Source organism: Spea bombifrons, chromosome 4 (genome assembly GCF_027358695.1).
Source record: "Spea bombifrons isolate aSpeBom1 chromosome 4, aSpeBom1.2.pri, whole genome shotgun sequence".
NCBI classification, from domain to species: Eukaryota; Metazoa; Chordata; class Amphibia; order Anura; family Pelobatidae; genus Spea; species Spea bombifrons.
Window position 1 is genome coordinate 19,587,454 of NC_071090.1, and position 72,089 is coordinate 19,659,542.

Consider the following 72,089-nt stretch of genomic DNA (forward strand, 5'->3'; position numbering starts at 1 on the left):
GTTGCCACCTTGACCATTGAGTATTGCTCACCCACCAGGCCTTACTACCATGCAAATTAAAGATTCACTCAGTCATACAAATATTTTTTAAGAAGCTAGAGTTAATGAAATTTATTTGCATAGCTGAGCAAGCCAACTCCAAAAGACAAAGTGGACAATGCGAGATGGAGCAGAATTGGCTTAAATTAAATTAAATTGGCTTAAATTTTGGTACTCACCAGTGTTGGCACAAAGGTTTGCAATATCATTTTGTATGTTGTGGGTAAGCCTGGCATAGTCAGAGCAGGGTCCATAGTCTGGTTTCGGCTTGGCTCATCCACACCACCAGCCGGCTTGCCTATTATTATTAGTTTGTTAAATTGGGGAGACCCGAAGCACGTTCCCACATTAACATATAGCATCAGGAACTGGATGATTATAAGCTAAAATAACTTTTACATTCTAGGTTATGATAAACCCAATTCTTATACTTGTATAAAGCTTATTATTATAAAACTTATATTAATAATTTATTTTCACTTAACATTAATATGGTGCCACATAACATTTTAATTGGCTGCCTTGTCCTAATAGATTTGTGATATGCTATACAGCTGTTCTTACAGACTCATGTGTGGACGGCCAATACAATAAAGAGTATATTCCGGGAAATATATCACAGCTTCTTATTTGGGCAGATGGCTGGATTAAAATGCTAGAGCCTTAACTTCTGCGGGGTAAAGGGGCAGCTGCCCCAGGTACCGCAAGATGGGGGGGCCTGCTTGAGCCACCTAGTGGCATTAGCCCTGGGCTTTCTTGTTTTTCCCTCTACTGTTGAAAGAGGATGTGATTGTCAGCAACCAGTGTGACCTCGGACCTCACCAGGTGCCAAGATCCCTAGCTATGTCCAACGCAATCTTCACCAAGGGATCATAGGAAACAAAAGAAGCATTTGCATGACATGCCTGAACATTATGCATATAAAATCAATGCACAGCCCACCCTGTTGATTTATAAAAAGAACACTTGCCTAATTGAGGCAGTATACGAAAAAAAAAGGAAAATGTTTAATTTTTAGGAAGCAATTATTTTGCTATTTTTGCCAAGGGAATTGCCCATTTGGTACAAACCATTTATCTAGTTTTGATATTTTGCAAATTAAAAGGATGAATATTAAAACAGTTCTAATATGGTTAACACATTTTATGATCTGATAAAATTCAGAATAAAAAGTTTTTATAGTAAGTTAATAACAATGTCGCATCAAAGTCACTTATTTAAAAATATACATTTATTTATTTTACTGATATACCATATCTTTTTGTAACGAAAACAGAATGACACCAGTCACCTTGCTTATAGAATGACATCTGTAGTGCAGTAAATATCAGTTCTGGGGAGACTGATGGATTAATAAATTAGATTTACCATACCTCATATTATGGCAGAGACAGAATAAAGAAATCACCAGACAAAAAAATCTAAACTAATTTTTAAAGAGTGATAAATCTGCACTTTTTTTTACATAAACCTGTATTTTGCACCCTTATTCATTGAAAATGTTGATCAAGAAACTACACTTCAATGTTTTTAAATGTAATCTGACACCATTTTGTAATGAGGTTGAAAACAACTTTCGTTTAATTTCACAGGGTATGATTTCACTATTAATACTCAAATCTCACTATAACGTAGTTAAAAAACATTGCATTCTGCAAAGACGATATGCAAGGTGGGATTTAAATCTGCTGCGGTTGTAGACAAAATCTTGAAGTCACTTTTTTCTTTATTCAGTGTCCACATAGGCAGCAGGAGCATAATTGTACCCTGTATTTTTGCAATTACAAAGTTTAGCCCAAAGACTCTGGGTGAAGTGCTGCTTCTCAAGGTAACGGCGCAAAACCTCCTGGCCACCTCCCCAAAGGTCCCAAAATTATTCTCAGAGAGCCGTCCAACCTGAAACGGGTAGGTCAAGGTTGGACTAGCCCTTTGTGAACAATCTTGGAACTTTGGGGGAGGCAGGAATGCAGAGGGGGTCATGTAACATGCTGAAAAAACGAGGTGGTTCGCATTCTGTAAGCAGAAAAAAGAAAGCTGCGAGTGAGGTGAGTGGGTGATGGAGGGAGGGAGCGGGCAAGTGAGTGGTTAAGGAAGGGAGTATGTATGTGTGTTAGAATGAGAGTGAAAGTATATGTGTGTGTGTTAGCATGAACATGTATATCTATGTGTATGAGAGGGACTATGTGCTAGCGTGAGTGTGAAAGTGTCTGTTAATGAGTATGTGTAAGCATGTGTAACTGTGTATGTGCGTTAGCATGAGAGTGTATGTTTGTGCAAATGTGAGAGTCTGTATGTAAATATGTGTGCTATTGCTTATGTGAGTTACCAGGGGAGCAAGGGCCTGTTGAGGCCACTTGGCTTTTCCTGTCTCCCGGGATAGAAGGTGCCAGCCCTTCCCTACCACCTGCCCACTTTACCTAACACTTTATACTGTCAGAGGTATGTTTTTTGGCCACAAGTCTTCCATGAAGACCACTTCTGACCAGACTTCTCCAGACAGTAGATGGGTGTACCAGGGACTCACTATTTTCTGCCAATGCTCAGCTGATGGCACTGTTGGGCATCTTCCAATGGTGAAGGGAAGTAAGCATAATTTGTCTTTTCTGTGCTGTTCTTGATCGACTACTCCGTCTACAGTCCTCAACATTGCCAGTTTCTTTATGCTTCTTCCAAAGAACTTGGGCAGGACATGTGAAAAGCCCTTTCTGCCTTGGAATATTTGCCTGGGAGAGACCTTGCTGATACAGTAGAACTACCTTATGTCTTGTTGCTGTGTCTTGCCATGGTGAATGACTTCAACTTCACCTTTTTAATGAGTTTGACTGTTCATCATCCAGTTTTATTTCTCCTACACAGCTGGTTCTGTTTCAGTTAATGATTGTGTTTCAACCTACATATTAAACTGATGATCATTAGCACCTGTTTGGTATAATTGTTTAATCATACACCTACAGTCGTGTGAAAAAGATAGTATACCCTCTTTGAATTCTATGGTTTTACATATCAGGACACAATAATAATCATCTGTTCCTTAGCAGGTCCAAAAAATGCATAGCCTATTAAATTATGTTGTTATATATATATATATATATATATAATAAAAAGTATTTAGGTGATGAGGTTTTGAAATGGAATCACTGACACGTCCTCTTTTAAAGATCTCTTGATAGCTTCTTGCTGCACTAAAAGCCAAAAACCACAGGGATATCAATTTCAATATGTAGCAATTTTAGTATATGTTGCTCTGTGGGACTGGCCTTTACTGCACTTTGAAAAATGTCACATTTGCACAAGAATTAAATTGCTTTCCGTGTTGAAGTTACTTTACTAGCCTCTGTTTTGAGTACTTGAAATTTTTTGGACTGTAGCCGTATAAAAGGCTGTGGGGTTTTATTTCGGAGGTGTATTTTCTAAAGAATCAATCCCGGAGAGCAGCTTTCGGAAGCTGTATATTTCTGTCAAACTTAACACTGCCTTATATTATATCCAGGCAAGGCTGCTCTTTTTTTTGTTGCTTTCTCCGAGTGACAGGTTCCTTAAGACTCTTCTCACTTCCTGAGCATCTCGTCTATGGCCAGAGAGCTGTCAGATCATGTTAGGCCTCTGAGCTCTGTATAGGACAAGATGTTGTGGCCAATCACACAGTGTGTCACCCATGAATATTTTATCAAGGCAAATCACTGGGAATAGCGGGCTGCAATTGAGAAGACAGAAATAACAGTGAGATAGATACTCCAGGGAGAAGGGTGAGGGAGCAAGTTATTCATAGCTGAGAGAATGCAAACAGGAAGATCACCTGCAGGTTACTACGGACAAATTTAGCCTTGACTTCTGACTTCCTAGTAACTTTCGAATGATTTCCCCTTCCACTGTAGCCCTTCACATATAGATATCTTGGAGGTAAGAGTGGGCTTTGAGCAAAAACAACAAATTATGTTGTAATTAAACTTACTTGACTGAGCAATCAAGCCATGTTCACTTGTAAATAAGCATTTTAAAGATTGGTCACAGCTAAGAGTTGTGCTGAGTAAGACAACAGTCCTGGTTTTCATGGGGCATTCCCAATTTTTGGAATTTTTCCAATTTTTCGTGTACCTGCCCCACTGTCTCGCTTTTGCGGGAAGTGTGTACTGTGAGACAACTGGGGAGATCCTCTGATCAGCCCAGGAAGCTGTAAAATCAATGTTGCTGCACAGACCTCCATTGCAACTCAAATGCAGCAGCCTTGCACTGCAGCTGAGCACCACAACATGGCTTTTCAAGTAAGTTAGGTGGGTGACCTTTTCCTGTCTCCTGCTGCACACCCCAAGTGTCCCAATTTAGAGTCATTATGCAAACCATTAGAAAGAAAGAAGATGGAAGAACTGTGCCAACAACAGAACAAGGTATTTGTCTTATCCTTTCCTCTGACCACCATACCTGGTGATGTGAGTGCAGATTGCTCAACCCGATTGAGATACCGGGCCATTAAGGGCTATGTCCTGGATCTTCCACCTCGAACCTATTCGGCCTAGGTCAGAATATGATGCTGTAATGGTGTTTATAGAGTAAAATAAGCACTATTTGTGGTTTAGAATCCCTATATCTATAGCATAGGCACAGCCATCTTTAAGGGAAACTTCAGTGCCCCTTAAGTACTTTGTTCTTAATATGCACTCATTAGCTGAAAGAATAAAAAACACTTAGCTTTAGGAGAAGTTCCAGCCCCAGAACTAAAGGGCACCACCAGCTTTGCAGTCTTTTTCACCAGGTTTGGATGCAGAAAGCAGCTACTCACTGGCAACAAAGCACTAATTTGACTCCCTGGAACCTGAGAGCCATCTAGTTACATGGTATTTTAGGTTGAAAAAAGACACCAGTTGCTGTTGAAAAAGCAGAAGACAAAAACACTCATGGAAGTAATTTCCAATTGTGCCTAAAAAATGGTTTCTTGTTCTTTGTACATTCCTTCTAATGAACAGGTCATCGGAAAGCAGCTGGTATTGTTCAGCTGTTCTTCAGAAACCCAAGGAGCTGGTGGGAAGGGAAATAAGTTAGATGCATAGATGGCTAGGGTCTCCATTTAAAATCTTGTTCTCAAAATCCGGATGATTATCTCTATTCTATTGGAAAGTTTCTGCTCAGCTGTAGTGGCTTCTGATGAGTAAACTTAGAGGTAGAGAAGATAACTTCAGGACAAGAAAGTGATTTGATCCTGAAAATGTGGACATCTGTTTGGCCTCACATCAGATCCCTTGAGGTAAAGTATTCTCTTGTATTACTAAGTATTTTGGAACACAACAATTACAAGAGTTAAAAAAACAAAAAATAAAACAAACTCGATAATGCTAAAAGTACATGGGGGAAAGTTTTGTTTAAGGCTGCTAAAGGGCAATGATAACCCAGAAAACAAATACATCACGTACAGTGGGGCAGCTACACAGGACGGTACCCAGAATTCAAGACAAGTGAAAATTGGGACACTTGGTACAGGGGGAATGATAATGCACCCATCAATCAGTGACTGCGCATTATAAAGGTGAAGCAAGCTCATTTTGCCCTTTTTAGGTTAAAAAGCTGAAATTGCATCTCACATGCATAATCAAACCTTGCTGAACAAACCAGTAAGTGTTTTGGAAATCCCCCAAATAGTACATTGGCCCAAAGTTTCTTAAAATATCATAAACTTTTGTACAAATTAAATTAAACAGAGAAGAGTAGCATTTTACAATTGCTCTGCAAATAGGCCAACTGTTTCTTTCCCTTCATTAAATTCTACGTACAAGCGATTTCCTTTTATTAATGCTAAATGGGCATGCAAAGGCATATATATAGGACAGTTAGAAATTCAGTCGATACAGACAAAAGTAAAAATATTTTGCTTTGCTTGCTGAGTTTCTAAAATTTGCCAGTACTGCCAAGGTCCTTGGACCAATCTGAGTGACATTTAGGTAATTTAGACTAAAAATGGGATTATAATGAAGCAGTGCCCTCATTTTCCAATGACGCTGCAGGATGTTAATAAGGCCAGTAGTGGGATGATGACTGACTGATGCCTTCCCAATTAATGAATGTCACTTGAGAAGGGTGTCACTTGGCAAGTAACATTTTGTTTTGGCCATATGGATGAAGCACAGGGGGAAAAAATGAATATTGTTAATTTATACTGTTATAGCAGAGCATGGTTTGCAGTGGGGAATAAAGTAATCTTTTCGGTTAGGGCGATATCCTTAATTTAACATCTATTGTAATTAGATTATTCACACTCTTTTTGATGGACTACTAAAATCAATGCACGGAGCAGGTCATGGTATTTTATTTTTAAGCGTGTTTAATAAATATATATTTTCAATTATATTGGACATATGACCTAGGAAAAAAAAACTTACATTAATTATAACACATAAAACTGTGTATATATCTATATATTCCGTTTATAATGGTTAATATAGTTCAGAACCTTAAATATATATTGGATAGAAAGATAGATAATAGGTAGCTAGATATAATACATTATACACACATAAATTATATGTTTTGCTTAGGGTGTGATATTTTCACACACTTCACACACTTGATTGCTTCCTGATTTGCTGATCATTATACATGTTTAATATTTTATTTTTTATTCATATGTCTGTGTCACACCGATGTGTGATATTTAAGGACATTAATTCCGCCAACACAGATGACAGCACCGCATGTGTATCTCACCATGTGCCTGTGGGTAGAGCTTGAATAATGGAACTCGATAGGACCAATATTGCTTAATATGTGTCATGGCCAGAGGTAGGCAAAATTCTAAAATGATTCTCCTGCTTCTGTTCCATTTCCTGCTGCTGTTGGATTGCTGTTTCTATTGACTAACCTTTGCCTGCTTTTTAACTATGGGGTGGTTTGGTACCTACCTTCTGCTGTGTTAATCCTGATTCTAGACTGACCCTCTGGCTGGACCTCCCTGGCTTGTTTTAACTACATCTATTGTCTGATGCTTCATCTGGTCTGTTGTTCTGGGTTCTCAGCAAGTACAAACAAGTTTCCACCAGAGGTCTAGCTACTCTACTAGGTCCTGCTAGGTCCAGTGTTCAGTTGCAGACATCCTTGGAAAGCTCTTTGGTCTTGGCCATGGTGGAGAGTTTGGAATCTGATAGATTGCTTCTGTTGACAGGTGTCTTTTATAAAGGGAGCAAACTGAAATTAGGAGCACTCCCTTTAAGAGAGTGCTCCTAATCTCAGCTCGTTACCTGTATAAAAGTTACCTGTCCACAGAAGCAATCTATCAGATTCCAAACTCTCCACCATGGCCAAGACCAAAGAGCTTTCCAAATAATGTATGTATTTAAATATTTACTGTATATCTGCTGTGTGTGTGTATATATATATATATATATATATATATATATAACCTTTTTAACTTTTCTTTTTTGTAAAGCTTGAGAAAAAGGCATGATGAACTGGATAGACGTTTACATTGATAACTTGAAAATTAAATTTAGATTTCATTTTCTTGGAATTAAGATTTATCTAGAAGGTCAGAAAGCTGTACATGTTTGTTTTTTTCCTGCGCATACACACCTTTCAGAACACATAGAAGTAATTACTTCTCTTTAAAACAATGTTTTCACTTGATCAATCTGTGTCATTTTCAAGAAATCTGCAATTAGAAGAAATTAGTGTTCAGTTATCCAAATCGTGTGGGCAGAACACTTTGTGAAGATGTTTAACCCTATGTCTTGACATGTTTTGTTACTCTGTTTCATATTATATCTCATCTCAAAATATTATCATAATGTTTTGATCAACACCAGCATGGCATGTTTATTCTCACAGTCCTTCACTGCCCAAGCCGATACGGAGCAAAAAATCCTATCCAAGTAGAAGCCTGCAGGTATACTAAGCCTGGAATCATTGGTCACCTACAGCTAGGCTGACACAAACTTCACCAAAGTATTTTATCTGAACCTCCCAATGATCAAGCCTTGGCAGGACAGTTGGAAGGATCAGTCTCTGTCCGATCAGCAGCACTCACTGCCCATGAATGGAGCATCACACCAGGCTTCCATTCATAAACAAAGTCTTGCATGATCACCACAACCTTGGATGGGAGGAACTGTCGGATTGTGGTGTGCATGGACGCGCACATCGTTACTTTATTCATGGCGATACAGACAATCATGATAGGTTTTCTGGCACATTTTTTCATGATGGAACATCATAAATGTTTTAACAAGTAATCATATAGGCCAGTAAGGTTTGTGTGTACACCCTGGGTTCGATTCAATGATTCCTGTATGACGTATATGATGTCATATCCCAGCGCTCCATGTCTTAAAGGTGTGCTGAATTGGCACAGCCTTTGTAGCGTGAATGGGCCAGTTGGGGAGATCAAAGAAGGTGATATACCCTCGGTTTTGTAGGCCTAGGCCCAGGCCAGGATATATCACACAGAATAAGGCAGATAACATATTGTTTTTGTAAGTACATTTTTTAGACGATTGGCAGAACTTTCCTTATAAACACATTGCAAAATGAGAGGAGCCTATATTTTCTTTTTTTCATCAATACATATTATTTAATTGAATCAAATTGCCAAGATAAAACACAGCCTGCTTAGAATGTGAGAAAATGAGTTTGATCATGTTAAAAAGCAGTGTAGCTTGTTTCTTTAAAAGCAAATGTAACTAAATAAAATGCGTAAAAAAAAAGTTTGCAATAACTGACACATTTGTAGATTTAAAGCACTCTAAGAGTGGCAGTGCCCCCTGCTGGCAAAAGAACGTAAGCGTAATTATTTTAGTTTACAATTGTTATAGTGCTTTTCTATATGTACAGTGTGTGTTTAAAGGCTTTGCATTGTGGGTTTGTTTGTATGAGGCCCTTATGTATCATTAAAAATGACATATTTGAAGTATTATTCAAATTCTAATCCTATTTTCAGAATTTAAATCACTGTACAGCAACACCTAACTACTGTATGGAAGATTATTAAACCCATGATGTAGGATAGGTCAAACGGCTCAGATCAGAAATCAGAAACAATCTTTGAGAGAGATATACAATGAAAAAGGACATTGCAATGAAATTATTAAACAAAGGGGGGTCGGCATCAGGATTTGCATTAAAAAAGTATGCCTCTTGTGACGCTATGCCAGTACACAGTACAAATATGGCACATGTGCATCCAGCCATCCCCTTACCCCCACAATTAAATACTTTAACACATATGATAGTTGTACTGACCTTTTAACTTTTCGTACTGTCCCCCAACCTGCGTTTACCCTTTCCCCATCTCCCTGCCATTTGCAGTACAGTGGATATGCTCAGCAGAAACTGCAGGGGGGTGGGTTAGACAACGTGCGCACACAAGGCAAATGTTCCCATTGATTTCAATCAAGCAGCCAATTAGCAGCAACACATGTCGGACCACTTTCATTTTGAAAGAATGCATATTAAAGAACTCGCAGAGCACTTTAATCTGCATCCTTCTTTGGATTAGGTCTCAGGGACATTAGATTCTTCATTTGATTTTAGGAAGAACAAACATTGCACTCTCACCAACTACAAATCCATATCTCCTGCAAGCCAAGGAACAGAGAGCAAGGAAATACTACAAATGTATATGGGGAAAAATGATAACTTAAAATCATTATTGTATCCATTTAATGCAGCAGTGTGTTCTGGCCCAGGCCGAGTAGGCCTCTTGGGCAATCAGGCACCACTGTTGAATGGAGTGTTGAAAAGGGAGGTCAACGATCTCCATAACTGGCCAACTGACAGAACTTGGCACGGCCTCTGTAGGTCATTTCCACTCAGCGTTGTAGGTCCTTTAATGGCAAAGCGCCGGGACATGATATCATCTCCTGACACTCAGCAGTACGGATGGCAACTTGGAGGGGCGGCTGGTGTTGCTGCCCTCGCTTAGGCCTAGGGCAGTGCCAAAAGTAAATAGATCACTGATTTAATGTTTTCAAATGCTGGTAAATGTGATGTTCTGACAAATGGGGAACTGATATATCCCAAAGATGAGTGCTAGGTTTGTGGGTCTCAACCCATAGTGTCCAACATGTAAAATGACCAAACAGGGACACTTTGGTTTTAATGGGTGTGCTTAGAGGCATGACTAAGGAGTATGGCTTAACCAAGACTTTTTATTCAGTGCTTCAATGTGAAAACAAAACAAAAAAACAGGTGATACATGGTGCTATGGCGGCCACCAGATCTCCTAGGTCTTTTTCTTTGGAGGTTGAGGGGCTTCCAGTCATCTGAGAGAGGGAATAGCACAAGGCTACCATGCCTCCCTCACCAAAAAACACCAAACATCATAGCCCTTTTTAGTGATTAAAACAATTAAACTCACCTGTGCCCAGTGTAAAACAAAGTGCAAACGTGAAAAACATTGTGCCATTCATGGCCCCAGCCTTTTAAGCCAGGAGTTATAAAAATTCCTATACTGCCACCTAGGCTAAAAAGCTGGGGCTGGTAAAAGGAAAAAACTAAAGTGTTCGAAAAGGTCTTGAAGTTCATGATGTGCTAGTGTGCTCAAGAAAAGTGCTGTGTTTGGGCTCACAAATAAAATTTCTGTGCACAAACGCTTTCAGACAGAATTGTTTATACAAACACATTTTCAGCTGTTACTATACCGATTATTCTGATCTCTAGGGCTGTTCAACACTGGGATGCACTCGTACTCACCAAACATTCTGAACTCCTAGAAAAGAGGGACATCGAGGGAGGAAAGAGGCACAGGGGGATTTAGAGCCAAGAAGGACTGTTGCTCCTAAAGAGGGAAACTTGGGAGATAAGGCTAAAGGTACGAAGGACAACCTGGAGAGCAGGTTCTTCGTCAGCTGTTATATTCAAAACCTATTGGGCAGAGAGTTCAGATCTATGTCAGTTCTCCCTACCTGGTTCTCCTCTTCACTTCTGGTATGCAGTAGAACCACTTGAACTTAAAGAACTAACCATTTAAAGAACACATTATTATTTATTAAAAGGGAAGATACGTGAGAGTAACGGAAGCAGATACAGAGCTAAAGAGCTAAAGAGCAAAAGAAGTAGATTTTCTGCAAAGGCTTCTCATATTATTAGACAACATTTTTACTGGCTGATTTGAAGAGAAACCCTGTGATTTCCAAAAAATGAACAGACTGGCAGTAATTGTGCCCATGAATCTGTGGAAAATACCACTGCTGCTCACCAGTCAGTGAAAAAGAACATAATCATTTCTTACTTCCCTACTATATTTTCACACTAACACAATTTTCAGCCCTGTGTGCAAGTGGAGATTAAAAAAAAAAACAAAAAACAGCAAACCCAGGTTTCAAATAAACCTTATAATAATTGTAGTGGTGTAGGTTTGTTTTATGGCTGTCAACAGTCCTAAAGTTACTGGGACAATCCACTCAACATATGTCCATGTCATTAACGGGTTACATTTCACACGGACCGTCCCTGGAAATGGATTGAATTCTTTTTCGAAGAAAAATTATTAAAATTAAAATATTAATAAGGTTACATTTTCACAAGTTCAAATAAGGTTCTGCTGCAGGGTTTCAAGAACAGCCTAGAAGGACAACCCAGGAGTGGTTTCAGGCGAGGAAGAACATAGCAATTTGACATCCTTTCACATGGTCTTTTCTGCCCAGTGCAATTAAAATGAATGACATAAAGTTCCAGATGCTACAGGTACATTTATTAGGATGATAGCTAGATCAGTCTGTCAAGCAAAGTCAAATTCTTATCATTCTTAAAGTTAAGTTCATTATCATGCCCTACCAAATACACGCGCACCCAAAGGGATTCCATGGCCAGCCTATTATTAAGGAAGCACAGAGAGCATCAGAGTCTGTTTTTTGTTGCTTAATGGGTTTGTTACTGTAGAAAGGCAGGTAACCTAACATGCGGAATAAGATACACAAGAAAGGGCAGAGGAGAAGAGTTATAGGTCAAAATCTGCATATCCCCAGTAACCCATGGAAAATTGCCCCCCTTATCAGCCCACTTTTGGCCTGTAGGTAATCCAAAAAAAGCCAACCAGATACCTTTACCAATAGATCCATTTTAATTGCAGAATTCAATGATTAAAATGATAGTGTGCTTTTTCATTTACAGAAAGGACCAAAAAAAACCACAATTCTAAAGAAGACCTTAAAAAAACGTTAGGCTCCTAATGAATCCTGTAACGCATACATATGCAATCTCTGGGACAGCAATTTCGGTGATGCGCAAGCAGTAAGCACCAAGGGAGTCGTAGGATTGCTATTGCTGTATTTACCCTGTCATTGTCGGACTGTGCGCTCGACTCCAAGTGTACATATGTGTCTCTGTGTGACTTTAAGCACTTTAACGGAAATCGCCGTTTCTTGTGTTTTGGGTGCCACGCAGAACTGAAATATAATGAATATGCAGCTAACACTACAGCATTAGAAATAATTTAGAAGAGATATTGGAAGAAGGGATTCTTACATTGGGGTAACGTCATTGTAGTCAGGCGTGTGCCTGCTATGCTTGGCATAGTTTGTTTTTTCATGATAAATATTTAAACTTCACTTTCCAAAAGTTAATATTAAGTTGGGATTTGGGGAGCCATGAAAAAATATGGATTATTTCCAAAACCACACTGCAGAAAAATATAATATTCGTGTTCTGCTAGCACAATGGGAGACTCCAGTCACATTCTAAGTAGCTTTTGTCTTTGACTGTGAAAAATAACTTCAATACAAACCATTATACCCCAGAGTTCTCTATTCTGTTGGTGCAGCAGGAGTGTGGTGCCCATCAGGTAATCACCACCTCAGGTGCCATTCAAACATCTTTAAATAAGCCACTTTTTTTTCCTCTCTTTCTCAAAACCAAGGTAAGAAAAACTGTAGGAAAGAAATAATCTGTTGCGTTAAATGGGCTTTTCTGATGTGGAAGGTATTAAAAGAAATTGCTGGAGTTTAGCCTGTAAAAAATGAGAAATGAAAATCGATTTGAGACAAAATTTACCGGCATGTTATTAAATGTACACTTCAGCTTACTCAGTACCAAACTGATTTTATATACAAACTAGTCTTACAGCGAACTTTGCAATCATAAGTACATCTAATCGTGCAGTACCCTATTTTGATACGGATGTCCACCTTTCATATAAAAAAATGTCAGTTCCCTTTTCTACCCTGATATTTTTGGTTTTATATGAGCTTGTTCTTTTTTGAATTTTTTTATTAGAAAAGATGTCTGCTAGGCATCAGACACACAACTGCAATGTAGAATCTGTTTATTACACATAGTCTCTTCTCCTTTTCCCAGAATATATAGATTTACAGGCCTAAACAAGAATCTCAACACCCCACCTCGATTAAAATAAGGGACTCGGTGTAGAGCGCCAAGGCTTTTAATTATTAATGTACCTGCACCGCTTTCAAGGTGCTCATCTCTCAATGTAGCAGTACATTTGATTTGAACATGAACAAAGCACACATACATTCAGGGCTAACAAGCAAATGAAGCTTCCTTTGAGGAAAGAACAGTTGGTTAATATATGAAAGACCTCTTAGCTATCTACCACTTTAGCACCACGATCACAACTTCAAGGAAGTATTCCACTTCCACTGGGTGTATTTAATAGTTCTCAAACCAGCAGTCAACGACAACTAATTGTTGTCGAAGATCCTGGGAATGAACGATTATTGTAAGAGTATCATAATATCACTTGCGTTCTCTGGTGGTAGTAAACCTCCTAGGCTCCCTACTGACCCATGACCATAAACAATACAAAAAATCTTCAGTTTAACCAAATCATCATTTGGACATGTTTCTAGAGCTTAACAAAAGTTTGTGACTTAGAAGTAGAAAAATGCAACAAAAAGGCACTATGAAATAAAAGAAACTTCATTTTCCATTCTTCAAGGTAGACAACAAGAGGCTACTTCCTGTCTTGTACATATCTGTTTCTCCTATGGGGTTAGGAAATGCAAGCAAAAATAGTGTATAGGCCAAGATAGGCTATGTCTATTTTAAAAATACTTTTGTATAACCTAGTTCTCTTTTAGGTGTAAGATCCAGGGACTCAAATATTTGCTTACTGAGATTCTGATTGTCCTTCAACAAGGATATGTCACCGCTATTAGCTGCCCTTAAACTCCAAGTAACCTCTGGGCATGTCTAATTTCTCCATTATCTGAGCTACACATGTGCGTAAGTAATATACAGCAATTTTAAACTACTTGTCAGTTTGTGCATTTGCCTTCACACAGACATCCATCGTGCACACATTTTAAATATCTATATCCCCACTTACACATATAAAAAGAGCTCTTTATGTTGCTCCATGGGCAACAAAATTATTATTCTCTACTATGTATAAACTCTGTGTGTCTACTTATTCTGGCAACCTAGACAAACTTCATGATCTCTAATGACTTGAATCAATTTTATCCATCGTGGCTTGAGCATCCTATAATGATGTTCTCCTAGTCATGATCCACTTACAATTCTACTAGTGGCTGGTGATTTGTTTGCTTTTTTAGGTACCTGTAGTAAATCTGGCTGCAGTTTCCCTAAGGGGAAGTGGCTGTCCGCCAAACATCTTCATCGAGTCACAGGTGTCACTGTCACAACAACCTGCTACCCTAACCCTATCATGAGGGTTCCTTTGAATGCAGGTCATTTCATTCTGTATGCCTCAGGATGTCCAATTGTTTCATGTTTATTTCAAGCATTATCAATATTAGCGTTCACAAACATGACAGTAGAGGAGAACGCACTTAAGCTGGTAATACCACATAATCCAGTTGTGTTGAAGTCCTTATCTGTTTTGGTCAATGGATCTTTAATGGCTCTCAAAACAGTCCTTGGGAACAACTAGTGGTTCTGGATTTAGATGTTACTTGATTGGTACACAAACATAACCAAAACATTTTTAATTGGCAGGCAGATAAAACCGAGAACCATAGTTGTACCCAAGGAGAACCAAGTTTGGTAGCTAAAGTTTACAGTTTACTAAACAAATCCCATTTTATTTTTAAAAATTTGCTAAGAACAGAATACTGAAATAAGCAACCCTGAAATGAGTCAGCCTGGAAACTGATTGCTTTGTATTTAGCAGCATCGCTGTACTATATTTTAACAGTTCCATTATTATACCTGGAAGTGAAGCCTACATTTTAGTTTTAATTATGTTGAATACATTCTGCTTTGTACACAGAAGTCAACCGTAGCAAAATAAATCACATATAAGCATTTGGTGCCTTGTGTCTGTAATATAAGCTCACGATCATTGCCAACGTGGCATGGAGATAAACCTCGAGCTTTCCTGGTCAATCAGCTGGATTTTGTCACTCCTTCAAAGAGCTCAAACTGATGCCAGACTTTCTCCCCCAACCTACATACACCCCTGCTGGAGACAGAACAGTGCAAGATTCCCATAATCGAGATAATTGGTGTCAGATTGAGTTTCAATCAAGCCCTGAATTTTTATTTCCCGAGCAAAGTGATTGCCATGACATCTCAATCTAAGGTCATTAGTAGGAAGAGACAGTCAGAGAGATGGATGTCAAACTAAAACTGATCATGAATGCATCAAGGGTGACAGAAACTCACAAGTTATATATATATATATATATATATATATATATATATATATATATATATATATATAGAAAGAAGAGATGGATTATCAAGTGAGTCCAAAAATAATGTGTCCTTGAAACCATAATATTCCAATTCTCACCATTTGCTTAGTGCACATTTTTAACTTTCTTATGCATAATCTATGATTGCATTCTTACCAGTAAATCACATGCTTCACCCGATCACAAAGAGGTGAATCTGATGACATTTTATGATGAGGCTTATCACAGACTGTCTTAGGCATGACTGATGATCAGAATAATTACTGCTGGAGGTAACACATTTTTCTAATTTCCCCCAAAATATCAGCCGTTTTTTTTTTTAGTAATGTTGATTTTACCAAATAATCAAAGAACTAAAGTTCAGGGGGACTGATGACCCTAAGAAAATTCTACAAAAAAGATGCATTTCTAAGAAAAGACTGCAAGTATAATAGTTTAAAAGAATAATGGCCGATTACTAAAAGCAGGTAACATATATCATGCCATTTTTGTGGTAGCCTGTATCTTTTCTTTCAGATAATCCCAAACAATAATCAAAAAATGATTTTATGTTATCTAAGTGGACTCTAACACATCTAGATGTGGACCTAACAATTTTACTGAATGGATAAAAAAAAGGATTTCATGTAATTTTTATATTGTTTATGTACCTTGCAGCATTTCCTGCAACAAGATTATTCTCCACAACATTATCTGATGAAAGTCTCCATTATACCAACTGCTTGGCAGGAAGTATAGGTCAAGAAAAGAGCCAATAAAGCATGTCTCTCTGATCCAGTTCTACACCAGTAGCCAAATGTTTGCAGAGGGGTGTCGCTCGGTTGCATCTGTCACCCAAACGGTTAAGCCAGTAATCCTTACCTTTACATTGTAGACTTGATTCCAAAGTGCTCAGATATTTAATGGGACAAATATAACATTGTTACTAATTTTAAAGAATATATTTAGGTTTAATAGCTATTGGTAGAAGAGGGAAATTCTAACATTATACTGAATCAGGATTGATCGCAAACGTCAAACATATTAATATTAAAAATCCTTTGCAATGCTGTTTGCTGTAGAACGATAACGTACAGACAAAGACTAGCATTCCCAGACTTCCATGGGCATAAAAACCAGCTAGTCTAATATAGTATTCTTAAACTTCTTGAATTACAAGCAGTGCCACCTTTCCTATATTTTATTCATGAATTAAATGTCCAGCTCAGTTGAATTTTACTGTATTTGCTGAAAAGAGAACTCTCACTGGTTTGAAGTCAGCCTCATTGATTATAGCACCAGGTTATTTCCAGACCTGAATAAAGTTACACTGATAGAAATCACTACATTTCAATTAATCTGCCTCTTTTAAATAACAGCTAAATGTAATTTATTTGGCTTCCTAGAGGATGACCTTTCTGTAAGAACAAACTGTATTATACCGAGCCCCAGGTGTCTCCTTGGAGAGCAGCAAGTGGCGCTCATAAGTGCCACTCAGATACTTGGCCAATCGCTGGTGGAGATGCGGTCAAAGATGTCTGTCCAGCTGCACTTATTCCTATCTTGCAAACAGGTGCAAAAATAAACACGCCAAAAAATATTAACTGCCAATGCACCCCTTCTCTCTGTCCTTTGATTTGAGTCTGTCTCTAACAGTACATGAGCTAGACATGTCCATAAAGCACTCTCACTTGACAGTGATGATCTTACAGAAAGTTCAAAAGGGTGCGTGAGACCAGTAAGAATCAATGGACTAGTATTTTTGAAAGTGATGTGGAGCAATTACTAATTTGCAGAACTTGTTTTTATAAACACACCATGATATCTCCATAGCTTTTTAGCTTTCCATGCTGGTGATCAATCTCTTTCTAGATCTAGAATCGGAGTTTCTCATATTTATTTCTCAACAAACCCTAGAAGTACAGCTTTAATTATTAACTATGATACACAACACTGTTTGGTACAGTATGTGCTGTTTACCTTCTGCACTATGGAATATGATGGCTCTATATAAGTGAATAAAAAATAATCTTCTATGTTTCTAGACTTGTTGCAGTTAGATACTTGATAATGGCCTGGGTCCTGTTGAGGGGCAGGTAAGCAGGTACAAAATTATACTATACAAAATATCTAAAATATGGTGAAAAATTGAAAAAGCACCTTTTCTTTTATTTTGAAAATATTTACTCCTCTACAAAAGCTAATCAAAAAAACTGCTAAATAGATTCTACTATTTGTCCTGAGTTTAGAAATACCCAATTTTATTTTTTTGTAAGTTTTAGGGCAATAAGTGGCATATTGCTATTTCAAAACCAGTTTTTTGTTTTCCAAAACTGGTAATTCTGCGCCCATGTGCTATTTGAGATTTCTTTGGAGCCCGTCACTTCAATTCAATACCTTCAAGTGCTAGTATGTTAACACATTTCATGTGCTAATTCTACTACCAGTCTTTGTCAAACTTTGCGGTAGTATTTAATTTTAGTGGGGGGTTTTAAACACATTGCACTTCAGGTATGGATTTACAGCCCTTAGTATATGTCACTGTCAAACAATACTTCAATACGTGTTCAGCAACATCTCTTGAGTACAGTGATACCATCTGGCTGTTTGGAGGCCAAAGGGCCACATTTGGAAGGTGCGCACTCTGTCCCCTGATATGCCTTATACCCCCTATTGACTGTCATAATTAAATTGTTTTTTATTTCAAAAGAAAAAAGACATTTGAGTTTGATGGTTTTGTGGAGATATATATATATATATATATATATATATATATATATATATATATATATATATCAGACACACATTATTATTATGGCTGATAAGGCTGTAGAACACTGATACACTGCACAAAAAAACACAAGCTTCTAGAAAATAAGGACATCAGGAGAGGAAAGGTGGATTTGGGTCGTTTGGAGAGACGTTTTGGGAGACACGATCCATGCTTATAATAGCTCATTGACATCTAAGCAAAAGTAAAGAATTAAATTATTAGAAAAACGTTCTTTTTTTCTAATTCTAGTTCAACTGTTCTTAACGAGTTCAAGGAGCATTAATAAAATCAACTTCTGTGTAAATTACATGTAAGTTCACCTTGGTGTAAAACACACAAAACTTTCTTTTCCATGGAAACTAATGTATGGGAAATTTTCCAGATTTAAGCATGCCCGCCTTGCTCACATGACATTTCTCTTACCGGTCTAGCCGCCAATCTATGTTTCTATGGTACAGCCGGAGACTCTCTAGTCAAAAAAACACACATCTATGGTGAATTGCTGGCTGCGCATGCGCATCGGACTCAAAGCCGTCGGAATCGGCCCGAGCGGCGGAATGTGGCGGATATCGGGGGCCCTGGCCAGGGGTAAGAGCCAAAAGACAACCGGAAGGGGGCACTATGCTAAATGACGGGTGTATTGCGTAATATGTGTAACCCACACCATGCATAAAACCTGTGTCACCAAGGTTAACCAGGTGTCACGGTGGGGTTTTGTGTGTCCATAGCAGACCATGCAGTGGCCTATAGTACACCGTCCAGATGTTGTTTACGGGACCTTTTCCCAGGCCACCGTTATATGTCATTCGGTTATATTATATATATATTATATTATATTACATTTAAGAAGGTGCGATAGTTTTCTCTAATCGAAGTGTCAGAACAGAACTTGTTATGATTACCTCATTTTTTGGGAAGGAAATCATGGTTCTGATATTACTTTTATGGTATGTTGAATACTATGGGCACATGTCACCTGTATATCTGACACTCATTGTCTTTTAAGTTTATGGGTAATATTTAATTAAAAAAACAACAACAAAGTACATGTTTGAATTCTTGATAAAATAGCGCTGTTGCTGGGTAAGTCACCAAGCAGCATTTCAGATTTAAAAGGACAGTACTGCCCCTTACAGCTCCACCAAGAAGAATGCATATAAAAGTACTTTACTTGGTGGGGGCACATATATATATATATATATATATATATATATATATATATAATGCAGGGATAGTGATGCTAACCTCTGACCCCCTCTATGTGGATATGGTTATGATTGGATGCAAGAGCTAAAAAGCTGGTACCTTCACACCTACGGTTGGGAAGAAGGGCAGATGCTTCCCGAATCACAATGGTGATTGACAGATCTATGATCTGTAGAAGGCGAGGATCTTGTGACTGCACGGTTATTTATTGACTCAATATTTAGCTCTGCTATGTATAGTGTCCATAGAGGTTGACCACCCATCTGCCAATCAGCCCCTGTGTCTATGGCAGGCTTGTGCAACAAGGAACTGATAAGAGGTTTATAGGTCAATTTTACTTCTTTTTATACACAGAGGAAACGGTACTTTCCAAAGTAAAGGTTGTCTCAACACTCGTAATAATATGGAAACTAGCCAAAGATCCGAACAAACAACTGTTCAGCACTAGAAAGGCTTGTGTTTTAACAGGCCTTTTTTTACGCAATCATATTGACTTGCTTAACGTCACGGTCACACCTCTTTCCTGGCCTTCACCAGTTCTGTAAGATGTTCTGAACAACTCCTCTCCCGCAGAGCCCCGTGCCATTAAAATCAATTAGAGCGCTTTCTGCACATGCGCACAGGGGTCTCAAGAGACCCTCACTTACAGTTTTTGCAGAGCCGTCCCTGGAGCTGACTGGCGGTAATATATAAGTTGCAAGGAGATGGATTTTGCCCAGGTGGTGGGCAAAGGGGCACTGCCCATGCATTTGCAACAAAATAGTGTTACAAATGTTTGCATATCACCGTTGAACGCCCAGTCCCATCTTTGACATGCTTCTTTAATGAATGTTTTGCCTTATTTATATTTTTTTGCCAGGGACACTCAATTGTCATGTGTCGTAAGAGAAGGCACTGATAGGCTGTTGCCGTAGAAACTGAAAAAAATCTTGTTAAAAGTTTCTGTGGTATTTTTTATGATGATTTTAGAGGAATGACTAAAATTCAAACCTTACTTTTTATATAAGGAAGGTTACAGTTTCTTACCTCCCAACATTTGAGGTGTTCAAGTCGGGGCATCTGTTTTGGGGATATGGCAGGGCTGGGAGTGGATGGACTGTTGGCATGGGGTTTGGCGAGGCCAGATGCAGGACCACCCGTCTGCCATATGAAGAACCACTGGAAGGTCCTCATGAGCCCCGCTCCCTGTAAAACAGGACTGTGCCTGAAGATCAGGAGTGTCCATTGAAAACCAGGACACTTGGGAGTTATGCAGTCAGACACAGTATATGCCGTAGTCGAAATCCTGTTTGACAAGCTTTGTCACAGGGACCCCGGTTCAAAGTCTACGTTGCATACAAGGCTTTCATAGTCGAATGTCCTTCAGAAATCCTGTCGTTGCCTGCCCCTGCTGATAAATAATGAAATGATGGAGTGACTGTTCCTTTAACCTAAATCCATTTGTCACATTTGATTAATTACATTTTAACGAACATAATGTAATGATTGTGTTCTGCTTCTCTTGGCGTCTGCCTCGCTCTCTCCTTTAGCCATTAGAGGCCTGACCATCTGTGCAACATTTGTAATTACAACACAATGTTGGAATCATTTGCCGTGGTATTTTGTTAGCGTGTGATTACTGAAGCAGCGCCGCTTCGAGTTGTTATTAAATGAATAGTTTAATTGTACTTTACATGGTTGCCTTTAAAACATGTATGAGTATGTTTAAATATTGATGGTGGAAGGGGAGGAGTATAATCATTTATTCGGAAACCATTAAATTTCAAATGAGCCATTAAGAACACCGTGACACATATGCGATGGCACCGATACAATTTGTCATGCGGTACGGCTCGGGGGAGCATGTTTTTAAAAAAAAGTTGGAAAAGGCAGGGGAGTTCCGATATCGAGTCTCACTTCACTATTCATTATGAGGGGCCAACAACGGCAGGTTTCTCCAGCTTGAAGGGCAGAACTGGTCATGCATAAGGCATAATGTAATGGTCAAGAGGACTAGCTGATATAAGTATGCATTACGCAGGGCCAGCCAAGCTCTCCCTGCAGTAGAAGCGTATTGAGGATTGGCCTTCATAACCTGTAGTGAAGCTAAGGAGAAAAGTACTTAATAATTCTTTCTGGCAAGGGTTTGGACATTTATCAGTACTAGGAGTCATGCTGCGAAAATTCAACAGAATTAGAAGTGAAGAAACCTCCATGATTTAAATTGACTTTGTCCCTCACTAAACAAAAGTGCCCCTGAAGTGTGGTCACCCTACAAACTGGTCACACGTAAAACTAACCAGCTAGAGCTTTTGTTCTTCTCATAATGTACGGTTTACCTTTTCTTTGTTCTCTCCAGCCTTCAACCGCTTCCATGTTGTGAATGTAAATGGATGTGTACACGGCGAGGCAGAAGCCTTGGGACAGTCTTCTCTCCTTCCGCTAGGGCAGAATGCTGGCAGCAAAACGTACGTATTAAGTTTTATGAACACCGGACCACCTTCTGTAGTTTTCTTTTTAATGCTGGATAACTTCATGAGTCACTTTTGGGGTATCCTACTAGAAAATCAGTTCAGCTTTAATGTAAAGAAATCAGTCACTTATGGAATTGATTTGGACACGTGAGGTTTCCATTACCACCTGAATATCTGCTCCTGGCTCCTAAAATGAAAGCTATATCCTAATTTATTGATACATTTGCCAAGCCACCTTCTTCAAGTCTATTGAAACAGAGATCAATGAGTATTACATGCAGGATTTCACAGTAGCCTTATTCTCCGAAGATGTACTGTATTCTCCCAATTATAGACCTCAACACTGTAGTTTGGCGCCATAAAAGTGCACTCTTATACAATCTCTCACGCTTTATCTTAACGTCTCCCTAACTTCTCCGCTAACCGCTTCTTATCTTGCCTTTTCTAGTTCTTTTTCGTCTTTCTTCGTAAGCTTCTGCCCGGTATCAGCTCTGTTATCCAGACACTTCAGCAAAAGGGCAGAGCCTCCGCTCAAACCCTCTCCCCGGTTTGAAGGAACGGGGAGAGGCTGTCCACTCCAAGAAGCCAAAAAAATTGCAAAAGGATTTGCAGAGAAGGAGAGGTGCACTTTTTCTTCTCTGTATATCCGTTAAATAATGTATAGTGTATGTTGAATAGTGTGTGCGTGTGTATAAGCGTGGGGTGTTAGTATGATAGGCTGGTGTTGTGTGCGTTACTGTATGGCATTAGTGTGTATGTTATTGTGTGCAAGTCTATGTTGGTGTATGATGTTAGCATGAATATATGTGTGTGACTGGTGATACCATGTGTGTGTGGGTGATTGTGTGTCAGCGTACAGTGTTGGAGTGTCATGGGTGAGCCTAGAGTTAGTGGTGCCTGGGGGATGGAGATGAGGAGCAGGAGAAAGTGTGTAAGTGTGTGGTGTTAGAGTGAGTGGTGCATATCATGATGGAGGGGAGATATGCACGGAAATACATGGTGCCTGTCGTACTGTTTTACATACACATTCAATGAGCTGTTGGCAAGGAGAAGTTCAAGTAGAACTAATGTTTTCTGCTGTTGTGTTAGTGGAAGTTGAGAGGCAAGGTGGAGGTGGTAAATCCTGCAGAAGAATCTGTTTCATTATGGATCTTATGTTCTATATATACGCCAGTGTGGCATTATTCCAATCACACTATCTCTTTCTGCACTGGAGAAGTCCATTTCACCAATCATCCTGACAGGAGAGCGATAGGTGAATGGCTTTCCAATGTTCTTCCGAAAAGGTCACCTCTTGCACGCTGCGCCGAAAGCAATGAACAGTGACCGATAAATCAAAAAGCAATAATGATTATGGGCATTGCCCCCATTCTCCTGAAAATGAGCATTCTGTGCTGTTTAATAATCATGTCTTTATTTCTAGGAAAGTTTCAAGCTTCTAAAACAAATGACTAATGTTACGTTGCTTTATCTGTGTTTGCTGTTTTTTTGGCACTGTTCTCTCCTCTCTACGATCCTTAATCTTGCCGTAAGAACTGCATTGAAACATGCGCTTTGACAGGATGAGGACGTTCTGACGGGCCGGCTTTTGGTTTTGGTCTGCCATAAATCCTTTCGCCTCATGTTCTTCTTTTATTTTTTCTATCACGCATTTGAATTCATGGAGTCTATCCGCCAGAACTCGGACTAAATAATATTTTCTAGCACTTTTGTTTTCTTTCAGTACTGAGCTATCCTCGTATGCCTTATGCAGCACAATAGCTTCTCGTGTGAGTCTGTTAATCATTGGTGTTGTTAAAAGCACTTGTTGGCAGTGGTGTTTGTGTTTTCTTGTGTATCTGGTTCTTCAGTTCATCTTTTTGGCTTCAGAATTCTCGAAAATAGTGATTCCAGTTTACAGAAATAGATTGTGTGGAACATCAAAGGGAGAGGCTGGAAGTTTTTAGTTGAGTTGGCGAGCTTTAGATAAATAGCAGATTAAGGGGGCAGTTTCCATCACCCCTCTTCACAGCCTTTCCCTACCAGCTTCTTAAGTCTTGCCACTCTGTCCAAACCATGATTTACACAATCGCAGAATTAATCTTTGATACAATTGCTTTAAATTGGCTTCTACTTGGGTCAAAGTGAAGAGGAAATTCGCAGTTTTTTGTTCTCAAAGCCTTGACCTGTTGACATCGGCAGTTGCATTTTCCATGCTTTCTTGTTTTGGGCAGGGAAAGGGTTAATCATAACTTGGCCCTTGGTGCATATACAATAAGGTGGAGACCCAAGGGTCAGACTGAAGGTACTTGTAATCCATGTGAACTGAGTGTCCACTTATCAGTTCTTCACTTCTAAATTTTTGCAGTTACACATTGACCACAATTGGACCCCAGAATGATCAAAATGGACAGGACCAGAAGAGAAAAGGGACATACAAGTCCTGCACTGACCATCTACCACAACACACTGTACTGGATGTTTTTGGATGGGTAAGAGAAAAACCCGTTTGATTAAAATAAGAAAAGAAATCACAATTACCGTATTTGCTCGATTATAAGATGACCCTCATTATAAGACGACCCCCCAAAATTTTAATATTAAGGAAAACAAGAAAAAGCCTGAATATAAGACTACGCTATAAGAAAAATGTTTTACTAGTAAATATTAATTCACATGTAAACTATTTTTCATATTTCCTTTTATTTGCCAACCTGCCCCCAGTTATGCACATCTGCCCTCCAGATATGCCTTTTAACCCCCTATATGCCACTCTGCCTACAGAAAATTCCTTTTAACCCGCTATATGCCACTCTGCCTACAGAAATGCCTGTAAACAGAACTGTCATCTCTGGTCGCCTGCCGATTAGTGAATAAACATTGACTTTGACAAAAAAAAGAGACAATTTTCTCTTTAATTCTTCATGCTGTAAAACCTCAAACCTTTACTTTGCCATCTGCCTTGCTTTTGGTTCAAGACGCTATTATTCCTATCCCAGGCATGTTTAAGTCATTTAAGAAGAACATAACGTGACCAACCCGTTTCTGTCTGTGTCTCAGGGTGCCATAGCTGTGTTTTTCCTGCATTTGGCCCGCCAACTGTCCTTCCAGAATGCTGTTCCTGGTTCATCTCCAGAAGACAGATGCAGTCGAGTGCCCTGCCTCAAACAAATCCTCGCCTCCCTTGCACAGACCCAAGACTCTGGTAAGTGCAGCACGTCGGAGATGCTTATGCCTCCTATGCTTATGCCACTATACAGTCCTCGATGTATAGTGTGAGACAGTCTATACCGGGAAACTCTTTATAAGCTATGTTCATTTCTCAGGTTTGAAGCGCAGCATTATTCCAAAAGAAGCCCAGGCATCTGTGTGGAAAAACATCCCTTTACAAAGTGAGGCCCCAGTGCAGCAAGTTCGGCCTTCAGACTCAGCTTCTGGATATGGCATTCTTCATCTGTCTGCCGATCAAGGTAATATGCCTATTGGTTAATTGGTTTAATGTGGTTTAAACCGAAAAAATCTCTTCTTGTTTATAACGTCTCATGTACTCATTGCAGACGAGTCACCGATTGATATCAGCAAAGAGGGCAGATCCACAACCGAGATATCAACCGATAGCAAGGAGGCTTCACAACAAAAGGTAGCTTCATCCGACTGACTGATCCATTATAGAGTAGAGGTGTAGGTCTGTCCTACTAACATAGCAGGTAAACTGACTGAAATAGTTACAGTTACACTTGATATTTTATGAACATGGGGCTTTTCATTCACTGAGTGCAGGACATTGTCAGAAACTCCAACTCACGTATTCACTATTGCTAGCTCACACTTGCACTCGTATAACACTGGACTTGCCTCAGAGTTGAGTAAATGCAAGTTGAGATCAAAACATAAGCAATGGAATCTATTTGTGTATATATAGGTGTGTGTGTGTGTGTGTATATATATATATATATATAAAGTCCAAAAATAATTACCGGCACTCCAGGGACTTTGCAAATGACCACACAAACAACTTCGGTTTTTAAGTCAACGTTTCAGTCTTGTTTATTACAGACTTTCATATGTCCTGATGAAAGTCTGTAATAAACAAGACTGAAACGTTGACTTAAAAACCGAAGTTGTTTGTGTGGTCATTTGCAAAGTCCCTGGAGTGCCGGTAATTATTTTTGGACTTTATATTATTTACTGCTGCAGTTATTTGGCACCGGGCAGAAATTTGGCATTTGGAGTGCAATTGTTAATTTTGGACTTTATATATATATATATATATATATATATATATATATATATATATATATATATATATATATATATGTTTATTTGTGTATGTACTATGTATATATCTATCTATATATATCTATCTATATATATATATAAAGCTTTGTGAGTGTCAGCATGCAAGCTCTGTCAAGCAGGTTCAGTCAAGCTAACTTAATGGGCCATGCAATGTTTTAGTGAATAAAGCCAAAAGGATTGAAATCCTGATTCATAATAGAGCGATCCAAACCAGCATATTGTTAGCTGGAAGAACAGATATAGCAGGTTTAGATTAAAAATATCTTTAATGTGTCTTTGGAATTTCTTAATTTAATTCATTCAAATTAAATAGGGTTCTAGAAGAGAATAAAGCTATGGGAAAAGTATACTTTTTATGCATAGTTGCTAAACCCTTATTGTAATCTTTGAGACTAATATCCATAATCTAATCCAAATCTGCTCACCTTTCAGATTCTAGATTTAGAGGAAGACTTTGGGGAATCTCTACAGTCTGCGTCATCTCGGCTCTTAGAAGTGACTGAGAACAGCATGCCTGTGGTGTTGAATATTTTTGGTAACTTCATACTGTGGTTTTTTTTGTTGTTTTTTTTAATTGTATTCTTTAGTTTAATCTCTGAAAATCTACATTTAAAAGCAGGTCACGTGTCTCAGTGTTTAGTGTTAAAGATACAGAGTTTAGAATGGGTCTGATCTTACCATCTAGGAGCCAGCAATAGACACGGCTATATGTTCAGTGCTATATGGGGTCACTATATTGGTTGTTCCTCAGAATAAAACAGAGCAGGCTTTGTGCTATTAATCTCCCTTAAATCTGTCAAGTGATGTAGGCAACATTAGCTATGGAAAGGTAATAATGGATCATGATCCATCCTGCAGAAGGCCATGACACTGTTCGCTGCTGGCACAGTAGTAAAACATCTTAATAACTTTACACCTTGACTACAGTTGCAGAAAATTCTGTGTACATCCCGGAGTGGATTATGCACAATGCATCATGGGTTTCCACGAATTACTATTTTTGCTTTTCTGTACTGAAATGTATGTTTTTCCACAGGAATTGTCAGCGCCAGGAATAGTGCCGATTACAAAGCAGCTTTCCGCTTCTTCCGAGAGTCGGCAGGGAGCGGCTATAGTAAGGCCCAGTACAACACGGGGGTCTGCTACGAGCAAGGAAAAGGTGTCTCCAAGGATATAACCAAAGTACGTTATTCTGATTATTATTTGGTAAACAGAAGCACATCTGAGATGTAAGGAAAGTAGAACATAAAGCATAGCAAAACATGGCAGTCTCTAGTCTAGTCTTACACGGGTAAAATTCTATCTCTGAGCCTCGCTGTGAAGCGTCCAGGCCGAGAAGCTGATTCTTGTGATACCAGTCAGGAGAAAACGCATGTAGGGTACGTAAACAGTTAATTTTAAAAGAGCAGTCTGTCTTAAGCTGGAGGGCTTGGATCAGCAGGACCAGTTTCATAGAGTAGATGTGATAGAAAAGCTCTATTTTAGCTGGAACCCTCAGGCTTGCCTTTAATATTAAGCTTTAGCTGATCCGTCTGGGACCCGTTGTGAGTGAATTGAACCAACTGCACTGCTTTGTTGGCACCGTTTGAGTCCCGGTGAATTCATCAAGGAGCTCGGCAATCGAACACGAGAGATTTACTACAGGAAGCTCGGTGGCAACTGATTTCAACTAAACAGCGGCAGTGCTCAGTCTACAGGTTCCTTCCTGATTAATTTTAGGAAGAGGTTAGGGTCGCTAAGAATCAATATGTGTGAAAAGATATTTCTTTATGTGAAAGGAACTAATCAAGTGCTGCCTATTTCATTTCACTTACATAGAAACTACAGCTATTTTTTATATTTTTAATATTATACACGAGAACCAAGATTTTTTAAATATTGTGTTTTCTGTTTTAAAACAGTTTGTTTTCACATAATATAAGGTTTTGACATTGTTAGTCCAATTTGCTAGGCAAGCATGCTTAGTCACACTGCCTTGTGCTAGGGTCTTAATCAGCCAGAAGGACCCTCTTACACACGAAATGAAAGATAAACAGGACTTCATTAGCATTGCCATAAAGAATCAACCCCCTGTAGTGTTTGAGCGGGCAAAGTCACTCAAAATGTCACATTACTTACAACATTAGATAAATACGATGTGATGGCGTATTCAAATTATTCAGTCAAAACAGTTGTTAACAAGTATGTAACATTTTGTGCTTACGCTGCGTTATTGTTACTGTTATCTACCCGTCTGGGGAGGCTGTCGCCCTACGCCTTTCCCCTCCGGGTCTCTTAATGGTGCTGCGGTATCTTGTGCGAGGGATGTGTGTCTGATTTGCATATGCTGCTTTTGCCAGTGGTACAAGCTTTATTCTGACCACGTTGTGTATTTCGCTTGTACGCCGATGTAGATACTTTTGGTCTACCACGATGTCACTGTTTATGTTTCTACGTGTATCCTCACCACTGTGCAATGCGTTATTCTGTCATATGTCCAACCGTATTGGATGTTTTTTGTTATTTCTGTATATGACACTCTGTATTGTGTTTATTTTCCCAAACGTGCAATAAACAGAGAATTGAAAAAAAAAAAAAAAAAAGTATGTAACATTTTGTGTGCTTTATTGCTATTTATATTAGTTAATTTCAGATGTAATTTTATTGTGCCTGATGTTAGGAAATGCTAACCATCATGTTAATTTATATGGACATATCCCCTGGCCATGCCGCCTCTAGATTGTAAGCTTGGGAGCCGGGCCCTCTTTACCTAATGTATATCTTTGGCTTTGTGTGTCAGTTCTAGTTTTGTCGTATACCCTTTGAATGTATGGACCGTAAGATGCACTGCATGAATTGTTGGAGTTATATAAATAAATTATTATTTTCTGTTTTGCAGGCTGCTGAATATTATCTCCTGGCTGCCAAGGGAGGGCATACCCAAGCTAAGTATCGATACGCCCGCTACCTCTTGCGCCCTGAAGCCGGGCGAGAAGATTCACTGATTGCTATACAGATGCTTCAAGAAGCAGCTCAGGCTGGGCTCAAAGAGGTTGGTGTTTAAAGGGATCTGACAATTGTTCTGTAATGAAATAAGCTACACATGTAAAGGTATAAATATATCCGTCATGGCGTGCCTTTGGAGGTAACTTTCTACCAACTTTGCTGAATGTGACACTTTGCTACTTAAATACAGCACTAGAAACGTTGTTCCTTGTAATGTCAATAGCTGAGACCTTTCCATAAATAATTATTTAATAACATCTCATTCATCCTTTTTGCTGGGAACACTTAATTGCCATGTGACGCAAAAGCAGCCACTGATAGGCTGTTGCCATAGAAACTGAAAGAAAACACCATAACGATTTCTGTTGCTTTACGTGATTAACCCTTAAGATGAAAGAATATACTGATGCATCTGCTAAGGTTAATTTGATTGACATGCTAATGTAAGAGTCCAGTTATAGTTTTTTAACATTGGTATTAATTGGTGTGGAACAGTTCTGTTCTATTCATATCATGCAGCATAATGCAGAATGGTTTTGTTCTATTTCTCTTACAGGCTCAAGCCTACTTAGGAGTTTTTTATAGCAAAGAGCCCCGTCTGGATCTTCATAAAGCTGTAAGATACCTGCGGATGGCAGCTGAAAATGGGGTAAGCATGAGATAAAATCCCGGTCTGTGTAGATTAAACAGGAAGAAGGTAAAGGAAAACTTCTATCTTACAACTGTTTCTCAAACGTAGGTAAAATGTAGTGGTTAATGGAGGTACTGCAAATCGTGTGTGGGTGATTATTATTATTATTATTATCTTTTATTTATATAGTGCCAACAGTTTACGCAGCGCTTAATACAATACATAAATTCAAGGGATATGACAAGACAAGAATTGACAGACTAAGACAAACCGATACATTTGGTGGAGAGAGCCCTGTGCGAAAGCTTACAATCTAGAGGGAAATGGGGTGATAAACATAAGGCATAGAGAAAGGGTGAGAGGTATTGTGGTGGTTGTATCGATGACAATGTTCTAGCAGCTAAGATGGTATGCTTCTCTGAAGAAGTGGGTTTTTAGATGTTTCTTGAATGTCGATTATGGGTGTATTCTATTAAATACAAGCTTACAGAGAAAATAACATTTCACTAGGGTTTATTCACCAAAGATTGACTTAATAGGAAAGTGATGGTTCAAACTCAATGAATTAATCACACAATCTGAAAAGCTAACCCTGGTGACTTGCTCCACAAGAACGCCTTAGCTGGTCCTGCATGATGTATGGTTTCATCGAATAGGTGCTTTTTTGAATAGAAATAAATATTGGGGACTCTGTCACACTGTATGGCCATATATTGCTTAGTCTGCCACTACATGAAAGCACCCCAAGTTCTATGAGTCGTATCTAATTTCCATGGCTATAGTGCTTACCAAGGAGCTGAGTCAGTGGGACTGTGCTGCATTTCAACCCAAATAAGACACTCAAGCAATTTAAAGTCTTCTCTGGACACCAATAGTGTGGAACGTGTGAGCCAGAAGGGGCTGCTCAACCCTAAGGAGATGGTTGGCGCCTGCAGATCTACACAGCAAAAAATATACAGAAAAGGAAACGCACAACCTAAAAAGCAAAAAAGGCATACATTCAGATTGTCAGGTTGCTGCTAGAATAATACTGACTTCATTGTACATTATCAAACCCAGTGCCGTGCAAAGGAAAGTAAAATTCATAGTCAAACGAAGAGTTGTAAGGAAATCACATGCATTATACAGTGCTAACAAAACTCTTCTTGCAGATATTCCGTATTGAGGTCAGGCAGATGCAATGTTCAGCTGTCCTTTCAAATGCCTGTTGTAGTGAACTTACTCCTTTTATTTAGGGAAATCATAGTTGTGAAAAATATTTTAGAAACAGTATAACAATCACATATATTTATTAGACGTTCAGTGAAAAAAATAGCAACAAATCAAGTCCCTCAAGAATTACAATTTACCATATTTTGTATTTATATATATTTGGCCCATGAAGTCGTCTGCACATGTTTTGTGCTGCAAAGACTTTAATCAGTCCTTTGTCTCCTCTTAGATACAGTATAGCCATATGCCTGTGCCATGCTTGTGTGAATTCCCTTGCTGTATAAACCTCTACGATATCTGTTGGAAACACTCATCTACCACCTTTTTCCTTACATTATAACCAAGACCCTTTCATTTTAACATCTTTTCTTTTTTCATCATATGAATCGGTGACAGGTTTTGATCTTGTGCTATATCACAGAGAAATACATAAAAAAAGAAAGAAGGAAACCTCAACCCGAGGCAGCAGCAGGAGGAGAGATAGAAATAAGATAGGATAGGAAGAGGTTATTTGAGGCTACTGAGGAGAACAATTGCAATAAGTAGTTTTACCACCACATGGTGCTTCAAAAGAGAATTTGTGTCCATCTAGTACTATACAGGGCTATAAAAGTCATAAAGTAAAGGGACAGAGACCAAAAAAAATCAGGCGACTCACTCACATTATATATAATATATATATATATATATATATATATATATATTATATATAATCACACATACACAGATTGTGCCTGAGGACACATCTGAGGACAGGGTGCCTGATAGGTCACGTGTCCATATGCAGGTCAATGGCGGTCAGGGCTTGACTTGGTAGGAGGGGTGAGGATGCTTTCTGATCAGCTTGAAGGGTCATTCCAGCCATCATATGCATTTTAATGTTAATAACAAGATTTTGTTGTGTCCCCTTTAATATGCATTGTTTGGTAAAACTCCTGTCTGGGAGACTTGGGTGACGCTTTAAGGTGTGTAACTCAGCATATTTAGGGAGTGAAATGTACTTTATGGCAGCAGTCTACAGGTTCTCTATCACAAGAGAAAAAACTAATGTTATGGCTTCTAACTTTGGTGGCAAATGCCTCTGTGTAATCATGGTTTTATGTCCCTACACCAGCAAGATAACATGATTGCTGCATGATCACCTAATCTTGTCTTCCTATTAGGATGTTCAAAGCAGGTATTACCTCGGAGTCTGTTACGAAAAAGGGTTTGGAGTTCCAGCTAGCAGGCAAGAAGCTTTGCGGCATTATGAAAGGGCATCGGAAACCGGTCACGGGCCAGCCCAGCAGAAGATGCTTGAGATGAATCAGGAGCTAGCAGAAGGTATAGACATAGACAAAAATAGTCATTGCGCAACTTATTTTTGGACTCGGGCTCCTTCAGAGAACTAGATCCAACCTATTATCTCCCAGTCTAGACGAATGTTCCATACATGATCTAGTGTTTTTTTTGTTTTTTATTATATTGGAATATGGGGTGGTTTTTAATTAAATAAAAAAACACTTTAATATATATAATATAAATATGGTCACAATAATAATACACCCACAGAATATACAATGATCTGTAAAAATCAGTCTAGCCATGTACTTGTTGCAGAAGCTTTGAAGGATGAAGGAGACCTCTTGATATTTTGCCTTTATTTAGCTCAGCTCCTTCCTGTTGCTTTAGTCATACACAATGCTTCATTTCCTTCAGTTCCAGTGCCATTAAGTTTTTTTTTTTTCATCCTTTACAGGAGAGAGCCCTCCTTGTGTAAGTCTCAAAGCAGCTGCTTCCAGTCCCTGCCTTCCTGTTTTGGATCGTGTGAGCGTCCTGACAAGAGCTGGCAACAGATTGTCCGTCAACAGGATGAGAGGCATGGGTTTACCTCACTCCCTAAGCACCGGCAATCTCTTGGCAATGTCTACAGCAGACACCGGCAACTACAGCCATGTAACCAATGTCTCGCCACCGCTGACATCTCTCAGAGCCATTGGGGTCGGATGACTAGCCTCAGATATGGCAGATCAGCGCACAATTAAGCTAGAATCACTGTGAGGAGCTTGAATGGACTGAGCTCCTACTGCCCTCGCAATGACTGACGTATAAGTATATAAGTATAGTCTTTAAGAATGGTCTTGAACATGTTTGCCTGTTATCAGGTGATAGCAGACGTTGAATGTTTGCCTGTTATTTCTGTGTTCTAGCTCTGAAGCACTTTGAACAATTTATAAATTGTAGCACTTGTTCTTATGAAGCTTAAAAGCACCGCAACAATTTGGTTTGATTAATTAAAGAAACAAACCAAATGTAATCAGGTTTCACAGAACCATGAAAAGGGTCTCTTTTATACCTTAATTTTAAGAGACCACACAGCTAATAATTTATTCTCAGGATGTCCAAGGAAAATGTATCCTTTAAAAAAAAAATGTTTGATATTTGGTAATTTTGTATAAGGAAATTGCTTACATAAAAACTATTTTATTGGCAGTTCTGTTTTTTGTGATGATCGGTCATAATATAATCAATTCGTGAATATTTGAGTTTGCAATCAATATCATGTCCAAAGGTTGCAAATACAAACATGCATTTTCCTTTGCAACAGTAATAAAGAGCAATTCTGCATTTATCATATTGCTGTGATAAACAACTATTATCACATACTGAGCCCTTCACAGTGCATCCCATGCATTATTATTATTATTATTATCTTTTATTTATATAGCGCCAACAATTTACGCAGGGCTTAATACAATACATATATTCAAGGGGTATGACGAGACGAGAATTGACAGACTACGACAAACCGATACATTAGGTAGAGAGAGCCCTGCGCGAAAGCTATGTATCCTTTACATTTTCTTAAGCGGTATTACATAATAATAGCAAAATGTCTGCCGCCGTGGCATTCATTCAAAGTAATTTAATATGACCCTTATAAAACAATTAGATTGATGATATGTTCTATCTGCTTGGATTATAGAAGTAAATGTCATACACATAGTTTTTAATATTCAAATGCCTCTTTCACTTTACCAAACTCTTAATTTCCCAACAAAGTATTATTTTTATATTATTAATATAATCGTATTATTATGAGATTATTCATCCCAATAAAATTGAGACACAACTTTAGTTAAATAAAGTGAATGTGGCAAATGACACCAACATTAAATAGTCTAGTGTTTAAAACCTAGAGGACTATAAGTTGATGACATGGTTTGTTAGTTTTTCAGGCAGAAACCACAATCGGTGGTGGCTGTAGCTTTATATATAATAATAATCAAGTATCCAAACACCTAGTGTTTATGAAAGCTGAGGTCAAGAATTACATTCATTCTTGAACCCACGAGTCAGAAATAACTTTAAACTCTTAGCCCATACTTCTTCAAGCTCTTCAAGATTCTTCTGGACTCAACACGGATCCTGTTTTGATGTCCACTCCGGACACGTCAGCCTACGTTTTTCCGCAAGCAATTAAGCGTAAGATATAAACCAACAGGAAGCCAGGATTCATAACCATTTCCTTACATTTTCTTGCTCTCCTAATTCATACGCCCACACTCTTACGCTTTTGAAAGCCAGGGGATGTTATTGTTATTTACTGTCACAGGGATTGTTAGAAAACAAAAGTCCGATCGTGCCAAAGCTAAATATTATTCTGCTGGAATGTCTTCCTATTGACCTATTGTCAATGTTATTTTTATCTTTTCCAAATATAAATATTTTTTTTTCCAACTGAGATATTGTGTGTGTGGTCATTTTTTGAAGTGATCGGAGAGGAAAACCTGCATGAAAATCAAAATGTTATCAAACTACAATTATGTCAAGAATATCGATGCTACAGGCATTTTATAAGACATTTTGTATTAAAAATGCATTATAAAGCCTTAGCCTTTTATAATAACTTACATTTATATGACATCATAATTGTCCTGGTGTTTGCTGGTTAGTTACAGGCAATTGTAATGCAAATACTACTTAATTCCTACTTCATCATTGCAACATATTCTATATGCATATAAAAAGAAAAGAAAAATGTTTTCTGCACCAAAAAGCGTTTTGGCATCAGCTAGTTAAAATTGTCGCACTTTGCCAACATGGTGGAATATAAACATTTTGCCATCCTTAGCTATAGATAGGTGCAGCCAAAACACATTCTGTATTGTGAAGGTCATGCTGTGTTGGAGCAGCGGTTCTCAACCTGTGGGTTGCAAACCCTTTGGGGGTTGAATGACCCTTTCACAGGGGTCGCCTAAGACCATCGGAAAATACATATTTCACCATATATAATTACATAATTTTATGGTTGGGGGTCACCACAACATGAGGAACTGTATTAAAGGGTTGCGGCATTAGGAAGGTTGAGAACCACTGTGTTAGAGCAATCTGGAAATCAGTACTTATTATGGAGTATAACTTCAGCCAAAACCTGAAATAAACATTTCCATACAGGGGCACCCTGTCATAGTGTGGGCCGTAAAGCATGTCATGTCTGGATATCCCTGCTTGGCTTGCTGTACGTCAAAAGAGAGCCCCGAGTGACACCAGGGATGACTTCTTCGACTGGTACGGTTATAGGGCCAACAGCATAAGAAATACTTTTTTGGGATATGTTTCAAGAACCTGAACGGATATAGAAATATAGAATTTGACGGCAGATGAGAACCCATCTAGTCTGCTTATTTTTCCTGATTTAAGGACTCGGACCTTCATCCGTCCTTGGTGCAGTATAGGACCATGGAGGTTGTTTATCTTCCACCCTCGGTAAACTAAAACTTACATCACAGATATTTTGTATTTATTTATATTTACACTTCAAGACTGCACACTGGGGGAAAAAAACATCTGATGTAGAAGCTACGGTCGTGCAGCTGCCCTCTTCCTCTATGGTCTGATGACTCTTGGCACCGATTGGCTCTTTGAAATCAATGGAAGCGATTTCTGCGCATGCGCGCTGGAGATTGAACAGCAACCTTGCTGAAGCTGACTAGAGGTGAGTGTATCAAATGCAGGGAGATGTTCTCAGGTGAACACATATTGCATGGAGAATAGCTGGGATGGAAGTAGGGGCAAATTCTACAGAATCCCTCCATGCATTTGCAAAAGGGGCAACATGAAAGGGGCCACGCATCTGTCACATGCGTTAAAGTGTATATGATGGCCGGAGCGTGCCTTTAATCATGCCTCGTTCATAGTTTTTGGTGCAGGACGACACAAAGGCAAACATTGAAGGGGTTTCATAAAAGTTTCGATGCCTTCTTATGAGATTAAACGTCTAGAGAAAAGAATAAATCACCGGCCCTTTAAACAAAGGAGACACACAAGAAATGAACACCTTGCACTGTCAAAACCCTGCATGATTTATTTTTGTGTCACCTGGCTTACAGCTGCTGTTTACGATAGCTCCTATTGTGCTCATGCAGAATTTATGGCTGTGCTTAATAGGGGTTGTACAGGGTGACCACAATGGCCATTTTTTTTCAACTTTGATCTTCAGTTTCTTTTTCAGCTCAACATCAATCAAATAGAGTTTAACTTGTCGCAGCAAGCTGCTCAGACTACAAGGTTACATATTATCGAGCCATTATTTCACAACAGACGCAATAAACTTTGATCATTTCACAAACAAATAAAGGTAAACAAACAACAACTGATTTGGTGTCAGTTATTTCCATTCATGTTACCCATACAGTCATATGTGCAAGCTTCCCAGTGGTGAGAATATTTTACCCTGCATCTAATCATTGCCATAGGGGTGCGAGCCCCTGAGCCTCAAATGGGACTGCTCCCTGCTGCTCCTTTCGTACGGTCTGCCTGACACAAAGTTGCCACAAGCTCCACACCTTTAAATGTTTGGCCACTGAGTTAGTAGCCGGATGAGCCGCATACACATGCACAATAGCCATTTTTATGCTGATACATTTCACATGTTTCTGACCAGCACCTGTAAAGTGCTGCCAAGATGTATAAACAGGTAAACAACATATGAAAAGTGTATGTGTCCCAGAATAAAGGGTTAATGTGGTTACTCCATAAGTTATAGTCGCTGTGTGTACATGTAATAAGATCCTTTATCTGATGAGCGAGCAGGAGGTGTGCTCTAATGCATGGACACTTCCTGGTTACCTGACACTGCCTGGTTACCTGACACTTCCTGTTGGAGCCGAGCACAAGGTCATCTGTCACATATACATCCAAACTGCAACACGCTTAATCCAAACTCCTTGGTGGCCGCAATAAAATGGTATGAGAGTTTTTAGCACTTTCAAATATTTTTCATTCATTGTATTTCCAATGTTACTTTATACTGAACTAACTGATAATAGATGATGAATGCTGTGCTGTAGGATTGCCAAATAAAATATTTACTGGGTAACACTACATCATGCAGGGCTGCAGAGAATACCTTATATATATATATATTACTGTGTGTGTATATGTATATATATATATATATATATATATATATATATGCGGTATATACTGTGTGCATATTTATTCTGTAAATGTGTACTATATGTGTATATATATATATATATATATATATATACTGTATAAATACATATTTATACAGTATATATATATATACGGTATGTATATATACCGTTGAGTCACCTGTATTCAAGCATGTATTTCAACCATGGTATACCTGTGAGAAAAGCACCAGCCAGTTGCTTATAGGTAATTAAAACAAAATATGAAAGAGTCATCTTTGCAACTGTGTGACCCTGAGACTCTGTACCTCTACCCAGAATACATGAGATTGGGGTACAAACCTTGAGATTTAGGTGCAAACTTTTTTTCATATATGATTTTCACCTACTTAGTGGCCTAAAGTATTAGCATAAGTACAGACTGGCACGCGCCCTTCTGGGTCTTAAGTGGATATTGATAACTTTTATTTAAAACGGATGTAAAGTTATCAAAGCTTTCCCGCCCTCAGAGGTCTTTTCTTCAGAGAGAAGCTGATAATATGTAAATAAGTATACCGCACATAAGGGAACCATTATATATGATGAACCAAAACAGTCAAGGCTTTGGTCGCATTGCTCCTTGAAGCTGACCAAAGCTGACCAAGTGTACAATGTTTATAGAATTCCTTGCAGACAGACAATTATAGTGTACGCTGTGAAATATAATACGATATATATTAATATTTCAGATCGATAGCTTCGTGCCTTCAAGCAGCTCCGTGCTGCTCACTGGAGTAATGGTGCCATTATGTATGACTGTGGCTTGGGTTGTTTATAAATACCGTTCTTGGAAGGTGAAGGAAATGATAGTTAATTTAAAGACACAGCAAGCTCTCCGTCGATATGTATTATTGGAGTCTGTTCACGGAAAACCAGACAGTGTGCTGCTAACGTATAAAGAGTATTCAAGACAGGATCATCGCATAAAGGGACTGATATTTACCCCAGAGCAAGGTAAGCATCCTAAGGTCTCGGCTTTGGACATTTGAACTCGTATCTGCCGTGAGAACGTGCTAAATACATATTCATCATCATCTTATTTGTGGATCAGTCAAGGACTTGTATTCTAAATGAAATCATCTGTAGAGATGTCTTTGAAACCTGAATTGTGATTTGTCTGTGGACATTAAACAGCACCTTTAAGGCTTGAAAACACTGGTATGTTGGAATCTACAGTAGGAATAGTTCATTCAGACAATAATCCAGGTCTAGAAGGAGACAGGACAGTTGTATTGATTGAGTGTAGTGAGGCATTTTGTAAAAGGTACATGGTTGTATACAAGGAGGTGTATCTTCCAATTATATTGATTTACGGATGTAGTTGGCCGATGTTTTTGCATAGAAGCCCATTTTAGAACTGGGAAACTATCCATCTCTGGATTCTGAACCTCATATAGAGAGTTAAGTCTCACATCATGAGCAAGATGTATCTTAACAATCTTCAATTATCTGTTTATAGATATTTTCTTTGCTGATGCAGTGAAAAAAGCTACCCCTCTGACTGCTCTAGCACTGGGCACACAGTGTGGGTATTCTGCAATCCGTCTCTTGTCCCTCCTTCCCCCGAATGGTCAATTGTATGCTGTGGAACAAGATGAGAACATGGCAGAGTCAGCTGAAGAAATGATTTTGGTGTCTGGTTTTAAAAACCCTCAGGTATGTGGAACTATCGCAATTGTGTTCAAGTGTGGTCAATTAGCATTTACCATGCCCAATCACGGAAGACCGTAGTAGTAGGTTTTGAACAGGAGTAAAAAGACCAGGAACTCACTGAGGAGACTATGATGAAATGCCCTATGCTTATATGTCAACGTCATGTAGCTGATGTCATAGAAATACAAAAACAAAAACCTATGTATGATTTTCAAGTGTTGCACCAAGACAGAGCTATGCCTCTTTCGGCATCCACAAGTACATTGCTGTGGCTAGAATAACGACCACGACAACATGGCCATGCTGGTAGTCACAGAATAAAAAAAAAACTTTAAGAACAACTGTTCTACAACATCTTAATGTTGAGTCCATAATTTATAAATTATTTAAACTCATTTACAGATCTCTTCTTAAGCATTCTTAACAGTTCTTAAGTACAACATTCTTCAACATTCTCAAACATTAGTAGCAGGTAGAAGGAGGTGGTTCTGCCACTTTATAGATCTCTGGTCACACCTCACCTACAGTATTATGTACAGTTCTGGAAACCCTGTCTACATAACGATAATGACATTTGCAGGCGTAACATCGTAAGGTAAGCCAAAAGGATCTCAATATCTATCTCTTGGAGGAGAGAAGGGAGGGAGAAGTTTATTTCAAGGAGGAGAAATGTTAGAACAAGAGGTCATAATCTAAAACTAGATGGTCAGAGGTTTATATTTAATGTAGTTTTATAGTAGAATAATGAATAGGCTTCATTAGGAGTTGTAAATGTATCCTAATGTCTTTAGAATATTTCCCCAAAAAGTATTTCATTTATTGTCATCTTGTCTGTCTTGTCAATTAGTCCTCCTATTTTATTTGTTTGTCAATGTTGAGTATTTTATTATGGTAAAGATAATCCACTGTGTTAGTATTATAGATATATTGTTGATAATGTCCTCTCTTTTCCAGTTTTGTCTATTATCATAAACATCCAAAATGTAATAATGCTTTATTAAAGTCATGAAAGTGGAAAAAAAATTTTTTTAACAAAAACCTTTCATAATGAACAGTATGCTGTGGAACAAGATGAGATGTTCAAGTGTGGTCAATTATCATTTACCATGCCCAATCACGGAAGACCGTAGTAGTAGGTTTTGAACAGGAGTAAAAAGACCAGGAACTCACTGAGGAGACTATGATGAAATGCCCTATGCTTATATGTCATACATGTGTCATACATGTAGCTGATGTCATAGAAATACAAAAACAAAAACCTTTTTGTTTGGTTGTGTTGCAGTTTAAACTGCTAGCTCAGCATCCGGTAGATGCCATTCATACCATGAAGAAACAGTTTGGGATGGAGAAGGTAGACCTAGTCTTGATGGACCTCCAACCTGACCATTATCCTCAGTGCTTGCAGGCACTTGAAGAGGACAGAGTCCTGCACCCGGGTATGCTACTGCTTGCCAACAACATGGAGGAATCAGGAGCCAAAGAATTCCTAGACCATCTTCAAAGCAATCCAAGTTATCGTATCCTCTCTAGCTGTCAGGGGCTTATGATGGTGCATTGTGTGGAAACAAGGTAGTCCATCATGAGAAGCTCATATCAGCTCAGTAAAGTAATCAAATAGACCAAACAGGTGAAATTCAAAACTGTAATTGCCGGGTTACATATGACTTGTATGGAATTCTGGGACACTCTGCAGGATTCATTCTGGACCAATGTAGATCCACAGTTACACCATAAAAATGCATAAAGGTAACAATACATTATTCAACATTTGATGGGAAGCTGCCTTTCAGAAACCTTCAACAAGACTTTGTAGGCTGCAGGTCACGCAATTTTGTACCATGACAATTGTGGGTAATGTGTGTCTTCCATCGGGCATAAGATTGTCTTTGTGGCCAGGGGCACACAGAATGCAAAGGAATCCTTGATTAAGTCGCTCATATTTATCATTTATCTATAGGAATTTTGTACTTATGGGTGACAGGCATTCACACACAATAGTTACGACAATAAATTGTTAGTCCTATTCTCTTACTATCAATACTTCTCCTATAACCTTTACAACGTTACATTTATCTGGTTTTGGTGTGGTAAATGGAACGGTGATACTGTTAATACAGGTTTTTCTTCTGTCTGTAGTATTTGCTCAATAGGGTGTTTCCGATTTTAACAGCGCTATAGTCCTCCCCTTTCCCAAATGAGAAGAGATGGGCTGTTTCAGAATGCTGAATGTAGGATGGTCAGCAGGAACTTGTCATTTGTTGCTTGGGTAATTGCTACAGATTTAGGACTTGTCCCCATAATTGCTATTTATCAATTGCACAAAAACAGTCACCCAAGAAATGTGTTTGGACCTTTTTTGTTGTAGTGTGCTGGCTGGCCATCATGGAATTTGTAGTTCCGCAGTAACTGTTGATGTGGTAAATGAAAACAGCAAATAAAAAACTCTTTTTAATAAAAAAACAAACAAACCATTTAAACATGCTTACTACTGGACCACATAACGTCCCATCTGGTACTAAAAGTACAAGAGAGATAATAAGTAACATTAAATACAATAGCCATCACACCATTCAGCTATAAGTGGATGAAGTGATGAGAATTTTAACGAATTACCCAGCATTTCCCTTTCTATTCCCAGGGTTAATAAATACTATAAACGCCACATGGAATAGGTTTTATGAACAACTGTAAGCTTAAGCGGAGCTCTGTACAGCGGATTGCATGCAATGAAAGTTTGGTTTCCGTGTGGCAATGTTATGTCTGTGCATGTAAAATACTTGTAACTACTACTAAAGTGTGCTTTTGAGAATAGATGCTATAAAAAGTGTTGTCTATGCACCCCTGGAGTTTTCTATTTGTCCAGGGTCATGGAAGCCATCTGGTCACCCTATCTGGGCATCAAGAATACAGGGGCCATCCGGACTTATTGTTTTAGTCATGAATGGATGCATCATTTGTAAAAGTTAATGGAACGGGTACAAACATAAAGTCATTAACCAACATCTTCCGCAGGATGTCACTTCAAAATTGGTCTTCGAGCTATTGAGTTTACTGTCTGCCGCAAAGTTTTTTTGTTGGCTACTCAGATAACAGTAAGAAAATCATCTAGGTATTTACGAGACTTCGTTTGAACAATGCTTTATCAGAAGGGAATATTTAAGTGCTTTTCTACATGGTCTGAAAAATCTTTTTGTTTTCGTAATGAAACCATTTCTATGACAAATAGACATTTCCAAGCAACCTTTCAAAAATATCAAATACTTAACTACCTCTTTTTTGTATGTTTTGGATCCAAGCTGTATAACAGAGTCAGTTACTCAAAAGGTAAGGTTAGCAGCGTGATGTTTGTAGCAATGGCGTAATAATTTAACTAACAACACAATCATGCTTGTCAAGATAATAGAGTGTATACTTCTAATCATCTACTATGCATACAAGTGAGATTATATCTCTCTCTGAGGAGTCCTAAAATGCAGGCCATTCTGTAAATTTGCATGTGAAATTCAACTGTATAAGTCTGTAAGCTGTGTTATATACTTCTTTATTCTTTCAGTATGGGTCCAGCTTGCATTTGTCCCACATGACAAAAAGTTGGATAGGTCTTGTCTACAATCCTTGCTCGCTAATTGGATCCCAATTAGTTCTTGGTGTAATCTTTGCTGCCATCCATTCCCAAAGTCTTGCTACATGCTGAAAGCCTCATGAGCACTTCTGAAGCGGTATCACCATGTGATTCTGCTTTCTGGTTTAATAGCATCTCAAAAAGAGAGCTCATCTCAGAAAGGAAGGTGCTTGCAAGTCTGTTCCCTTGGGATCCATCAGATGCTTTGCCAAACGTCAGGAAGGTTCGAAGTTCTTCTTTATCTGCCTCGGTTATTGGTGGCTGTTGTGCAACTTGGGAGTTTGGAGTAAATATATTATCTTTGTAGCTGTTGGCCAAAGGCAAAGACAGTCGTGATATCCATCCTGGTTCTAGATCGCTAAGAAGGTGGCCTTCATGACCTGTAACAGAAAAGAAAACTTGCATAGAACTTCATTTGTGGCATTATAATATGCAAATGAAAAATACTGTATAGGATGTAGAGTCATAGCCTACCGTAAGAACCCCACCAGTTCTCAAGGGAATAAAAAAAATGCTTTGCACACTCAACAGTATTTCTGGAACTATAACGTGTTGGAATGAACCGTGAAGGTTAAAAAAATATAAATTGTGACATTTTATTGTGAAAAAAGCTAAATTTGGAATTGGGTAAAACTTTTTTCTTTTGTATTTATTTTCTTAAGTCTTCTTTAAAAGAAATTACTTACCTCCACATGGCTTCAGAAGTGTTTCAAGACTGTCCTCTAGTAATTGGTGGCTTGCAGGAAGATCAGCCCCCGGCTCAGAGTCCAAGTCACCTGCCTCGCTTTCACCATGCCCGCTGTCCTTTGTACTGTGCCAGTCAGTCTCCGGGCCTGTAGATCTATGGAAGAAGTAAATGAATCCCCCTTGTATGTTTAGGTTATAGATTGGATGGTGGATGTGATAAACATAAAGAACTTAAATTTATCTTGAGTTCTATTGTTGTTTCCCTTGGTCTTAACAGAGTTCCTTAAGTCTTGTTCCTTGGATGTGACCACTAGATTGTTTATTCAGATGTGCTGATTATTTAGGGTACTATTGTTGCCACAGAAGTATTAGAGAGCTTTAAAAACACATACTTAAGTTTTCACCTTACAAACTTAATTTTAATGTACTGATAATGTTTGTTTTTCTTTGTTCTGAATTTGGTTAGAGCTTCCATATTGAAGCTTTTCAGTTAGATCTTTTGATACAGTGCAATTTTTTTTTTGCTTTAGTCAACCCCAGTCCATTCATATAGGCAAATTGTGTAGCTGCCTAGGACACTTGGCTAGTGGGTCACCATAAGGGTCATAAGGGCAACACCATAAGGGTCTAAGTAACTACAAATCCTAGAGTTTGTGCTGCCTTTGATGACGCTATAAATATTACCAATTGCTTTCATATTTGTGATTGACTATTAAAGGGTTAAAAATGGAGGAGTCTCAAGATCAGCTTATTTATAAAGTGCGCTGCAATGGGTATTTGGAGCAAGATGAGTCTTGCTGTTTACCATAACCATGCATACTTTAGGATGTTACCTAATGGTTTTTGAAGAGTACTTGTTCCCTCTATGAAGTGTCTTGGGATGAACTTGACCTTTGTGGAGCAGAGTAAGTAGTTGTGAAATTTGCTGTAAAGAAAGGTGATAATAATTTAATGAGTAATAATTAAATCTACAAAAGCTGCTGTCAAATGGAAAGATTGTACATTATGTATTATTTTTTTTATTTGCAACTTACAAGCAGGGCACAATTAAAAGAACAGATGAAGTCTGCAATGCCCTCTGCAGACTTGGATACAAATCACAGCTCTGTCTTTCTAATGAAAATAACACACAAGTTATGGAAATCAGTATTGCTCTCTGATTCAAAGATGGCTTTAAATGCTTTAACGGGAAAAGAAATTTTTTAATGTACCACTGACTATGGTAAACTCCTTCAATGGCACTAAAGCAAACCTCAAAACTTAAAATATACCATATATTTAGAGTTCAGAGGGTTTTAGTGGATTTCCTGGGAACAACTAAAATCAAGGGCTAAAAGTCCCAGTCTGGGACAATGTTCTAGAGAATAATCATTTTATCCTAGTGTACCACAGCCAGGGTTGCCATATTCTCCAGGCCTAATCTGGTATATTATATAACCTAATTATGCATTTTACATACTGTTGAGATTCTGCACTAAACGGGACGTGACTTTTTTATGTGTTCCTTCCAGCTGTTTATTTCTACAACCAGCCAAGTTCTTCAGTATTCATTCATTCATTCATTTTTTATTAACTAGAAACAAGCTCACACACACAAATAGAGTTGGGGTAACCAACACTTACCCTGCATTGGTTAAATGAAAACTGTTTATACTTTAATTGTAAAATGATGACATTGACTGCATGTCCCCATGTGCATTGCAGGGCTGCATTGTCATCAATTTTGCACTAAAGTTTTTAGAACTGCCCCTAATCAAAAGGTTCAAATGAGAGGGAGACATTAATTGCACTAACGTGCCCTGGTTGTCCATCTGTCTGTCTCCTAGCTAAAGTGTTGACATTTAAAAATTATGCATTCTCTCTCGCTCTCTCGCGCTCTCTCTCTCTCTCTCTCTCTCGAATGGAGGGGGTGAGTCAGAGCAGAGGGTTAAGAGGGGGCAGCTCAGGGCAGAAGGGAGCTGTAGGGGGTGGTTAAAACAGAGAATTCAGGATGCAGCACAACAGACAATTCCAACTGTGACAAAGTCATTAGATATATGAGATATAATACAAAAATAATTCTAAAACTCTTCGATTCAAAAATTCTAAAGGACATTTTTCAGCAGGGATACCCATGTTTCATCAATATGAAAATGTGTTTATTTTATATATATTTAATAATATTTTTCCTTGAAATAATATCTGCCAAACTTCTCTTTTCTGTTGAACTTCGCAGAAAAATGTGCAGTTATTATTACTTTTACTGTTCTGAGTCCCTTCCAACTCTTTACATACCCATTAAAATGCTATTGGGGCCCAAACTAAATCTCTGAAGAGGCTTTTCTAGTAGGCTTATCAGCTCCCACAATGCCATTGTCACTTTAAGTTATGAAGCATACCTTCCAACATTTCATATGGATTAAGAGGGACAGTTAGGTTTTATGGGGTGTGGTACCAAGTACCAAGACTTTTTATGTCACTTTGTGACCTATTGAGATTAATGTATTTTATTTACACAAGTTTATAAAGATGTTTTCTGCTGTTTATAAACAATAAGAACATTCCCTTATGATTAAATACACTCAAGGATAGATTGACGCATGACTGGTTACTTTCTAGACATGAATCATATTAGCTCTAAGATCTGCATATTACCAAGTTGCCATAAAAAATGTATATAACTAGGTATAACAATAATAAGGTTATGATGAGGTAGAACATGACAATGGAATCCACAAAAGTACAGGCTAATTAATTAACCATTCAAGTGCCAGAAAGCTACATTCAAAGGGTTAATGAGATGAAACTAGAAAAACATTTTAACAAAAACTGACGACACACTCTCCCTGTGAATAAAAGGTGCTCCAAAGTTTAAAAACAATGAGTGCAAAGTTACCTGGACATGAGGTGATTGCAGGGTAAGTTCTACCGCTTCTTTCTCTGCCAGAGCTACCATGGATAATCGTACCAGGCTTCGCAGGATCTGTTCACGGGATGATTCCTGCGCATTCTTCATGCGTCTAAGAGTTGGAGAGGTGGCTGGTGAAAAGTCTCCATCGTTGTAGAAGACGGGCTCAGAAGAAACTGCATCACCAATAAGTCCCACTTGGGGGCTTCCTGGATTTTTTAGGGTTTTTGAAGGGGCAGGGAGAGTGTTATGGAAGTCATGAAGATTCTCTCTAGAGCAACTTCGCTGCCTCTGGTACTGCAAAGTACGACATACAGAGGGAGGCAAAGTGAAAGATTGTTCAAAGTCTTGTGTGTCTTCATTAAGATCTTCATGGTTATGTTGGTTTCTTAGCGTACGGTAAAGAGTAGGTGTTAGGTGAAAAGGATTCTTGTGGAAATTCTCCTCTGGAATTTCTTTGCATTCATTTGATACTACAAATGGCAGGGTACCTTCAGGTGGTGTTTCCACCTGTTGTCTACCTCTCAACAAAGGGACTACATGGATATCTCCCTTCTGAATCTGTCTTTGAGGCCTCCTTGGATGGTGTTTATAAGCAGACTCTTCTTCCCTGCAATTGTAGGCTCTGTTATCTTTCCTGTCCACACGGCAAAAAGACACAATGAGACCCAAAACTAAAAGACACACAGCCAGCAGTACAGCAAGACAGATAACAATCACCATGGACAGGCTTAACCTTCCACTAGATCCAGTAGCTGAATTTTTCAAGTGGTCCAGGTGGCTGCTGAACATGATATGCAAGTGAGCTTTGGTTTCTAGTGGAGGGGTACCGCTGTCCTTAACAATTACCTCCAAATCCATTGAACTCCCTATGAGGTAGCTGGCATTGCTTGCATTTACATATATATGCCCAAGATTTATGTCCATGGCAAACAACCCTTTATGATAATCTAGCAAATGATAGTGAAGTTTAGCATTCTGATCAGAATCAGCATCGGTGGCTACCACTTGAAGTATCTGATGTATGTTGAGATGAGACAAGCCTGTTAGGATCTCTGGGTTTCCTAAAATGTTGCTGTCGGACATTTGAAATCCTAGATCCTTTGAATGGGTGATATCCATGGTGGTAAGCAGGTAGCCTGTCTCTGCATTCACTAAAACAGTAATACTTGCGTGGCCTTTCTTTAGTGGTGGTTGAACAATTATTGGGTTATTGTCATTCTGGTCTCTCAAAAAGACCCTGACTGAGGTATTACTGCTTAATTTGGGATTACCATTGTCTTCAGCTTGGATGAGAAACTGGATCTCACTCATTTCTTCATAATCCAAGGTTTGAAGGACAAAAATTTCTCCAGTCCTCGAGTGGATTGAGACCAGTTTGGAAATCAAAGTTCCTGAGATAGGAGAGTCAATTATACTATATGTGACCTCAGAATTGGCATCTAGGTCAGAATCCTGGGCATAAACTGTAAGGAGATGAGTAAGGGGAGGATTGTTTTCAATAAGGGAGACTTCATAATTATTCTTTTCAAACACAGGTGGGTTGTCATTGGCATCACTAACACGAATTATTAAGGATTTTTTGGCAGTAAATGGTGGGACACCTTGATCTTGTGCCTGTATAGTTAAATTGTATTCTTCACATTTCTCTCTGTCCAATACTGCATTGGTTACCAAAATATAACTGTTACCATTGGCTTTCTGTAACCTAAAATGACCGTGATCTTGCAAGAGATGGCAATGTACCTTCCCATTTGCATCTGCATCTGGATCGTTGGCCATTACTAGAGCAACAAAACTTCCCACTGGAACTGCCTCTGAAACCACAATCTCCTGGGAATCTTGGGAGGCCCAGGTGACTTGCAAATCAGGTGCATTGTCATTAATATCCAGAACTTTGATAAGTACCTTGCAGTGAGTAGGAATAGGATTAGGCCCCAAATCCTTTGCTTGGACGTCCAGTTCATACGACCGTCTAGTTTCATGGTCAAGGGGTAGTTTCAGGACTATGCCTCCTAATTTGGGATCAATACTAAACATGCTGAGGACATGGTGAGGATTATGCTTACTAAAAGAGAATTCTATCTCCCCATTTGGGCCTTGGTCTGGATCAGTTGCTGTTAGATTAAGAAGAATTGTACCCGGAGAGGTATCTTCAGAGACTTCTAGGATTACAGAACTTTCACCAAATGTAGGGCTGTTGTCATTAGAGTCCAGTACGTTAATTCGAACCTGCATAGTGCCAGATTTTTGTGGGTGGCCTCCATCTAATGCAGCTACATACAGGTTAAAAGATGATTGCTTTTCTCTGTCAAGTTCTTTAACTACCACCAATTCTGGATGTTTAATGCCATCAGAACTGGAAGTAACATCCAAAATGAAATGCTCATTGGGAGACAAAGTATATGCTTTGACTGTATTGCTCCCACTGTCTGGATCCCAAGCCCTATCAAGTGGAATCCGGGTGCGTAGAGAAGCACTCTCTGAAATTTCAATATCCAATTCTGGTTTGGGAAACTTTGGCTCATTATCATTAATGTCCAAAACTTCTATTTCCACGTGGACTAAAGACAAGGCCTTAGTTGCAAGAATGTTAAAAGCTAGCAGGCAGTGGCCATGACGAACACAAAGTTCCTCTCTGTTTAGACGTCCCGTTGTTGTGATTGATCCATCATGCAAGCCCACTTGAACTGGGAATGAGTTGGGTTCCTGAATGAGCCGATATTCTTCATTCAGGTACTCTGTCCAGCCTGGTACATCAGAAATCCTCCCAACAACTGTGCCTTTGTCTACTTCTTCTTGGATTCGAAATCTTACCATTAATGAAGTAGAATTCTGACAAAATCCTCTGGAGAGAAAGCTAATACCCAGAAGAAAATAAACTTGACTGATCTTGGCAATGGCATCCATTGTTCCTTATAAGGTTCCCAGGGTACAAAAGCAAGTGCAGTAAAAATAGTTGATCTTCAAATAAAAGAACCATGAGTGATCAAAAGTAGTTGTTGAAGATTTTCTTGCAGACTCAAAAAGGTGCCAGTGGTGGGAAACAGTTTATACTCCAATGTACATAGCCTGTTGCACAGGCTATATCTGAAACCACAGACCAAGCTGCTGACATTTACTCACTTCAGTGTGGCCAGACAAAAGGTTGTATAGGCTGGCTGTGATGAATAGGAAAGCAAAATAACCTGGGGAGGAGCCGCATGACAGAAAAAAAAATATGAGTGACTTGTTTTCCCAGGGAAACCAGCCCTCCCCCTACAGGAAAAAGGACAAGGAAGGAACTATAAGTTGACTAAATGGACAATGTGACATTAACCTCTTTAATACATAGTGAGACTCTTATGTAGTTTAAGACAATGGATTTCCCCACCCCATAGCAGACAATAATGCTTTCCTTAGCCCGGTGTGTTATACTGTGTTTCAGATGGTTAATAACTATGATTTTTCAGGGTCCATTTAAGGATCTCTTTTGGAAATGAGCTGGTGATTGTAATAAGCAGCAGTGGGAGTTAAGTCACCATCAGTTAACCCATGCAGATGTGTTCTCTCACAGAAAATAAAGAGAAGAAAGAATCAGATAACAGAATGTTCTCAGTATACGCCTGAGAATGAAGTATCTGAAAGCCATAGAGAGATGGTGTTCACTGATACTGTACTGATAGACAAAAGAAGAGGGATCTTACATTCTCTCTATGGAATTAGATATGCTAATTGTAAAGGAACACACACGGAGTGAGATAACAAAAAATGTGAAAAAGAACATTATTCCATGAAACCAATGCTTTTTTCATATGTATTCCATATACACTTTATTTTAAAACATAACTTATGTACTCAACTTTTTTATACAAAACCAACTTTTTTATGCATAACCAATTTAAATATAGTTTTCCTCAGACTGTAAGGTCTAGACACTAGGCCCCCACCCACCTTTTTCCTTTGTGTATATACTTTTTGTATGGATAGCCTATTGTACACATAACAGGGAACTTTCTGGCTCTGGCTATGCGGTCCCGCTGGCTTCAGTTGGTGGTCCCACTGACATTACGGTACACACCGTTGGAGGGGAGGGCATTCCCAACAAATACTATTCAAAAAACACGTAAGGCATAAATATTGGGGATTCCATCACACTGTATATGTGAAATTATGACTCTGAATATGTTACAACTGAAATGAAAGCCACCTTGAATGTTCTTCGTCCGGTGGGCAGTAATATAACTGATGGTTGGGTGACTCACCGCTCCGTTGAACCTGTTACTACAAAGACTATACATGTGTGCTTATCATATGGGAGAAACAAATCCCAATCCCATTCGGAGGCTAATTCTGCACCCAAACAACACGGCATCACCATGGTTGCAATACCTTTTCTAAGATCGATAGAACATCTAAGGTGGGCTTTAGACAGTAATAGCCCTGGGGCAGCATTAGCATAAGCTACTCCAGACAAATCATATTATTTGGACAAAAAAATTCATAAATTGTGAATATGAATAAATTAGGGAAAAGGAAAACCCTAGTGTGCTAGGCAGCCTCCTGGATGAATGAAGGAAAGTGCTTTGTAAATATACATGAAAATATATACAAGAAAATATGCATTTATTATACCTATAAATAAACATACTAAATATGATCTGGTGTTTCGCACCACCGATTGAATGCCAATGGCTGCAGTGTTATTTTAAGTGTCAGTGTAGTATATGTTGATGATGTATGACGGGCATCTCCAAAACTAAAAGGGTTAACTGCTTAGTTTGTCCCCACCTTAAATGTGAGGACAGAGTTATTAAATGTCTTAGTGACATCAAAGGAAATCAACCAATCCCTATTTGGTGGTACCACTGCCTGTGGCCATAAGGCCAAGTGCTTTAGGAAGAGGTCTGAGTCAGTGACATGGTTGCTGTGGAGATAATGTTCCTTATTCCTCTCCAAGAGCTGTTAAAGCTGACAGCTGCCTGCTGCTTCCTGTTGAGATAAATTCAATAGCAATTAAACTCTCTACTCAGCAGAAAGAAAGGGGGGACCTCCCATACCCACAACCCAATATGTCACGGTGTACTTTGAGGTGCTGTTCCTCCCACGCTGCTGAATTTAACACTTTTATTACAAAATCTAGATATTAGAGACATCATACTTAACGCCCAAACCTTTTCCAGGATTCATTCTTTAGTTTTTTGCCTCATTTGTGATTTGTCGTGTAACACAAAGGCAGACACTTATAGGTTGTTTCTATATGTCTATATGCAGAGCCGTAACTCGAAACCACAAGGCCTCGAAGTGAAAATTGACCCGGGGGCCCCTAATTCACAGTGCCCCCCTTACCCCCAAACAACTTGTGAGTGTCACCTCCTAAGCGTCATATATCAGTGTCAGTCTACTTGTGATATCTTTGCCCCCAGGTTACCAATGCCCCAAAACAGCTGGTTTGCACCATCATTGCCCTCAAACAGCTTGTCTGTGCCTTCTTTGGGCCTTGCCTCCCTGCAACCTACTCTCTGGCACACTTATGTAAAAAACGTACACACATTTACACATTCTAACACACATGCTCCATCTCACACCACTTATATATACACAAGCTCATACACAAACACAACACATACACATCCAGGCTAACACACATATACTTACACACTCACGCTAACACACACTACATCTCACGCCACTTACACATACATGCTCACACACAAACAATGCAGGGCTATCCTCACACACTGTTAAACTCCATGGTTGGAGGGTAATTGGGCTGGGCTTGGGGCATGCTGCTCCTACCACCCGGAGTTTCACGGTGGTGACCTGGAGAAGCGGAGTCTCTGGGCAAAACCCGGAGAGTTCCCAAGTTTGATGGCAAATTTCTCAGCAAGTTTCACAGGGTCTAATGAAATTCAATGGAAGCACTTTCCTGCCACCGCTCAAGTTCTTCAAAAGATATACTAGGCTTTTGGCTCTTTTTTAGGGGCACAGGGGAAGGCTTAACTGCCCACATTACAAGGATGACCAAGATTGTTCATTGTACCCAGTAATGTCTTGATATGAATAAAAAATATAGTTGCAAATTTTCACAGATTATCGTTCTATATAAACCATTTGTGGACCGTTTTCTATTAAGTGTCACCGATTTTTATGGAAAGGGTTTTTTTCATAAGACAAAAGAGGTTCTACTCCTGGTCAACTCAGGACACATTCTAGACAATGTACAGTATGACCACAATTAGCCACAATCAGGTCTGGCACAAAACCCAATGTGGAAGGAATCAGCTCCAGGCTTCAGTTTCCTTTCTGTCAGTGACCGCGGGGGTAAATTAAAAGCAAATCCTTTCTTTTTTAGTCTGAGCCTTGAAAACCTTATCACAACCAAAGGAAGCCATCCATTATTGCAAATTAAATGTAGACCATCAAAAGCTGACTTCCCTAGCTTTATTAATCACTAGGACATTTCCGTCATTATTCTTAATACTATTTTGTTAGACAGCTAAAGAAACAGTCTATTAAATTGTTGTTGACTATGGCCCCCGCGTTGGGCCTCCCTGATTATGACAAACCAAAATTTAAGCAGAATATCTCTAGATGACATCAGATATAAAAATGGGTGCATTCCTCAGGCATTAAATTGCTACCAGAATGAGAAAACTGGATTATGGTGTCTCGAAATGATTCTTAAACTGCTCCCATATAATGGTGGCAAATGATTTTGGAAGTGTGAATTATTTCCAGTAGTGGTAGTACAACTTTATAAACTGCCTGTGGCATGTTATATTAACCTGATCGATAAAACTAAACAATAATTGTCTTAAAGCATTAGGTAAGCTATAGAATGATTGGGTCATACCCTATACAGCACAATTTAACTAAGGGTGAGCTTGCATCTCCAGAAAAGTCATTTACTTGCAGTAGTAGTAGTGGTATATTTGTCATATACATGGCTCATTTTCCCTAAGATCACCTTGTAGATACTACATGAAATGTATGGTCCTCTATGATACGGACATTCTAGCAGCATTTTAAAGCACCACAATATGATTTGCTTTTCCTTTGTGTTTTTCTGCTTATTAAAGCATGAGTTTGTTTGCAGTTGAGATCAAACATTTAGTCTCACAAGTTTAATTGTGTATTGCGATGTTTGAAATGGTTCCCCTTACTGCACCAAACCTACCGAATTGTGGTTTTGTGAATAAACCACTTGTTTCTCTTCTCTCTTTTTTACCTACCTCGTTAAACTATTGTGACTGGTTATTCTGACTGTAGCATGCTACACTTGCTAAACTACTTTGCTGGGATGATTTTTAATAGGTTTATGCACCCTAGCAAGGGTTGCAGCAAAAGGACACCAGTGTCCTTCCCTGAACCCGGCTAGACGTCCATGGTGTGCTTCTCAACGTGCATCAGACCGTAGTGCAGATGGAACATCAATGAGCAGCTCTTCTAGCTCTTCACATCTCTGGAGCTAAAAAGGTTAATGAAGCTACTAATACTCTGCTTTGTATATTGCTCTGTGTCTAAGAGCTCGGAACAATGAAATTCAGCCATCACCACACTTTCCTCTTAGGAAGTTATCCCTAAGCCAAACCCTGCTCTCTGCTAGTTCCCTCCAACTGCTTGGGGAGTAATTTCACCCAATTGCTTACAATGACAGGAAGCTCCTTCTTAACTCTTCATTGGCTGAGCTTCCTTTGCACCTGGGCTTTTGCCTGCCTTTCATCACACAAAAGGTTAAAGTGCATGGTTCAGCAGGGAACTAGGTCAGTAATTATATTCTAACACACCCAGCGTTTTCTTTCGGAAACGTGGCTTTATTTCCATTTTAATCCTATGTGTTATTTGCTACTGTTTTAGTTTTAACAATCACACTGTGATAAATGGACATGCATGTCTCCCGGGCAGTATGTTCAACAAAGAATGCATGCTAAAGTGTTTTGGAAGTATGTACCTAGTTTATGTATGTATGTGTGTTAAGGAAAACTATATTTGTTAAATGTGCTCCTACTCCGGGTTTTTGACTGTTTCTCTGGGTATTTGGGTAAAGGCTGTGTATAATCCGCATGAATTGGCAGGGGAATGCACAGCGATGCCAATGATATACCTGAGAACTCCCCGGGTTTCACCCAGATACTCTGGGTGAAGCACTACTTCTCCGGGTCACCGTGGAGAATCTCCGGGTCACAGTAGCAGTGTTGAGGCACACACCACTCTCAACCAAAACAATGCATGCATCCATAATGCTATATCATGATTAATCCATTTACTCTCTCATGGTCTCTCACATAGGGCTGCCATCGGGAGGGTACAACTACAACAGTTGTAAGCGGCCGAGCTGTGATGGGGGTCCTTGCTGTTATGGGGCCCTGCTCAGGGGAGACAAAGTCACGGCGAAGCAGACAAAGAAAGCAGACAGAAGGAAGAAAACAGAAGCAGGAGGCTAGAATAATGCATATAGGTTCGTGGAGAAAGGGAGGTGCAGAAATTCTTCTCTTTCTCCACGAACCTATGCTGAAAGAACATACCTTGGCGACTAGCCACTTGTCTGCCTTTGTTTTTGGGTTAAGATAGCACTGCTAAACTGTTTGGGGGTAAATCTGGCACTGTGGGGCACGTTGCTTGGTGAAGTCAGGGGCCCTGGGCAATTTTCGCACCAGGGACCTGTGATTTCTAGTTATGTCTCTGACTACATCACTATGTAGAAACCTACCCTTAAAACCAGAATGTTTTAAATGTTGATCAAGATTGACCTTTAGATATAGTAACATAAAAACATACTCCGCCTACCAAATGATTTTATTTGCAAGACATGGCAGCTGTGAGAACAATCTTTCTATTCTCCTTAGATTTAGGAGTGTTGTAGGTCAGACTGAGGCACTGTAGCTGGGAGTATGCTATCTGTGCTGCTCAATCTTTTAAGCTTATCCTCCGCACAATTAAGTTTGGCTGTGGTTTCAATTAGCATGTCCATAACAACTTCCAGCTTTACCTTTAGATAATCGTTCTCCTCCATCACATTGTTCTTTTCAGGTTCCAGCTGTTCAGAAGGTTCATTAACTGTGTTGTCCAAAAGCCATTTGCCATTACAGAAAACATAGGCTAAGTTGTCCAGTTTGACTCTGGGAGTGTCATGATGGAGCCTAAGCTCACTTAACCTAGAATGGTCCCCAAACAAACAAAAAGAAGGTGGAGACAACTGTTTCCTCTGAGAGCTCCTCTTAGGATGAAACTTTAGTGTTGTCTGAAAATTTTCCAAAAAAAGATTGGAGAAGTTGTCTTTATTCATGATGTTTCTCGGTGTCTGGAAATAGATATAATTTAGAGGTACAATTATACCAACAACTCCTACAAATATGCCCATTAAAATGGGTATGCCTAACAACTGAAATCCTGAACAGCTTTATAACAGCTTTCCCTGCCAGTTAAGACTAAACTTCTTATAAACCATATTTTAAACAGAAAAAACAATAGTTGAACCAAACATATTATTACCTCAACCCTCAAGGGACCAAAAGCTGCAAATGAATAACATGTCACTTGGACAACTAGTATAAATCTGCATTTATGAAATCATAAGGGCCTACCTCTTGTGACTAAAATGCCAAAATAGAATGTTGGTCTTGCTGATACTGTAGTGATCACCAGTGGATGAATGCTGAACTGATCACAACCGATTTTTTTTAATCTACTGTGCGTCACCTAATTATTCACTAATGATGCCATATACTTTTTGGTCTCTTCAACTTCATGTACCTGACAGTTTTGATGCTTTACTTTGTCTTCATTATGTTTTATGTTTGGGGGTGGGGAGGTTTGGTGAAGGTTGCTGGGTAAACTAAGTTCTTTAGAAATACAATGTGTGACGTTTGTAAGAAATGTATGAGTCGATATCCTCAGTTAACAATTTTAACTATTCAGCACCCCCACAACCAGACCCATACTAGGCCTTTAAACCTATTGGATAAAGGGTGTAACCTGGTTGCAATGTGGGCTTTATCGGAGAGCGCTAGGCTGGAGCCTACCTTCCTGCCACAGCCAAATCCAGCAGCTTACAAAGCCACCCCCCTGTGTTTTTTGTTTGTTGTGTTCTTGTTTTGGTCACAGTGGGATATGCCTGGTCAGCGCTCCTAGAATGTCAGAACAGAAATGTCAGTCAAGTTGGGGAACCAAGTCCTAAGGGAAGGTCGATCCCATTTTAGGACGAGAGCTCATGGCGTTTTAAGTGAGCACCAGTCTGCAATCTCAGAAGCCAGCAGCATCATGTTGGAATGTGTGGTTGTTAGAAAATTTTTAAATAAAGTTGTGGCCCTTACCCACAAGTGTTGTTGTGTGGTTCTTTGTTCGGTTGGTTTGTGGGGTTTCATAAAGCTATGGGCCTGAGCAGCCCACTGTCTGGAGTTCATCCGGATTACTAAAACATTGGGCTCTATTCTCAGAGGTTTAAAATGAACTTAGCTGCTGAAAATGCGTTCAAAGATCAGTAAAAATGTTTGGGGGTTGCTTCAGTTTGTCTTTTATTAAACTGGGTGTAGTTGTAGTTGTCCCCTCTTGTCCTACCCTAAAGATGCCTGTGGGAATCAAACTCAAACTCAAATATATAAACAGTACAAAATGTGACATGAAATACATCTTATTCAAAAAGTCTCAGTCACTTACATAGATATCAATAGGTAATTTGGGCCTGATGGGTGATGAGATGCCTAGCATAACTAACCCATTATAGATATGTCTGTCTCTTTGGTAGGACTAAAGGAACTATTCATGAGTGAATGAATTTTGGATAGTGTTCTCAAAGCCCATGGCAATGAATACAAGGAAGTCACCATTCTTTAAAGTCCACAATGTATTGCATTTTGAAATGAAACATGTTTTAAGATGCAATGCACTTGGTGTCCATTATAATTTGATACTTTTTAGTTTATTATTTATACAAATAATAGATGTTTCGCATGTACACAGGAAAGACTATGACATTTACAATTAAATTCAGCAAGATCCTTTGGACCCAGAGATATTCGTTGATGGATCTGTGAAGATCTGTTGGCTTCCAGTTCAACGGGGATGTTGCTTGGGATCATCGATGCATTTGTAGACACAGTGCTGTTCCCCTTAGACAAACATTAATTGCACTCTCTAGAATGTTAATAAAATAGACCTACACGTTTGTGTCATTTTTTTATTTTCTTCTGGAGGTTAAATCACAAAAACATATAAACTTAAGAAGAACAACCTATCAGTTCCAAAAATGTGGAACAATATACATTGTCTGCATACATGTGCAGATGATTGCTGGACTGTCCCGTTCGAAAAGCATTTAATGAATAAAAATGATAATTTAACAGTATTTATTCTGAAATATATGGCAGTTATCATTACATACAGGTCTAGAATTGTGAAGATACAGAGATATACAATGGAGACGCTGCCCATCTTAATCCCATCTTAATCTATAAATGGTATAAATTCTGACATTAGATACAAAGCAAATTTAGCTATAAAGGATATTGAGTGATATACTGTATTTTCAGGGTTAAGCAGCCTTCTATGAATTATGAAGGGCAAATCCCAGCGAACTACTCCTGCAAGAAGGACTAAGTTGGCCCTGCGTAACTGATAAAAAAATGTGAGAGGTTTCTTAAAACACCCCTCTCTGATTTAACTATGCATTATGCATGGCCAGCCATTCTTACAGAGGCAGCTCTCTGGGCGCCTTCATAATGGATAATGATATCAGCCAGCTGAAATCTTCAGCTCTCTTGCAAACTCCCTCTTTGGTGAATACAGCCCATTGGAAGCACCTGCTCTTATCCCACCTTTGCCTGATAGTGGCATCTTGCAGATAATAATAGAAGTTCAAGAAAATCAAGTAATTGTCTGATCCTGTCTAGTTGCCATCCAACATAGGAAGCAAAGAATCACAGTAGCTCCAAACCCATGTAATGGGCAAACAGCACATTCAGGATTCCTAGTGCAGACAACCCAACCAGGACCCAAAGGGCTGCAGCATTGAGATACATCGGACTCAGCCTAATGGAGGAAAAAAAAAGAAATGTGTCTACAAAGAATGCAATAAAAAATAATGGTGGTAAAGATTGTTATAGCTGCTAATAAAGTGAATTTCCAACAGTATGCATGGGAGCAATGGTTCAATGCAACCCTGCAAAATGGCACCATGATATAAGGGACCCTCCTATATGAAGACCCTTCAAGAGCAGGACATTGCAGCACGTGACTCAGCTTCCAGCCTACAACCTTTGAGATATAGGGGACCGTCTAAGATGAAGACCCTCCAAGAGCACTGTGAAGCATCATGCTGCTTTTGGAGGATGTTGATATTGGATGGTCTCTTATATCATGGTGCCACAAGTGTTGAGGTCTGGAAGCCAGATCACAAAGGTACATTTAAGCAAGGAAAAGACTCCAATACATACCAACACCAGTCACCGAAAAAAAACAGTGCTCTACGTGGTGTTATTCATGTATGAGTCTGATTTATATGATCCTACAATACAGCTGGTGCACTAAAGATATTGCCTATGAAAATTTTTTATTCCTGGGGACCAAATTATGTTCTGAATTAAATGGATAATATAAGAAGAGGAGAGGAATGTGAATAAACAAAATATTCTTCTTATTATGTAAATATCTTTTTAAATTGTTTTGCACTTTTTGTTTTCGTTTTTTGCTCTACCTTGTATTCCTTGTTTGGTGCAAGATTTAAGGGATGTTTTTATCACTATAGCAACCAATTAAAATGTTCCTGGTGACTGGATGATTTCATTGGTTGCTATGGTGATATGATCCATCTCAAAGTTTGCACCAGAATCATAACCCCTGTAATTTGTTTTCATCTCAGATTTGCCTTCACAGAATAATATAATCAGTCCTTTAGTTTGTTTGCTGGAACCATAATTTGTTGATATATTAAAGCATTAGACACTTCAACCCTGCTTTTAAGCAAAATGCATGAACTACAATCCATTATAATTTTATGAGATTAGAAGATCAGATTTATATCTCATTGTCCTCCTTTTGCTGCCTGCTTTTATTAAACTATACTTCCTCATGTCTCCCAACTGTCCCGCTTTGCGTGTGACAGTCCTGATTTTGCCACTCTCGCTGTCCCACTGAGGACAAAGGTAGAGCTCTGCGTGCACTGGATTCGGGACTACAATCCTGTGGCCCTGATTACATTCTCTGGTGTTTAGGACTCCAGAGAATGTATCCCAGGCATGCGCAGAATTGTGAGCATGTCAGTTTGAGTGACATTCTACCTCCCCACCGCTTTACCAGGGGTAGAAGTTGGGGGGGGTATGGTTCCTCACATGGGCTATGGCCATGTGAGGAACCATGGCTATGGCTATATTGTAGGTGGCCAGTAGCATGCATCCTATCTGCATTTGCCCCAACAAACGCTTTAATGTTAGATCAATATTGTATGCGGTTCCCAATTCACAACTTCATCCTGGGGGAAAAAAATAGGAAGGAATCAGGAAACTGTCTCAGCCGGTGTCTTGAAAAACATAAACTGGCACTAAAGAATGGAATGTTTTTCCTCACCGGCTGCAGCTTTTCAAAGCTAGACCAAAGGAAAATCAACCACAAAAACAACAATGTTCCAAAGAGTGAGCTGGGAATGTTGTGACAAGAATCACAGGTGTCATCTTGGGTCTTTGTTATTAATGGGTCTTGCATATATTAGCAGCCATGTTGGCATAAGGATACCTGCTAACTTTTACACAGAGTGAAGCCCTACTCCCTTTGATCTCTGGGTCAGCATCCATGTGTAATTGTGTGTGAGCATGGATGTGTACTTGTGTGTGTATGAATGTATACTTGTGTGTGTAAGCATAGATGTGTACTTTTGTGTGTGTGTATGAATGTATACTTGTGTGTGTGAGCATAGATGTGTATTTGTGTGTGTGAGCATGGATGTGTCATTGTGTGAGAGCATGGATGTGTAATTGTGTGAGAGCATGGATGTGTAAGTGTTTGGGTGTGAGCATACATGTGTAGGTGGGGTGAGATGAAGTGTGTGTTAGAATCTATATTTATGTGTGTGTTTGTGAGTATGTGTTTTTACATATGTGTGCCAAAGTGTATGTTGTTGAGAGAAGTTGTTTGGGGGAAAAGATGACAAAGACAAGCTGTTTGGGGGCACAGATAAGCTGTTTGGGGGCACTGACAAGCCGTGACAAAGATGGCACAAACAGGCTGTTTGGGGGTTACAATGGCACTGATAAGCTGTTCAGGGCAAAGGTGGCACTGTGAGACAGTGAGACAGCTCGTTACCTGTATAAAAGTTACCTGGGAGCCAGACATCTTGTTAATTTATAGGGTATTAAGTACTTATTTCACGGAGTAAAATGCAAATCAATGTATAACTTATTTGCAACCTACCATTAAAATTATAGAGTGATCATTTTTCCTTCACTATATATATACAGATATAATATAAAATGTATCTTATGTGTATGTGACGGCGTGCATATGTAAATCAGTGTATATAATATACTCCTGTGTGTGTAATCTCATCCGCTTCATAGTGTGTCCCTGAATGGCAGAAATCAAATGTGGTCACCCTAACTAGCCTCTCCTAGCAACTCTCCCTTTAGTAAATAAACCCTTCTGTGTTTGGCCAGGAAGCAACAGGTTTCACAGCTAGCAATTTCTGGAATTATGCTTTAAACTTTGAGTGGTGTCGGGTTCATCCCATTCTGTGATTATTTGTGATGTAAAAGTCCTGTCCCCCAGACCTGGGTCTGCGCCTTCTCTGCGCCTGCCCTGGTACGTATAAAAGGTTTTGCCTCTGCCAACCCTTTCTGAGCTGCCCACTAACCGCCCTCACCTGCACTTTTTCGGACACTCTGGACTGGCGTTTAATAAACGGGTGTTAGGACCAGACCACTTGGCCTGTACCCAAAAGAACCTCAAAAGGAAATCTTTTAAAAAAATATTCTCCAATGGGAAGAAAATGATTCACATTCTGCAAAATCTGCAGCTGTCATACAAAAGCACCTGCAAAGTTTAGACTGCTTGAATCCAAATAATTTTGACTTTGTTCGTAAACTACTCTTTTTCTATCTCCCAAAACCTCCCACTCCTTTCCTTCCTCCCTACGGCTTCCTCAATAACAAGCAGACTTGCAATGCCTTAAGCAAATTCAGCTATTTTCTTCACATCAGTCAAACAGAAATTGCACTGCCAGACAGAAATCTAGTTTAAAGTACCCATAGTTTGAACAGTTTGGCAATTTGAATTGTTAAAAGTTTTGAATTTGAAAAGTTCAGATCAGATAAAAACTTTTTTTTTAAGTATTCTGTAGCGTTTATATGTAGCTAAAGGGGTAGGGCTGGGTAACAGGTGCTATTGCCCCCTGGGCTACTTTAAATCTATAATTTTGGGCCACTACCAGAAACAGTATTATGAAGTTTAGTTCCATATGTAGTTGCCGTAGGGTCTAACATAATAAGAATATAAGTTAGGATTTAAACCCACACTGGATGCTTACTGAGCTGATTTAATTGGCTTTCCCTTCTGCATTTGTGAGGATTCTGTGCTTTGTATTTATATTTAATCATTAAAAATATTTAAAATCGTCAATCAACAATAATTGAGCAGCGGGGAAAGTATACCTTAATGGGGGTGAGACCGTTATCAGGAAGTTAAACTGGCTGCTCCCATTACATGTATTGTATTTTTGTGGATGTACCAGTACTTCTGTAGGAGCTTTAAGGGGTTAATCACTGTTACGTAGTTTAGTATATAAAACTGTACAATTTGAAAATGGGCAGACCAAAAATACGACCTGCTCCTTTGCCCGCTACCTTTTCTGCGGTGATGAGCTGTAACCTTGAAAATACAGATAACGAGCGAAGAGGTATAGGAGTCCACATGCTGCAGCCGTGCCTAAAAAATAGCAATTTGAAGAGCAAGATAAGTAAAAAGAACTTCATAAAATTGCTTGCTTCTGTCATTTATCTAACGTGTACCTCTAAAAGATGACACTGTGGATGTATTGAAATTACACATTTTCACGTTCTGATCAATCCAACCTTTAGTACTCTAGTACTTTAGTGGGATTTGTTTAGGAGACCACTACTTAATCTCATGCATGTCATTATTCATAGCAATGACAGGTTCCTCCTACCAGAATGACTGAGCTAGCCCAGCACAATGTATGGTTCAATTGGTGAGATGACTTTCATGAAATCTCAAGAAATGGCTTCTTCTCACCTAGACCTATTAGGGTAGCAGTTCCAGGGAAGCGGCAACCTCTGCTGAATAATCGGGAGCAATTAGGGTTCCTGCTGCGCCACTGCTAGGCGGGACAATTTGGAAGAACTTGTATTGAGGTAAAACAGGAAGTGACTTTATTGGGAACAGCACAGATATTTATACACAACATAATTGGATCAGGAGTAAAATCTCAGCCTGGCGCCTCCATACAGTTCTATGGCCAGCAATGCCCACCCGACACTATTTCGGGGTGATCCCAAGGGAGGGGCGTCAATCTCGGGGTACCAGTGGAGAGCTCAGGGTCCGAGGATGTTACGTTCCAAAAAGCATCTTGATCCAACGTCGGAACCTTGAGCACCAGCGTTGGAACCGTTCCCGGGACTAGTCCCCCCAGTAGCCTGGCCAGAGTTCCATAGCCACGACTGGGTAAACCCCGGGCCTACAAGTAATAAAACCAGGGTTCCCAAATGAGCTCCCTCTCTGTAACCACCTCCGAGTGTTGCCCACCACGAGCATAGTGTAACCCCAAAAGAATGAAGTGGTGTCCGTAGTGACGCAGTTCCATTTGTCGGTGGGCATTGCTGCGATCGCGGTGAAGTGCATGGAGAGTTTCTGGCCATATATTATTATTATTATTATCCTTTATTTATATAGCGCCAACAGTTTACGCAGCGCTTAATACAATACATAAATTCAAGGGATATGACAAGACAAGAATTGACAGACTAAGACAAACTGATACATTTGGTGGAGAGAGCCCTGTGCGAAAGCTTACAATCTAGAGGGAAATGGGGTGACAAACATAAGGCATAGAGAAAGGGTGAGAGGTATTGTGGTGGTTGTATCGATGACAAGGAAGTTCTAGCAGCTAAGATGGTATGCTTCTCTGAAGAAATGGGTTTTTAGATGTTTCTTGAATGTCGGGAGGGAGGGTGAATGCTGAAGGTTCCTTGGGAGTAGATTCCAGAGATATGGGGCAGCTCGAGTGAAATCTTGTAGACGGGAAAAGGAAGAGGTGATGAGTGAGGAGGAGAGCCTTAGCCCATGGGAGGAACGTAGGGATCGAGTAGGAGAGTGTTTGCTAATGAGGTCAGAAATGTACGGAGGAGCAGTATTATGGATGGCCTTATATGTCAGTACCAGGATCTTAAATTTAATTCTAAAGGTAATTGGGAGCCAGTGGAGGGTTTCACAGAGGGGGGAAGCAGAAGAGGAGCGACATGCAAGGAAGATGAGCCTAGCAGCGGCATTTAGGATAGACTGTAGAGGAGAGAGTCGAGACAGTGGAGTGCCAACCAGAAGAGTGTTGCAGTAGTCAAGACGGGAAATGATAAGGGAATGAACCAGGGTTTTTGTGGATTCTTGGGTGAGGAATGGGCGGATACGAGAGATGTTTTTTAGGTGCAAGCGGCAGGATCTGGCGAGGGACTGAATGTGAGGGATGAAGGAGAGGTTTGAGTCAAGGATGACTCCAAGGCATCGGGCCTGGTTAGTAGGAGAGATAGTCGTGTTGTTAATGGTGATAGAGAATTCAGGTAGTGGAGTGGAGATGGAGGGAGGGAAGATAATGAGTTCAGTTTTAGAAAGATTAAGTTTCAGGTAGTGTTGTGACATCCATGAAGAAATAGCAGACAAGCAATTGGTAATACGGGACATGAGAGATGGAGAGAGATCAGGAGAAGACAGGTAGATTTGGGTATCATCTGCATATAGGTGATACTGGAGGCCAAATGAGTTGATTAGTTTGCCAAGAGAGGAAGTATAAAGAGAGAACAGCAGAGGGCCAAGGACTGAACCTTGGGGGACACCAACCGAAAGTGGAAGGGGTGATGATGTCTTGCCAGAGAAGTTGACAGAGAAGGAACGGTTAGACAGATATGAGGAGATCCAGGAGAGAGCTGTATCTCGAATGCCTATAGAAGCAAGTGAGTCTAGAAGAAGGTGGTGATCAACAGTATCGAAAGCAGCAGAGAGATCCAGTAGAATTAGAATAGAGTAGTGACCTTTTGCTTTGGCAGAGAGCAAGTCATTGGAGACTTTTGTTAGAGCTGTTTCAGTAGAGTGAAGGGGTTTGAAACCAGACTGTAGAGGGTCAAGGAGGGAATTAGAGGAGAGGAAGTTAGTGAGGCGATTGTACACAATCCGTTCAAGCAGCTTAGAGGTAAAAGGAAGCAGAGAGATAGGGCGGTAGTTAGTCAAACAGACGGGATCTGAGGAAGAGCCCCCATAGCCTGCTAGTTCATGGGAGTCTGGTTAGGGCAGACCAGATGGGGTTTTCCAGACATAAGAAGGGACTGAGCAGGCCAGCAAGAAGTCTCTCCAGGGATCCATCAGTGCCCCCTCCCAAACTCAAATCTGCCCCATGTGTCCTCAGCCTCAGGGGTTACCGTGACACTGATTGTGTTATATTCTATTTTATTAAAGTAAAAACTGAAAATATACAATGCTGATCCAGGCAGGAAGTGATACTGATACAAAATAAGTACTTCACCATTAGAAATTAATAAATATTGCTCTGTTCTCACCTTGGTGGACGAAGATCCCAGCCAGCCAGAGAACAGCCAGGAACATTGGGAAATACTCAGAACAGTTTATCCTGGAATAAGCAGGTGGAAAGAGTCAGTCGGAGGCAGGGCTGCTTTATTTATTAGGAAGGGTTTGGCTACCAGGGAGCATAGTCTACATCCTAAGGCCAATGAAAGGGTCAGCCAACATAATGTAGGGATTTTTACATTCTCTGCACTTGCACATAGAATGCGTCTGCATGGTAGGAGAGGAGTCTGGTACTGTGTCCAGGGACCTTTAGCAAAAGTAGTAAACATGCTCCTCTCCTGCTCATTGCATGATACTAAGTGCCACATAGATTTACTTTTTTACTTTGTCTGTTTTAGGAGGCATGTTGGGGGTGAGGTTGTTGTATTGCTATGGTGGGTGCTGACTATCTCTGGTGTGTGGATATGATGGGCAGCTGCTTTGTCAAAAAAATATTTTCTTGCGTCACCAGCTGACTGGGCAGATGACCTTCTTGTTTTTGACAGCCATAAAGTTAATCCATACAAAGCCTTTATAGTCAATTTTGTTCCTGGCATATGCACCACTATTATTCACAACTGCTGTTCAATTTCTTACAGCTAATCTATATTATGCTTATAGGCTGCCTTCAAAAAACCTTAGCGTGGCAGAACATCAAGTTAAAATTATATCAACATTTGCTCTGCAAAAGAGGTTTACCATTAATGATATCAAACTCACAAGTTCACGTATGGAGCATTTTATGGAACAAATAGTGGGCTCTCGAGCCAGCACTAGTTTGTTGCCAAAAGCGTATAATTGTTCTAGAACTCTACCTACATGGAACATAGAGCTGTTGGGTATAAGGGTTTCTTGTTGAATGCCTAACACTGGGCAGATGAACTTAACCCAGATAAGGTCACAACTTACTGAGCTCTGAATATTCTCTCAAATTCTGGAGGTCCGGATGTTTTTGGAGGGGAAACATTGTACTTTCGTCTGGCAGCAATTACTTTTAATGCAAAATATGCTGAAAAAGTAAAAAAAAAAAAAAGACAAATATGAAGCATGTTACATAGGACAATAAATTTAAGAAGATTGGTCAAAGGGCTGTCTTCAGGTCTCCAACACCAGGCTGAGCACTACAAGGATGTCCCCAACCATCTTCTGTATTGTCACCTGTATGGTGAGCTCTGGGCAGGCCTACTGCCCTCCTTTATTTATTTTGTGTGACATTGGTTGTGGGTTTTACCATTAACAGCTAAAAAGAGAGAGAGAAAGGAGATAATAAAAACGGAAGAGAGAAAGAAAAGAAAAGATAAAAGAAAAAAGGCAGGGTCAGGAGAGGAAAGAAAGAAGGTAGAGAGGAAAAATGAAGGAAAGGAAAGGTGAGAAAAGAGAGAGAGGGAAAGAATGAAAGAAAAACAAAAGGAGAGGAGATAAAGAATAACATTTGGACACCTCAGCAGCAGCTTTAACAAAATAGAAACAGAATATTTTATTAAATTAGTTTATTAAATCTTACATTCTTAATTCAATACAAAATCTGGACTGAGAAAACTATAAGTTATCTCCACAGAGCACAAATCTATAGCACATGGAAACCTTAATACTGTAGCTGAACCTTTCTCCCACAAGCATCCAAATTATATCATTCATTCCATTTATCACACATACACACACACTCAAACCCCCCAGCCCCCCACCCCCTTACCTGAACTGCAGATCTCCCACTCGCAGACTTCTGCAGGGGCCCGACTGTGCGAGCAACTTCTCTGGCCCCGCCCCCAGAGGAAGGAGGGGGAGGCAGAATTATGTGACACTCTGCTAGCTTCCTGCTGCTAATAGAAGAGACGCTGCTCGGGACCAAAGCACCGGTAAGCAGCACGGCCCCAGCAGACATTTTTTTGAGGTCTAATTAGAAGACGACCTCGATTATAAGACGAGGGCTATTTTTCAGAGCATTTGCTCTGAAAAAAACCTCGTCTTATAATCGAGCAAATACGGTATTTGGACTTTAAGTAGTCTTTTCTGAATCTTAGATTTTCTACCATTAAGCATTCAAGCAGTACCCTTTACAGTCGCCGGTTGTTTAGACAAAGGATTTTATATACACGCCATTGCATTCGGTATACTTGCATGATTCTATACCTTGTTCAAGTACTCCAAGTAGTGTAACAGCACCCAGAAGAACAATATGGTGTAACATGCTTTGACGAAGAGGTGATGTTACAAAGTCCCCTTGATGTTGTTTTCCTTGCAGCAGTCCCCACGCAAACCTTGGTTAAAGTCAATCATAAAATATGAAAAATATATTAACTAGCATTCAAGCTCAAGATGTTTTAAAGGTATGATCTGTTCTCTTATGAACTTAATATGACAACTGTGTTGGTATTCCTCCTGATTTCAATGGTAGTGTTTTGCTGCCAACAGCAGAACCTGGGTGGGTGTTGTAGAGCATTTTCACAAGTTAAGCAATTTCTTATGTTTCAACATTTTTTATTTCACGATTGGATGAATTTGACTTTCAAAACATTTTTTTGGCAGATAATAACTTTTTGGCCCATTTAGTCTGCCCATTGTCCTGATGTAAGACTCATATCTTAACTAGTCCTCTGCCTTGACTTTGACTTGTGTTTGGTGACAATAGACATTCACCATTTCTTGGTCATCTTTTTTTCATAGTATGTAGCAATGCATGTGTTAACAGAGTATTCCCTAGACTGCTATTGGTGTAGATGTTCAGTTCTGGAGCGTTTTGCAGATCTCATGTAATTTAACAATTGAATCCTAATGTCATTATTGGCAGTCTACTTGGGACAAGCTATGGTCTAGAAACACATCATGTGACTTTCATCTGTTTCAGTTTAACAACAGTTTGGATATTACAAATTCATTTCACGCTTTACATTCCATCTCTAGACACTAAAAAGAGGAATCCAAAACTCCATTTGGTCCGTAGTCTCACAAGAGCTTCAGATTTTTTAGCTAATTTATAAACAAGCAATAAAAAGGGATATTATGGAATTAGAATGTTTATGTAAATGTTATGGCACATAGCTTTTGTTGTTGTTGATTAAAATAACACTCTACATTGTTGTACTAATCTGTGACTTATGCTTCTCTGCTAGAGAATTATTATTATTATTATTATAATTACTATTATTATATCAGTTCAAATTTTACTTAATGGCTATTTCAGATTACTCATATACAGGTCCGAATTGGCCATCAGCCACATCGGGCAAATGCCCAGTGGGTTGCTGCCTGACATGACTCCATACGTACCCATTTGATATTGCCTGCACCATCCTAATATTTCCTGAGGTCATGTAATAAAATCCAAAGGTGCTTCAACAGTATTAGTTTAAGGGTGTGCACACTTATGCAACCAGGTTATTGTGATTTTTTTAAAAAACTGTTTTCCCCTCTAAGATTTCAGTTTGTTTTGCAATTGAATTGTTCACGTTATAGGTCCCATTAAAGGTTCTGACATGATTTATCTTTGTCTCATTCTTTAACATCACAAGAACCTGGCATTTTAACAGGGGTGTGTAGACTTTTTATATCCACTGTACATACATACATAGATACAAAAGCAGTATAGTTTCTTTCCTTAAATGTCCTTCTAGTGCCATAAAAATGCATTAGAAGCACTCCATAGTTACAGAATGCTGTGGGACTTTAGCAGAAGACTGTTGTGTAAGTAACATTACACTGTTGGCACTGCCGCTGCAATCTGTTCCTAATCCTGAATATATGACTTTTAAATCGACCTTCAATAAAGGTTACTTACCGCAAAAAGAGGAGTAGACGTCCAATTAAAAAAAAGAACTCAACAGAAATGTTTCACGATTTTAAAATTCAAACTGCGTTCCCTAAAGAATTTAAAAAGCAAAAGTAGTAGAGCTTGCAAAAAGTTATTGTGGTGTTTCCTGAATCAAGCTCCAAAACTCTGAAAGCGATTAGTGTTTTTAAGATACGTGACTTGGCAATTTGCAAGCGTGCTTGTGTTTCATAGGTTCTAACAGGGAGCTACACAATAGGTTGGATGCTCACACATCTGATTTCCTAGGAAGAATTCCATATGTGATACAAGATTTCCCCTAACTGGGGGAGACAGATATTTAAACTGTATTTAGCTGGAATTAACCAAACTTTTGTATGATGCATTATGTGTCACCCTATCTTATGTTATTCGATGTGGCTTGCGCAGTTGGCTCTAAATCGGGGAGGGTCGATGCCTCTTTCGGCATTTTTAATAGCACACAGCAGGGTGGAGACGTGAAATGAAATACTTATTAACCAGCTAGAGAGACCTGAACCGGCAGTCCTTATCTAAATTGCCACTATAATTATATCACTGGCCATAGTTATATTTAGTAAACACATTAAATGACGTCAAATGATAAAGGCAGCCCTCTTTTAAGATTTACATTTTAGTGATTATTCTTTGAACTCTTGTCAACAAGTACTTCAAGATTGTTCATCCTGTACAGATAAATAATTCCTTTAGATCTTAATGTTCTGCTCTATTATGCCAAAATGTGTCCGTATCTTTCTTAATTAGCTTCCTCAAGACGAAAAAAGATTTGACACTTGATAATGTTTGTAAGGCATTAGTAACGTATTACTAATATGTAAAGGACAGAATGCAGTACCTAAAAATGACATATAGGTAGGAAGCTAGATATACATCACAACTAATTCACATAACTCCAAGGGGGACGTGTTCACCGTTCACTAAGGTTTTTTTAGATAACAGGAAGTCTGTACATTTATGGCAATAAGGCCGCCTCCTTTTGCCAAGCTATTTCCTGGGTTGTGCCTGGGGGTGTGGACACCGGTAAGGCCGTGGGCATGATTGTATAGCTAAAATGGTTTAGTAAAGAGAAAGGAAGGGTAGAAGAATAAAGAGATACAGAAAAGGGGATATTATAAAGAAGAAAGATGAGAGGAAAAGGTGAGAAAGAAAAGAATGAAAAGAGAAAGAACAGAAGAAACAATGTAAGATAAAGAGAGAGAAGGGAGAGGAGAAAACAGACAGATGAGGAAGAGGAGCTGAGTGAAGACAAAAAAAAGAGGAGGGCGAAGAATAAAAGAGCAAACTGAAAGAATGAGAAGGAGACCAAGAACAAACATGAAAGAAAATAGTGAAAGGAAAAACTAGAAAAAGAAGAGGATAGAAGAGAACAGTGAGAGAGATAATGGAGAAGTGATAAAAGAAAAAAATAAGAGAAGAGAGGGGGAAAAGAAGAGCAAAAGGAGAGAATAGGCACGAGAAGAAACCTCTTTAACTGGCTTAGAGTGATTAATTTTGGACACCAGAGCAGCTACATTAACAAAATAGACTATACATATTACATCTTAAAAAGCATACTTTGCTCACAGTTTTAGTGCTGCAGGAAGCAATAGTCACTCTCTCTCCTTTCCATAAGACTGACAGGACTGTGAGTCATCTTCAAAGTGTACAAATCTATTGCACCTCCATACCTCCATACTGAAGCTCAGCCCACCACTTGTCACTTTAACCACATGTCCACTCCTTACTTACTATTGGTATTTTTGTATCACATACATACCAACAAAGGCATGAATAGAAGCAGGAAAACTCTCAATGGAAGGAAGAAACGTATGACTTCTGCAATACCTGACCTTCCTGTGAAGGTTTTGTACAGTTACTAAGGATCCTTAACAGCTCAAAAACCAAGGGAAAAATATAAACAGAAATCCTACATGAACTGTAAAGCAGTGGGACATGAAGCCAACAATTGTCTCAAAAGAATGTCCTGCAACCCTAAAAGAATAATGACATATGCAACAGAAGTGAACACCAGCCCTGCAAGTTAAAAGTGTTTCAGTCCCAACACCCAAAGCCAAGAAGAGAAAGTCAGCAGCAGCCACCCCTTCTGCCAAAGCTACACAAGCTCACAGACCTTCCTGACCTCCCACCCTACCTACTGTCTTCATCTCTCCCAAACCCTGAAGTGGAACCAACCTCCCACTACAGGATTTGGTAAGCACAGCTGAGGAAAAGAGGAGAGCTCCCATCAGAAAAGGACCCCCCCCCTCCAGATTCTAATTATATAAAAAAAAGATGGCTGCCAAAACTGACTGCACCCGACAAGCCAACCTCAGATAAGGTAGCCTAAAGCCTCAACCAGCAGTACAATGGTGGGCCAGACTGCTTCCTTGATGAACTTTTGAAGCAACACACCATGAATCCCCTTGAAATGCTGGATGAAGGAGGTGGAGGTGAAGAATTTATGAGATGAAGTTTAAGCTTCCATTCCTTCCATTCTAGCTCTAACCTTTATTACTTCCAGTATGGTTAACATCTGTTTTCTTTCTTTTAAGGCAAGCAAGTGATAGATTTAGTGTACTTTCTTGCATATCAGTAAGCTGATATCAACCCTCACTGGCCTCTTTATTATGTACACATGTTCAATTCTTGAAGTTCAAACCGAGAATCAGAACGGGGAACAAAGGGGATTTAATTGACTTTGAACGTGGTAGGGTTGTTGATGCCAGACTAGCTGGTCTGAGTATTTCAGAAACTGCTGATCTACTGGGATTTTCATGCACAACCATCTCTAGGGTTTACAGAGAATGGTCTGAAAAAGAGAAAATATCCAGTGAGCGGCAGTTGTGTGGACAAGAACACCTTGTTGACATCAGAGCTCAGAGGAGATTGGGCAGACTGGTTCGAGATGACAGAAAGGCAACAGTAACTCAAATAACCACTCGTTATAACCAAGGTATGCAGAATACCATCTATGAATGCACAACACGTCGAACCTTGCAGCAGATGGGCTACAGCAGCAGAAGACCACACAGGCTGCCACTCTTGTCTGCTAAGAACAGGAAACTGAGGCTACAATTCGCACAGATCACCAAA

The 72,089-nt window shown here is 39.3% G+C and overlaps 4 protein-coding genes across 4 annotated transcripts; 2 read left to right on the forward strand and 2 right to left on the reverse strand.

Annotated features, from left to right (window-relative positions):
- Positions 1-18,900: 18,900 nt before the first annotated feature.
- On the forward strand, positions 18,901-33,768 carry DELE1 (DAP3 binding cell death enhancer 1). The gene is made up of 12 exons (XM_053462958.1): positions 18,901-18,975; positions 21,932-22,040; positions 24,394-24,517; positions 25,086-25,230; positions 25,352-25,495; positions 25,583-25,665; positions 26,757-26,859; positions 27,361-27,506; positions 29,203-29,355; positions 29,866-29,958; positions 32,316-32,475; positions 32,891-33,768. The coding sequence occupies exons 1-12, from the start codon at positions 18,945-18,947 to the stop codon at positions 33,139-33,141; spliced, it is 1,542 nt and encodes a 513-aa protein (XP_053318933.1). The 5' UTR covers positions 18,901-18,944; the 3' UTR covers positions 33,142-33,768.
- A 3,513-nt stretch (positions 33,769-37,281) lies between these two features.
- LOC128491167 (transmembrane O-methyltransferase homolog) lies at positions 37,282-40,901 on the forward strand. Its single transcript, XM_053463389.1, has 4 exons — positions 37,282-37,381; positions 38,300-38,564; positions 39,070-39,266; positions 40,546-40,901. The coding sequence occupies exons 1-4, from the start codon at positions 37,379-37,381 to the stop codon at positions 40,834-40,836; spliced, it is 756 nt and encodes a 251-aa protein (XP_053319364.1). The 5' UTR covers positions 37,282-37,378; the 3' UTR covers positions 40,837-40,901.
- A 798-nt stretch (positions 40,902-41,699) lies between these two features.
- On the reverse strand, positions 41,700-49,513 carry PCDH12 (protocadherin 12). The gene is made up of 4 exons (XM_053463390.1): positions 46,448-49,513; positions 44,406-44,497; positions 43,572-43,726; positions 41,700-43,265 (listed from the first exon to the last, which is right to left on the reverse strand). Exons 1-4 carry the CDS (start codon positions 49,367-49,369, stop codon positions 42,901-42,903), a joined length of 3,534 nt encoding a protein of 1,177 aa, XP_053319365.1. The 5' UTR covers positions 49,370-49,513; the 3' UTR covers positions 41,700-42,900.
- Positions 49,514-57,266: 7,753 nt separating this feature from the next.
- LOC128492547 (leukotriene C4 synthase-like) lies at positions 57,267-67,461 on the reverse strand. Its single transcript, XM_053465131.1, has 5 exons — positions 67,343-67,461; positions 66,122-66,221; positions 65,206-65,276; positions 62,269-62,350; positions 57,267-58,468 (listed from the first exon to the last, which is right to left on the reverse strand). Exons 1-5 carry the CDS (start codon positions 67,398-67,400, stop codon positions 58,357-58,359), a joined length of 423 nt encoding a protein of 140 aa, XP_053321106.1. The 5' UTR covers positions 67,401-67,461; the 3' UTR covers positions 57,267-58,356.
- Between the last annotated feature and the right edge of the window lie 4,628 nt (positions 67,462-72,089).

Bases quoted from the DNA above. Each gene is read 5' to 3' on its own strand.
- DELE1 (XM_053462958.1), top strand. From the start codon at position 18,945: ATGTGGCGGATATCGGGGGCCCTGGCCAGGG. The intron at 24,518-25,085 runs GTAAGAGAAAAA...TCTGTGTCTCAG, and splicing joins TACTGGATGTTTTTGGATGG to GGTGCCATAGCTGTGTTTTT. The intron at 29,356-29,865 runs GTTGGTGTTTAA...TTTCTCTTACAG, and splicing joins CTCAGGCTGGGCTCAAAGAG to GCTCAAGCCTACTTAGGAGT.
- LOC128492547 (XM_053465131.1), bottom strand. From the start codon at position 67,400: ATGTTACACCATATTGTTCTTCTGGGTGCTGTTACACTACTTGGAGTA. The intron at 66,222-67,342 runs GTATAGAATCAT...TTACTTTTTCAG, and splicing joins ACTTGGAGTACTTGAACAAG to CATATTTTGCATTAAAAGTA. The intron at 65,277-66,121 runs GTAAGTTGTGAC...TGCTTATTCCAG, and splicing joins GAGAGAATATTCAGAGCTCA to GATAAACTGTTCTGAGTATT.
- LOC128491167 (XM_053463389.1), top strand. The intron at 38,565-39,069 runs GTAAGCATCCTA...ATCTGTTTATAG, and splicing joins GATATTTACCCCAGAGCAAG to ATATTTTCTTTGCTGATGCA. The intron at 39,267-40,545 runs GTATGTGGAACT...GTTGTGTTGCAG, and splicing joins CTGGTTTTAAAAACCCTCAG to TTTAAACTGCTAGCTCAGCA.
- PCDH12 (XM_053463390.1), bottom strand. From the start codon at position 49,369: ATGGATGCCATTGCCAAGATCAGTCAAGTTTATTTTCTTCTGGGTATT. The intron at 43,727-44,405 runs GTAACATCCTAA...CTTCTTCCATAG, and splicing joins TACTCTTCAAAAACCATTAG to ATCTACAGGCCCGGAGACTG. The intron at 43,266-43,571 runs GTAAGTAATTTC...TTTCTGTTACAG, and splicing joins ACTTCTGAAGCCATGTGGAG to GTCATGAAGGCCACCTTCTT.